Consider the following 72,089-nt stretch of genomic DNA (forward strand, 5'->3'; position numbering starts at 1 on the left):
TCATTTTCACTGTGACCATATATTATACTATTTTTTGTAGTTTTGGGTTTTTTTTCATTTTCTTTTAATTAAGAAATTTTTTTATTTTACACACCAATCAGAAATCCCCCTCTTCCCTCCTCTTGCCCACCCAGCCTTCTAGCCTTCCCCCCTAACTCACCCCCTATTCCCCCTCCCACAAGAAGGCAAGAACTCCCAGGGGGAGGCATATCCTGTAGAGGCAAGTCCAAGCCCATCCCCCTGCCTCAAGGCTGCACACGGTGTCCCATCATAGGTAATGGGCTCCAAAAAGCCCCTCATGTACCAGGGATGGATTCTGACTAAACTGCCAGGGGTACCCCCCTCCCAAGCAAATCAGGCTACTCAATTGTCTCTCCTTGCAGAGGGCCTAGTCCAGTCCCATGCAGGTTCCACAGCCATTGATCCAACTTTCATGAGTTCCCACTAATTTGGTTTGGTCATCTCTGCAGATTTCCCCCTCATGATCCCGATGCACTTGCTCATAGAATCCATCTTCTCTCTTTGACTGGCCTCATGAATCTCTGCCTAATGTTTGGTTGTGGATCTCTGCATCTGCCTCCATCAGTCACTGGAGAAAAGCTCTGTGATGACAGGGTATTCACCAATCTGATTGATCACTGGGGCAAGCCAGTTCAGTTCAGGCACCCTTTCCACTATTTCTAGTAGTCTTAGCTGGGATCATCCTTGGGGATTCCTGGCAACTTCCCTAGCACTGGGTTTCTCCCTATCCCCATAATATCTCTTTCCACCAAGATATCTTTCTTGCTGGGTGGTGGTGGCGCATGCCTTTCATCCCAGCACTCGGGAGGCAGAGACAGGCAGATCTCTGTGAGTTCGAGGCCAGCCTGGGCTACAGAGTGAGTTCCAGGACAGGCTCCATGACTACACAGAGAAACCCTGTCAAGAAAAACAAAAAAAAAGATATCTTTCTCATTTCTTTCCCATTCCATCCCTGTTCCAGCTCGACCATCCCCCATCCCATTCCCTCATGTTCTCATCTCCCATGTCCTACCCTCCATTGCCCACCCCTCACCCCCATTTTGCTCATGGAGATCTCATCTATTTCCCGTTCCCAGGGCAATCCATGCATCCCTCTTAGGGTCTTTTTTGTTAGCTAGCTTCTCTGGAGTTGTGGCTTGTTGTTTGGTTATCCTTTGCTTTACTTCTAGTATTCACTTATGAGTGGGTACATACCAGACAGATTATGTTGGAGAGGATGTGGAGGCAAGGGGAACACTCCTACACTGTTGGTGGGAGTGCAAACTTGTACAGCCACTTTGGATATCAGTGTGGTGTTTTTTTTTCTGAATATTGGGAATCAATCTTCCTCAAGACCAAGCTACACTCTTGGGCATTTATCAAGGAATGCTCAATCATACCACAGGGACACATGCTCAACTATGTTCATAGCAGCATTATTCATAATAGCCAGAACCTGGAAACAACCTAGATGCCCTCATCAGAAGAATGGATTAAGAAAATGTGTTACATATACACAATGGAGTACTACTCAGTAGAGAAAAACAATGACACCATGAAATTTGAAGGCAAATGGATGGAACTGTTATACTATTATTATACATGTTACACTATTTTTTTACTATAACAGTTTTACTGTATGAATCTTACTGATCCATGATCATAGGAGATCCTTCCATCTTCTAATATGGTCTTCAATTTTTCTTCAATGACTTGAAGTTTTTATCATACAACCCTTTCACTTGCTTAGAGTTACCGCAAGAGATTTTATTTTATTTGAGAAAATTGTGAAAGATATCTTTCTCAGTCCATTTGTCCTTTGTGTAGAGGAGGACACTGATTTTCATGAGTTAATTTTGTATCCAGCTACTTTGCCTAAAATGTTTATCAGCTAGAGGAATTTCCTAGTAGAATTTTTCAGGTCACTTATACATACTATCATATCATCTGCACATAAAGATACTTTGATTTCTTTGTTGCCAATTTATATCCCTTTGATCTCTTACAGTTGTCTTATTGCACTATCTTAGAATTCAAATATGGAGAAAGTGGACAGCCTTGTCTTATTCCTGATTTAAGTGGAATTGCTCTGAATTTCTCTATGTTAGGTCAGTATTGGCTATGGCATTGCAGTAAATTGCCTTTATTATGCTGAGGCATGTCTCTAATCTCTTCAAGATTTTTATCATGAAGAAGTATTGGATTTGGTTAAAGACCTTTTCTGCATCTAATGAGATAATCATGTGATTTTTGTCTTTCATTTCGTTTATGTGGTGGATTACATTTATCAATTTGCCTATGTGGAGCCATCCATGCATCTCTAGGATAAAGCATACTTGATCATGGTGGATAATCTTTTTGCTGTGCTCTTGGTTTCAGTTTGCAAATATTTTTGCATTCTGTGTTTATGACAAAAATTGTGGTTTGGGTATCAGAGTAACTGTGTCTTTGTTAAATGAATTGGACAATGTTTCTTTTGTTTCTATTTTGTTGAATAATTTGAGGAGTATTGGCATTAACTCCCCTTTGAAAGTGTGGTAGTATTCTACACTAAAACCATCTGACCCTGGGTTTCTTTTGGTTGGGAGACTTTTAATGAATGCTTCTAATTCACTAGGGGTTATAGTTCTTTTTAAATTGCTTATCTCATATTGATTTAACTTTGGTAAGGGGTATATATCAAAAAAATTATCCATTTATTTTTTGGTATAATGCAAGTTTTCAAAGTATGTTCTTATGATTCTCCGGATTTCCTCAGTGTCTGTTATTATGTCTCCCTTTTCATTTCTAATTTTCTTTCTTTTTTTAAAAAAAAAGATTTATTTATTTATTATGTACACAGAAGAGGGCGCCAGATCTCATTATAGATGGTTGTGAGCCACCATGTGGATGCTGGGAATTGAACTCAGGACCTCTAGAAGAGCAGTCGGTGTTCTTAACTGCTGAACCAAGTCTCCAGCTCCCTCTAATTTTCTTAATGTGGATCTCTCTAATATGCATCTTCTCAGATAGTTACCAAACATTTCATCCAAAAACAAAGGATATACCTTCTCAGCACCTCATGACTTTCTCCAAAATTGACCAATATTACTTAGACAAAAAACAAGTCTCAAATAATATTTTAAAAAATTGAAATAACACCTAGAATCCTATCTGACTGCCATGACTTTAAGCTGAATTTCAACAACAAACTCTTATCCAGTATCATCCACAAAAGGCCTCTGTATGAAGGTTCACCGGGTAACCTTCCCCCAAGTTATGCTACATAGCAGCCCAGGATTAAGAGGACACACCAGGTTGTCCAGTTAATAAAAATAAACTGCTTCCACAATTTTTAACTTGGGTATCCTCCATAGTCCAGTCATTCCTTGGGTGTGTGAGAGAGAGGGGATGGCACATCTTTCCCTAGTAGGGGCTGAAAACCCAATACTCTCTGAAGCACAGAGAGTGTTAGATGGAGATGCTGAATCTATAGAATTCTTTACTGATTGAAGGAAACAGGTGAAACCATGTACCATGCCAGTAGGAACACTGCAAGCCACTGAAGAGAAAAGTCTACTGTACTGGTCTTGGATGTACTAGACTTAGTGGCTGGACAGAGGAGCCAAGGTCAGGCAGTCCTCAGGTGTCCCTAAAGCCTGAGGTTGCTTACCACATCACCCAGGAGTTCATACTGGGCTGTTTCAGAATTTTTACCCAGTATTCTTTGTGTGTCCTGACAGTGTTCCCTGGGATTCTGAACTCCTGTTCATGGGCCTGTATCTCAGCTTTATCATAGGCTGTGAGAGCCCAGAGAGTCCCAGTATTGGAAACAACAGGACCTGAAAATGTTTGTTTGTCAGGTGGATATAAATGTCTCTGAGATTGATGTCAGTGGGAGCTTGCACTAGTGTGTGTACAGAATGGAAAAGGGACATATAGGAGATGGTCACTTAAGGAAACCACACAAAAATAGAAAAATACGATTTAAATGATATCATAGAACAAATGGACTTAACAGCTACCTACATAAAATTCCATCCAAACACTACAAAATACACATTCTTTTCAGCAGGCCCTGGGACTTTCTATAAAATAGGTAATATATTAGAATACAAAATACAGCTGGGCGGTGGTGGCACACGCCTTTAATCCCAATACTTGGGAGGCAGAGACAGGCAGATCTCTGTGAGTTCGAGACCAGCCTGAGCTACAGAGTGAGTTCCAGGAAAGGCTCAAAGTTACACAGAGGAACCCTGTCTCAAAAAAAAAGAATACAAGAATACAAAACACATTTTGACAAATATAGAAACATTGATAATGTGTCCTATTTTATTACAATGGAATAAAATTACACACCCACAGCAAGAGAAACTATAGAGCACACACAGTCTCATGGAGATTAAACAACACACTGTTGAATGATGAATGTTTCACTGAAGAAATTAATGAGGGAAAATAAAATTCCAAGAATCAAATGAAAAGGAAAAGGAAACAAATGCAAAGCAAAAGAGAGCAGTCAAAATCCCAAGGGAGATATGACAGGCCATAGGGTGGGCATCTGCAGGCCTAAGTCCCAGGGTATAAATTTCAAATGTTGATGCCCTTCTCCATCTGTTTTTCTTCATCTGTGGGATCCTCTGCACAAACCTGCTTAGAGATCCAGAAACTCCAGTGCAGCCTTCAGCTTCCTGCTCCCCACCCCTTCACCCATGCTGGATCTGTGACAAGGGAGTTACCATAATTTGGGGTGAAGTTTGGGGTGAGGGTTACTGATATTCAGAATGACTTCAGAGTCCATGTTGTGCCTTCTGAGGGAAGAGCAATAAAAAAGTAAAATGATAGGTGGCTTTATCAGCCTGATAAGCACAGAGTCTCCTCACCACTGCTGGTCAGTGCAGGTCTCCTGTAACATTATCTTGACTGGCGCATAGAGCTCCCACCTATACCTTTTGGGTACAAATTCCTACCTGGGTGAGGCCCACAACTGCTTCCTGTTGAGAAACAAAATATATCCCACAGCAGCACAAACTCAGACCCAGAAGCTAGCTGAGTGATTCTCAACCTGTCGGTAGCAACCACTTTGGGTTGGGGTGGGATACCCCATATCCCACATATCAGATAATTACATTACACTTCATAACAGTAGCAAAATTACATGAACAAAGTAGCAACACAATGATTTTTTTTGGGTTTTTTCTTGTTTTTACATCCTAACCAAAGCTTCCCTGCCCTCCCATCTTCCCAGTCATCCCCCAACTTTCCACCTCCCACCCCATCCACTCCTTCTCCACTGTTTCTGTTCCTCTTCCACCAAGCTTGGATGAAGCAATCCTGCAGAAGGAATGGGTCTCAAAAGCAGGCAACAGAGACATCCCCTGCTCTCACTGCTAAGATTCCCACATAAAGACCAAATCAGACAACTATAACATATATGCAGAGGGCCTAAGTCAGTTCCAAGAAAGCTCCCTGGTTGTCAGAAACACAATAATTTTATTGTTCAGGGTCACCACAACTGTCTTAAAGGATCACAGCATTAGGAAGGGTGAGAACCACTGAGCTAGCTGACCATGCCACTGAATTAACTTCATGACTTCCTGAAGGCCATAGCTTGTGGACTTCTGCTTTTCCTCCTGTGTGTTCAGTGTGAAACTCTGAAAGGGGAAGATGGGAACAGGGTCAGAGCTGCCAACCTTTGCAGAGTCAGAGACTGGGAGGGCAGGAGGCAATGGATCCGGGAGGGAGGAGCTTATGGGGATGACAGACAGCAGTGAGGGGTAATGCATCCACTAAATCCCACAGGGTGGTCCTGTGGCACACACAGGGTCAGTGATGCCCGAGGTCAGTGAGCACTTAGGGGAAGAATAGTGTGATGGGCTCTGCTGAATGCTGGGCCTGGAGGTCAGAAGACCAGACAGATGGCCAGGAACAGAGGAACAGATGGGACATTTCCCTTCTGTATGTGTGGCTGTAGTTAGACTGTGTTGCTGATGCTGAGGACTCTTGGATAACAATGAAACTATCAACATCTTCATGACATCATTGGGTTCCTATGACTCACCACTTAGGTCAGAGAATTACCCAGGTACCCCCAAAAAGACTCTGGAAAGTTTCTAGCCCAAAACTGAACTATAACTCTCTAACTTCACACCACACTGCTGAAATGAGAGGCCCAGGTTCCCTTCCCAATGTGTCTGACCCTGGACAAAGGTACAACTTGGCTTCTAGGGCAAAGAGAATGTGGTCTGGGCCTGCAACATTGTCTTCCAGCCCTTATCAGAAGCTGAGCCCAGAGAGTACAAGGACAGGGCGTGTGTACAAACCTTGATGCCTCTTATTTCCAGACAGTCCACTGTGAACTCTGACTAATTCCTGCCATGCCCCAGTCGGAGCCATTCTAAGGAAGCCACACTTCCCTCAGCTTGTGACCATTGTCTGCAGTTTCCTGGGTTCTACTGGTCACCCAGCCATATAGGCAAGAAGCTCTAACATGCTCATTCATGGCTGCTCTTCTGAACAGTCTTGGTTCAGAATTTTGAACAACAGACAACTATAAGAAGGCACAGAGTTATATCCCATCCTCTTCTATGGCAACTGGAACTGCCTCATCCACAGGGACATCAAGGTAACAGTGTCAAACACACACTCCCCAGGATTACCTAAGAAGGTAGGGGTGAGCGGGTTGTGGTGAAATGTGCCCTATAATCCAGCACTGTTGAGGCAAAGGAAATACAAGGCTGTCCAACTGAAGTCTGGCAATTTGGCAAGAATCTGTTCATACAAGAAAATCTTGTGGATGTTCAGGCAATGAAGGGTTGCTCAGGCACATAGGCTCAGGAGGCTCCATCCCTTCTTCGGCATCTCTAGGTGGGTGATGGATACTGGGGAGGAAAGAGACATTTCCTTCAGCGATATTGCTATAAATTAACTACCCATACTCCTGTAAATAAACCATCACCCAATTAGTTAATATAACCAAACTTATTGAATGATCAGCAATAATGAAAATGACAACAAAGAAGAAGAGTGACTAGTTAAAAGCAGAAAGGAAAGGTGACAACTGAGAGTAATAGGGGAATGAATATAAGCAAATGCCTCATCCACATGTATAAAAATGTCATAATGAAACCCATTATTATGTGTCATTAGCATATGCTGAGAGAAAACACAAGAACGCCTACACAAGGCTTCCGTGCAGATTATCTACATCAAGGCAACATTCCATTTGTAGACAGATGTTTTAAAGCGGGTATTAAAAGAGCTTTCATTGTGCTGCAGGCCTAAGCATGCTCAGCTTTACTCCTCTGCCAGATGTAATGCTACAATGCTCTGGAAACCTCACAAGGAAGACAGTAAACCTGTTTACAGAACCACATCCCTGATGGACTTCTATCCAGTGCACATCAGCAACCACATACGATCCCATTCACTAACAAAGAAGAGGTTTCTTAGCATGTAACTCCAGAAGACTCTAAAGTCTAAAGTATATGGCTACTGTAAAAGACAACATCCATGCTTGAGTGTGTCTTGTCCTCTCCTTGGATGCCTCCCTTTAATCCTGTGCTGCAAACTTGCAAACATCTCTTCTTTTAAATGCCAACTCTGAAAGAAGTAGACTGCTAAGGAGAAGATCCCCTTAGATCTGTAGAGCTGTGTGATTTCTAGGGAGCAGCTCTCCTGAGTCATCACTCAGGCTGGGCTGGCCTTTGAGTTATCCATGCTCCTGTAACCAACCTTTCTCCCAGACACCACACCCCAATAAACTCATTGGTTACCCAAGAAATAAAAAAGAATGCCAGCTCTGCTTCATAAAAATAAACAAAAACAAAAAGAAGAAAAGTGTGTGCATATATATTTGATTTTCACATAGTGATTACAATCTGACCTCTTCTTGCTTTAGGTGTTTCCACCCTCAGACTGAAAGACACCATCCCATTAAATGACAATTCAGGGAAAGCTGCTCTTGAAGGATGAAACATCATGGTTGTGCCAGGGTTGAAGCAGGACCACTTCACCAAGTGCTGTCTGTGTCTGTAACAGTGTCAACCATCAGTTGTGGACACAGTGAGCTTCATGGACAGATATGCCACGCAGCAAGGCAACCCATGTAGGCATCCAGTCACTGAGGACAGGGGCTGCGTTTTTACCTTGGGAAGTTGTAGGCAAAACCCTCTGATGCCTGTACATGCTGCTTGTCTGGCCTCACTCATATCAGTTGGCACAAAAGACACTGATCCATGAGGATCAGATAGGGGAGGGCAACTCAGAAACACCAGGCTGATTTGAAGCTTAGGTCTGCCAAATTCTACAGTGTCAAAACATGATGCTCTGTGAGGCAAGGTGCCAAGGAAATGGAAGCTTGCAGAGATGACAAACCCAGAAGGGCAAGAAGGGCTTCACTGGACACCTCCCTGTATTACTGGGCATGGAAAGAAAATGGCTGCCTAAGGAGTGCATAGCATCCAAGGCTCCCACTCCGAGACAGAGAAGAGTTAGCATCCATGTGATGTCCATCATCAACTTCACTCAAATCAGATCTTGAACAGCCTAGGTTTATTAGGATCATTAGATGAAAATGGTGATTCTTGCATGTTCTACCCTGGACACCATGGGGTAGACAAGGACACAGCACAGCCTGACTGAGGTGCTGGGATAGGGCAGAGCAATTCCTCTGAGTGCAGGAGAATGGCTGCCTGATGCTTCCACTGCAGTCTGAAGGCATTAGTGAGCTCCTCCTGCAAACACCATCTGGGACTCACAGGACACTTTAATATTTCAATAGCTACATTATTTCTAAAGAGCTTCATTATTAAATGATCTGTATGTAATAAATCTATCTATTTATCTGCATACCTTGGTCATTTTGAGCACATGCATGAGACATTGCAATCATGTCCATTTCAAGTGTGAGGATGTTTCTGTCTCTCAAAACAGTTCCATCTCACCCCTTTATATTAACTATAGCCGTGATCCATGTTTCCTGGCAGCCAACTAATTAATTGCATTCTGGTGCTGAAGTTTGGAAGAGAACCATAATTAAGATATTTTAGACCCCTTGTATACTATCATGGGAATGGAATTATTTGCCTGAGGCATAAGGATGCTTGACAAGTCTCACAGAGTCTTCCGCTGTGACAAACAGGTAGAGCCGTGATAATTTTTATTCCTATTTTCATCTCCATCTTCCCTGAGATTGTCTGCACAGTGGATGCCCTCTCACCCTGTCCTGACCTGCTGACTTTCTGTTCATCTTGTGAGCTCCTGGCTCTGCCTGCAGTGTGAGGATAAGAAGGACCATACAGGTGCCTGGGGAAGTGCAATGTTCCAGGGAACTGAGGAGAGTCTCAATGGACATAATCCATACCCCTCTGCCTCACATAGGTTGAGCATTCTCCTTAGCCAACAACTTGTACCTAATGGTCCCCATTGTCTTTAGAATCATGTGAGAAGGTGGGATGGCTCCTATGCCTGTCACTTTTCAACATGGGGAAGTGAGAGCAGTTTCATACTGGCTACAGTGCACACAGTATACACTGTGATATTTGCAGACCACACACAATTAAGAATGTTGAAATTTTTCTTCTCTCATATTGGAAGAATGAGCCAGTACATCCCTGCATAATTATTGTACACTTGCTATCCATCATGTCTGGGTGTGAATAGATGGACTCAGACAATCTGGTTACTACCTGAGAGGCAAAAGAGAAGGGATTCTGTCTTTTATTGAATAATGGTTTTGTGAGGAAAGGGGACCAATGGGTATGGAGTACAGAGACCTTACTATTCTGAAACAATTACCCCATCTCCATAACCTTTTGACCTTAAAATCTTCAAAGCAAATTAGGAACCAGAAGAATCAACTACACTAAGTGTGAAATCTCTTGAAATGGATATGAGAATCATGGGGTAAATTAATAAGTGTGGGATAATTCACTTTTTAGATATAAGAAAACCCAAAGTTAGGTCTGGAACCTGATTTTATTCCCTCATTTTGCATTGCCTCAGGTCTTCAAGGTCGTTACTGAGTTTGGTGACCTGCTGATAGAGGAAGCCATGAGGCACTGCAGACCCCCTGACCCTCCAACTACAGTTTTAAGAGACCATGGCAGAATTCACCTTTCTGATCCCTGCCCTGCAAGAAGCATATGTCCAGGTGTGGGAAGAGTCTTGAGGAAGGATGGGATCAGGAAGGACAGGATCAGGTGTGCACTGTTTTACAGCTCCAAGCTACTGTGGGGTTAGAGTTCAAGTCCTTCCACCGCAGCCTGTGCTCCCTCCTGTACTCACCCCAAGTGAGCACAGTACCAAGCATAGGTGCAGAGAGCTATGCCTTATATTATATTTGGAGTTCTATCCAGTGCACATCAACAACCACATATGATCCCATTCACCAACACAGAAGAGGTTTCTTAGCATATAACTCCAGAAGCCTCCAAAGTCAGATACATGGCTGTATAGGGGAGGCTCTCTTGAGATGACAACACCCTTGCTTGAGTTTGTCTTGTCCTCTCTTTGGGTGTCCCTCTTTAACCATGTGCTGCAAACATGCATACACCTCTTCTTTCAAATGACAAATCTGAAATAAATAGACTGCTAAAGAGAGGAGACTATTGGATCTGTTGAGCTGTGGGAAAAGCACACATAGATCTCTAGGGATGCAGCTCTCCTGAGTCATCACTCAAGCTGGGCTGGCCTTTGAATTATCCATGCTCCTGGGTGGCAACCTCTCACCCAGACACCACACCCTGTTAAAATCTTGGTCACCCAAGAAATGAAAAAGAATGCCATCTGTGCTTCATAGAAATAAACAAAAGCAAAAAAAAAAGGATAAATGTGCCCATATATATTTGGTTTTCACTTATTGGTCACAATCTGACCCCTTCTTACTTAGGGCATTTCCACATTCAGAATGAAAGAAACCATCTCACTAAATGCCAATTTAGGGAAAGCTTCTCTTGGAGGATGAAACATCACGGTTGTGCCAGGGTCAAAACAGGACCACTTCATCAAGTTGTGTCTGTGTCTGTAACAGTGTCAGCCATCAGTTGTGGACACAGTGAGCTTCATGGACAGATATGCCATGCAGCAAGGCAACCCATGTAAGCAACAGGTCACTGAGGAAAGAGGCTGAGCTTTTGACTTTGGTAAGTTATAGGCAAACCCCTCTGATGCCTGTACATGCTGCTTCTCTGGGCTCACTCAGATCAGTTTTGCACAAAAGATGTTCAGCCGTGTGGATGAGATAGGGAAGGGCATCTCAGAAACACCAGACTGATTTGAAGCTTAGGTCTGTCAAATTCTACAGCATCAAAATATGATGCTCTGTGAGGCAAGGTGCCAAGGAAGTGGAAGCTTGCAGAGACAACAAACCCAGAAGGGCAAGAAGGGCTTCACTGGACAGCCCCCTGCAGTTCTGGGCATGAAAAGAACCCAGACTACCTAAGGCATGCATAGCATCCAAGGCTCCCACTCCGAGACAGAGAAGAGTTAGCATCCATGTGATGTCCATCATCAACTTCACTCAAATCAGATCTTGAACAGCCTAGGTTTATTAGGATCATTAGATGAAAATAATGATTCTTGCATGTTCTACCCTGGACACCATGGAGTAGACAGGATATAGCACAGCCCGACTGAGGTGCTGGGATAGGGCAGAGCAATTCCTCTGAGTGCAGGAGAATGGCTGCCTGATGCTTCCACTGCAGTCTGAAGGCATTATTGAGCTCCTCTTGAAAACACCTCTCTGTGGCCTTAGGGGGCTCATATGAGTTAAGCAAAAACCCACACTTCAAGAATGTGAATGCTGATTCACTGAAAAAAATTAGCTAGTGATCCTTTATGTTAATCATTGCCTGGTCTCTGTTCCATACAACTCCCATCTCTTTCTCTCTCAATAAATGTGGTAAACTCACCACATCCATTCAGGCTCTTAAGAACATCTTAAACAGATTTTTGAGATCAGTTTTTTCTTTTCTTTGGGCTAAAGATTTGAGATCAGAATTGCTGAATCATATAACACATGTATGTTTAATTTTAACAGAAACTGCCAAACTGTATTCTATGACTGTATCATTTTGCATCTCCTCCAGACATGTATGAGGGTGTCAGTGACTTTATATCTTTGTGACCACTTGGCCTTATGGCTCATAAGTCTGATTGTATTGAACGGTGTGAAGGAGTGTCTCATTGCACGTCTTTTAATGGAATCTGAGCCTTTGTTACTCTCTCCCACTTGCTCCTGTTCACTCCCTGATTCCTCCCATAGAAATGCACCTGAGCATCTTCATTCCACATATCTGCTATGGCCTTGGAAATTACCAGCAGAGGGTCTTTGAATGAAGATGCAGTGAATAACAAAGCACATGGTTTCCACCCCTCCCCCCAACTGTTTTAATTACTGCTCTGTTGCTGTGGAGAGACACTATGGCAAAGATAACTAGTAAAAGAAAGCATTTAACTGGGGACTTCCTTATAGTTTCAGAGGATAAGACCATGACCACCTTCCTGATGGGCAGCATGGCAGCAGGCATGGTGCTAGCACAGTAGCTGAGTGCTTACATCCTGATCTACCAGCAGGATTAGCCTATGCCTGGCATGGGCTTTTGAAACCTCAAACCCCACCCCCAGAAACATACTTCTCCAACACGACCACACCTCCTAATCCCTCCAAACAGTCCACCAGCTGGGAAGCAAACATTCTAATATATGAGGCTACGGGGCCATTCACATTCTAATTATCACACCAGCTGAGGTGGGGAAAAGTTTTGTATCAAGAAGAAGAAGCAGGAAGTCCAGAACACATAAGAAGCTGATTTCTTGACCCTGAATAAAGAGGAGCTGAAGACATCTCAGATCCTGCATTCCATCAGTACCTTTGGTCAGTGAATTGAGAGTAGGGAGAGCAGCTGCCATTAAAGGCTGGGAAAACAGACTGGACAGGAATACATTGGAGCCCCTACAGTGGAACAATACAGAGTTTTGATAGGAAAATGTATGGCTGTGTCATGGTAGGAAAAACAGAAATGTACCAAGGAGGAAGTTCTGCAGTGCTAGGCCATGGTGCAAAGATTATTGAGGTCTGGAAAGCCAGAGTGAAGGCAAATTATAGAGATGGTGGAATAGGGAATGTGGCTAAGGGGTCCATGTATATCTTAAGATCACTTTAATGGTCACAGTCTGAGGTCTCTCTGTCTGTGACAGCCCTTACTAAAAAAGCCACTCTAATGTAAGGACATCTGAGCAACACTAGACCTGCAGATCAGCTGGAAAGAGAGCAAAGGGGCAGTTCTGCGTGTGAGTATAGCTGCTACAGAACTCTGGATAACAATGAAAATAATGCATTCCTGCTGCCAAGTGGCTCTGAGGATGTCTCCTTGTTGACCAGAGATGTGCATGGGCACCACTGAAAGGGGCATGGGCAATCTTTCTGGTCATGGTGGGGATAAACTCCTACCTTTGCCAGGGAGTGAATGAACACACCATAATACCAGCTCTCAGGAGGCAGAGGCAAGAGGATCTCCCTGACTTGAGGCCAACCTAGTCTATAGAGTGAGTTCCAGGACAGTCAAGGGTATACAGAGAATCTCTGCCTAGAAAAACAAAACAAATGAAAGAAGGAAGGAAGGAAGGAAGGAAGGAAGGAAGGAAGGGAGGGAGGGAGGGAGGGAGGGAGGGAGGGAGGGAGGGAGGAAGGAAGGAAGGAAGGAAGGAAGGAAGGAAGGAAGGAAGGAAGGATGGAAAAAAGGAAGGAAGGAAGTCCTACACCCACATTCCACAGCTGAACCCAGACAACCTGAATCCCTTCCTCATGTACCCTAGTGAAAATGAGGTGGGAAACAACAGTGTGGTGGCAGCTTCCTGGACAGAACTAACCCTGATGGTATCTCTCCACTCACAGGCCAGGACTCAGCCAGCCCCATCAGGAACACACACAAGGCAGGTTAGAGGAAGCCTCGTCCATATGAAGGGCACCATGGTTGGTGTCCATACTTCCTGGGAATTCCTTATGCCAAGACACTTGTAGGTCCACTGTGCTTTGTACCCTCTGAGGCCCCTGAACCATGGAGTGGTGTGAGAGATGGAACCTCCTATCCAGCCATGTAAGTTCTGGGACTCAGAGGACTTGGAGCCCTGAGGTGAGAATGTGCTCTGAGCTCTGGGCCAGAATGAGGTGCTTCCTTCATCCCAACCCCATAGAAGTTCTCTGTCTGTGATGTGTACTCTGCCATGCATTTTCAGATACATGACTAAGGCTTCTAGTAGAACAACTTTGCCAGTCTCCTGGGCCAGAGTTCAGGACCTGTAAGGAATGTGAAGATCTTTTGCTCTGGTGTGTGTCAAGGGTGTAAGGTGGGGGAGGCTTATCTAGCAGAAGACATCCCAGTCTATCGGGGACTATGGGGGTCCAGCCCCTCGATAGTCCCCTCCCAGGGTCCGGGAAGAATCTACAACCAGCTGATAATTAATCTTTAATGGGAAGAAATGAATCTATGTACACGAAACTCCTTAGTTCATATACTTTATTATTCTGTGACAGTTACAAGCTTATATTCTGCTCTCATATTTAGGTCATCTTTAGCCTGATTTCTCTCTACACTTGTCTGCGATCCCCTCTATGTTCTTTCTTAATTCCTTCATCTAGTTCTGTCCCTTCTAGGTTCTCATCTATCTAGTTCTTTCCCCTATCAGCTCCTCTCCCGTCTCCTTCTCTCTCATCTGGCTCTTCCTCATCTTCCATCTCGTTCCTCTTGTCCTCTCTTCTAGCCCTTCAATCTAGTTCTTCCCCATCTCAGTTCATTCCTCTCAAGTTCTTACCCATCTAGTTCTTCCATTCTCTTCTCTCTTCTCTGTCCTATTGTGCCCTGGGATTTCTGGTATATATACACTTACAAGCAGTATTCCCATAGCAGTGCAAAACCAGGCTTCCAGGGTCAAATGGAGGGGTGATAAGAATCACATAGGGAGGCAACAACCGTTAATTATCACTTGCAGCCCCAAAGGGAAGTGACCAATGGAGAAATGAATTAACTAAAGGCTAAATTCAGGTAATATCTAAGAAGGGGGCTCTTATGTGCTCAACTATAATCTTAGAAAGTGTTAAGAATCTATAAGTTGCTAGGTCAATGGGAGAAAATAAAACTGTCTTCCTTTTTCCTGTGGCTCCTATCTGTCCAAGCTATCTGCTGTTTTTCTGCAGGGTGGGGGAAAGTGTGCTCAGTCGCTAGGCAACCTGTGTACAGCTAGATGCCTCTGGTGATAGTTAAAGGGAGATCTGGAACTGGAGGTAAGGTTTGGGAAAGGAGGAAGTAAAGCTTAATTAGCACATCCACCAGGCCTTCTCAAACAGGTAGCCTGGATGCTTAAGTCTGTTCTTAGAGAGTAGAGGTATCTCTGATAAGGTACTTTCCTCCATCCGGTGATGGACCTGGCCAGATGCTACCAATAATGATAATTACAGGGAGGCTTGAACTGGGAGTTCTGGATGAGCATAGCTGTTAGCACAGAAGGTTATCTAAATATTCCTAGAAGTGGTTAGGTAAGTAGTTAGAGGTCTATAAAGTTAGTAAGGTTGTAAGAAAGGAGGGGTCTGAGCTAAATTGTGTAAAGCTATTACTTAATGTCTACCTGACCTAGGTGGTGTCCCCTTGTGGAATTTACCTTAAGTCAGGAGACTCGCCTGTGGGTTGTTATCACTGTTAATCCTCGGAAATGGGTGACCACCTGGGTGATGTCTCCTTTAGTCCTTGAAAGTGGCTAGGGGAGATATCTGATTCCAGAGAAAGCCTTTCCTGAGGCTGTTCTCCAAATGCCTGGAATGTGTATGTCTAGAGAGTGATCAGTCCACATTGTTAGCCCTTCTTAGGGAAAAATCAATTGGGAAAACTATGAAGGCACACATGATTTTCATAACAGAATACAGCTGATATATAACAAGCCATGTAACACCAAAAACTCCTTGGGATTTGGCTTCCTCTGGAGGAATTCCCTGATTCCTCCAGGTAGTGACTTTGCCATAACCAGCTGAGTTCTTATGATATTCCTGCAGCCCGCAGCACCGGTCCCTGGCACCCTAACTGATGGCTTCTCCATGTGTGGAGTGTCTTCCTCTTTTCTACAAATCCTCCTCAACCATAGGGACTCTTCTCGAAGTTCCATGTAATTAATTTTCATATAATTTCAACTCTTAGACCTCTCTTTGTTAGTGTTGCACTTAAACTTCTCACAACCATCAATTCAATGTGTTTTGTATTTTATGTCATTTGCAATGATACCAAATTGTCTTCAATGTGCCTTTTGTTTTCCCAAACATTTTCTTTAGGTTCTCTGGGACCTGCCCAACCCGCTACCCTTGACCAACATGTCCTTTTTGTTCTCCACTTTACCCAGGCAAGGACTCCTTGTTTCAGTCACTGCACTGAATACCAGCCATAAGGCACCATGACCTATGCATGAAGGTAGAGACTCCTGTGTTGTCTGTCCTGGACACCAGGGCACAGATGAGGGGAATGCTAAGCAGAGGCTCAGCAGCTGAGCTCATGGATACCATCCCCCATCTCAAGAATCCCTCCCTTCCCTCCTAAACTGCTTTCTGTTGCTGTAGTTTACACCTGCTTATGGTTTAGAAACACTGTAGCTCTTCCTGTCATGTGCTATAAGAGGAACCACTGGAGACTAGCTGCCATCCAGCATAACTTACTTGAGATTCCCTCCTCTCATTGCAGAGTCTCAGCTCCATTTACCCCTCAGCAGCTGCAGCCTGAGTCACTTCCATGTTAAGACTCTTCATTGGTGGGGAGAAGTCATGTTTCTTGACTCATTATGTAGCCCAGGCTACAGTTATCCTTACCATCTTCCTCCATAAGCAGATAGCCACCCAATGCAACCATACTGAAGATCGGCAAAGTCCCAGCACAGGTGAGGGTGGGAAGCACTTGCACACAAGGGTAGAGGGGAAAGAAATTATGCCATTGTTTTGTAAGACAGATTAGTACCGTCTTTCTAAGTTAAACAATCACAGGCTTGTCACAAACTCCTCATTTCATTGATTTCACTTTCATTCAGAGGTATCTGAAGCATGTGGGCACACCAAATTATGCTTGAAGATAGCCCTAAGGTGTTGGAGACCGACTCTGGACAGCTGTGTCTTGAACCTTGTGTTACCTGCCACGATTTATCAAGCCTTGTGTAAATAACAGGCTTTTAGTCTATCCTAGGAATGTAGGATTAAATAAACCTCTTTAAATCAGCTAGCTGCAGAGGCCTGGGACCAAAGCGACCTCCTGCTGACCCTCCTTAGGAATTTTCTTTGTCCTCTCCTCACTCCTGCTCCCCCTCCCTACCTGAAGCCCTGTTTATAAGCTCTAACACCAGTCAATAAAGTGAGACCTTGACGCAACTCAGACTGACTCTGTCTTTCTTCACGCGCTTGGTCTCCTTTCCCTCTCGCCCCCCATTGATTCACAGGTGGTCCCTCCTCGAGACCCTCAAATAACCTGGCCTGCTGGACGGGTCAAGTGGCGCCCAACGTGGGGCTCAAGGCACGGCAGCTCACTACTGGACGGCAAAGAGAAAATGTGGTCTGGCCAGACTCACTAGGGTAGAGATGCCCCAACAGCATCACTCGTGCGCCGCGGGCAGCCTTGAGGTAAGTGCCGTTCATCAATCAATGGGTAAAGCCCTCTCTAAAGAGGCTCTCTTCATTAAGGAAATGAAGAAATCAGGGAGAGGGGAATAAGAGTCAAAAAGAAAGAAAAAAAAGATTTAATTAAGTTTTTCTATTTTGTGGAAGAAAAATGTCCCTGGCTGGTTATTAATGGCCCGGGCATCCACCCTTTGACATGGAATAAAGTCAGAAAGGATATCAATAACTTGCTTAAGGACAGAGAGAATGTCCCCAATGCATTCTTTAGTTTCTATGGAGTAATCAGAGATGTTTTATAGGATTCAGAAAAGGATAGTAGGGTGTCACATCTTCTGGCACTTGCTGAGGACCTATTAAATGATGTGTCCGTCCCAGAAGACGGTAAGAGTGAGGTTGTCACAAATCACATTGAACAAAAGACCAAAAGACCCCACCGGGACCCTCAAGGGTCCAGAGGTTTATTGACATCTACCGGTAAGAGCGCTCTCTGTCTTGTCTCTGTCTCTGTCTTGTCTCGTTAAGTTTTGTGCCGGTCGACTGATTTGTACTTTGCAGGCTCACTGGGACAGACATGTCCGGACAGTGATCCTGGGAGGGAAAGAGAGACGTGTCATTCCCTGATTTGGGCAAGGGACCCCCTAGTCCCGAGCCATTTGGGGCCACCTCAGATGTGACCATTTGATTTTAGGAGTCTCCTCCAGGGAGTGCTCAGGAGAGGAGCATCTTTGGGTACCTTTCCCCATGGTGGGAGGAAGTGCCACTTTGTATTTTGTTCCGGGAAATTGTTAGAGCCATTTTGTGGGGTTTTTTTGTATGTTTTATTATGGTCATTGTTACTTTACACTCTGTTTCTCTTCCAAGAAAAAAGGTACGTGTCTGACTGACAGGAATGTGAAAGCCCCCTGATGTCTGTTTGATCAAGGACAGAAATCTGGATTGTTTTTGCTGTGATTGAGCCTGGAGGGTCACTCTCTGCAGAGCACATCAGGCTGTCATTGTTCTTGGAGCTTTGTTGGTTGTCTCGTTGGGGCAAAGTTTTTTTTCATGTGCCCTTGGTCTTGTGTGTAGTGTGTTAACTGTTCTCATTGTTGACTTGACTGTGACGGACGCTATGGGACAGTCCCCTTCTTCTCCACTAGACCTTTGCCTAGCCCACCAGAAGGATGTATGAGCCACAATCGAGGGGCTTGCTTGCTGTGAGTGAGGCCATCATCATCTCAGTGCTGATGTGCCGTTACTTGGATTGTCTGTGTAAATGTCATCTGTTTCTGCTACTCACCTCCTTTATTTTCCTGGGGAAAAGGAGAGAGAGGCACAGCGAGGGCCACCTCCCTCCTTCTCTAGCTCTCTTGCTATCAGGACTCAGGCAGCTGGCTGCTCTCACGAGGGTGGGGGTGCGTGCTCTCAGTACAGGTGGGCTAAGATTCTCATGTCCTGCTCTGGACAGGACAATGGCTGCCTGCAACTGACAAAACTGTGTGAACACTGAACAGAGAATCTGACTTTAGTCAAAGGAGTTAACAAAAACTTTTTTTCAGGAACACTGGCAGCCAAGGACATACTTTATGACCACTGCTCCCCCTCCCTTCCTTTACTGTGATAACTTCAAGGTCTCTTCTGCCAGCCAGGAATTTCTCTTGTTAACCCTTCTCTGTCCTGATTGTGAAACCTCAGTAAATCCCCCCCACTTCATCCCCTACAGACAAAGAGAAGCTAAAACCAGGATTCTTAAATGTAGATAAGAACTTAGATGCTTTTTTCCAGGTGGCTTTATCAACTACAGAAACTTAAGAAAACACAGAGTTAGGATATACGACCATCTGACAGAGACTAAGTGGTCATAAAACTCCCCAAACTCCCCAAACCCTGGAGACAGCTCATAAAACTCCTAAACACAGTTGCTAAACAAACGAGAAATAAAGATAACATTAAAAACTACTGATATGAACCTAAAGAGGGATGCGGTTGGTGGGAGATGAATTATGTGGTCTGTATTAGCCTCACAAAGAAAGGCATGTGCTCCTTCCAACCTCCCTGCAGTGTGTGAGAAGTTTGGAACTAGCCCCCCTGCCAAGGCTTGTAAACTTCATTTGTATAAACCTTGCTTTTGCATTCTGTACCTGAGGTCTCCAGTAGCTTCTTTGGGGACTCGATCTGGGCATAACACTGATATTGCTTGAAAAAGAAATGTTAAATCACCAGTTCAAGATACTAGGAAAATTATGCTTTTGTTTCCACAGGAAAAATAAAAATTTACATGGGTTTTGGTCATTTGAGTTCAATGTGTTACAAATACTTGCCATCATTTAAGAAAATTGGTTTCAAATTATTGTTGGTTAAAATAAAAGTTTAAATAAATGATTTTGTGACTTGAGGAAGCAGTTTAAGATGTAAAAATTTAAAGGCTTAAGTATGTCATGAGGGTTTAAAAAATATAATGAAACTTTAAGGTCTAACTTTAAAGTTTAAGTAAACATGTTTCAGATTTCTTTCTCTTGCTATTCTGCTGTTACATGGAGACTCCAAAAGGTCATAGTTTTAAAAATGTCTGTCTATTCTACAGGTATGAATGAAAATGTGGCCACATGTATGTTTGGTTTTGAATGTCTGAGTTTGCATGCATGTCCTTTTGTGTTAAGGAATACAAGTTAATACTAGTCATCTGGCTATCCAGATACTAGTTTAAAGCATAAACGGTTCTATTTAAAATAAAACAAACTGAAAGGTATATTTGACTAATATATCTATAGGAAAACAAATTAGCCTGGTCATTATTACCAAACTTAGAGATATTTTCAAGATTAGGCCTAGATTTGTTTGGCTCAGATACATTTAATAGATAATGGTCCTCAAACCTGTCAATGATCTGATGAATATGACATTTAAATTATTTGATTAAAAACTTACTATCAGAAACAGAGACTCCTAGCTCCCCAGCTCCTAGCAATGACTCCCAAGGTCTTCAAAGAAGATATGGAATGACAAGAAGATGCCACCTGAATTGCGAAAGACACTGACCACAGGGCAAGATGCCCCAATGCAACGCCTGCCTCCAGGACCCAGCCCAGACTGTGGACAAGTAGTAGGACACTATCAGTCTTCCATGTCCCTATTCCACAGAAAAGGTACTCTGCCTTATAGGCTTGATGGTGGTAGAAGATTGATGTTGTTCTGACTGGTACCTCCAATGCTATAGAGACCTGGGTAGGGATTGATCACTGTAATTTATAGGATTGGAAGCTTCTTGGTCTGCACTCAATATAGTTTATCCTTCTCAGATCTCTGACAGTACTGATGGCTAGGCTAGCTCTAACTTTGTCAGCATGGCAGCATCAACCAGATCCTTCTGCAAGGCCATAGCTAGCCTTTTAGCTTACGTTAAAAGAAAATGTTCTAAGATATAAAAATTTAAATAAATCATAAAGGTTCAGATATGAGTCTAAAATAAGATATGTTTCAGATTACTCTCCTGTTCTATGGTTCAGAGCTTAACATTTAGGAGTCCTGATGAGCTGATAGAGCAATGACCACTTACTGTTCAGTCTCAAGCTCAACATTTTGGATTTGTTTTAGATGTGATCTAGATATGTCTAAATGTAAACCTAAAAGTGCTTCTCACCAGGCCAAAAATCTCTGTCTAATTTATACCTAGCTTTCTGGACAGAAGAAAAATGCCCAAATCTGTAGTTCTTGTTGGGACTCAAAGGTATAAGTCTACTTCTGCTGTTTTACAGATACCCATTATCTGCTTTGTCTACAATATGGATTTCAGTACAGACTGGTAATACTAATGTATCTAAAACTTTTATGTCATTCTGCAAAAAGGCCTCAAAGGATCAAAAGAGTCATAAAAACATAGACCCACTCCACAGAGGTTGAAAGGACCCCAGATAAGTATTCCTAAAGATGGTATTTTTCCTCTCTCCTGGTCTTGGGATTAGTGCTTTCCCCATTACTAAGGGTATGGACCTAAGGTTTCAAATAAGTTCATAAATTTTAACCTCTGTTCCTAGTTTAAATCTGTCTCAACAGATTTCTACTTGGCTGGCAGACACCTCCAAGTTTCAGTTGCTGACTCCACCACTCCAGATGACTGTGGACTCCGGACGTGCTAAAGGCTAACGTGGACCAGCCCAGCTAACATGATTCTTCTCTGTCACTATGGTGTCAGGCAGCTACATGCTACTGACAAATGCCCCCTGCCCAGTCTTTGACCAGCTTTTCAGCCTTTTGGGGGGAGGGGCCCTGATAACGACGCCCCAATGCCAGCTTGAAGCAGTTCCAGAAGAGAATACATCGTCCTATTTTCCTTGTTCAAAAAAGGCTGAAATGCTGGGTCAAAAGAAAATCCCTGGCATAGAGACAAGATGGCTAATTATACGTGAACTATGCATGGCCATTACAGGCCATGAGTTACTAAAATAGGCCATGAGGTACCAAATGTAATGCCATAATTTTAAGATTAAAATTTGCCAAAAAGAAAATGGGGGAGTGAAAGACCCTAGCCCTTCAGGCTTACACCCCCAAGCCTCAGGAAAAGAGAAAACTTCAAGCACCAGGAAATGAGAAACTAAAAATCTAGTTCCAAGAGCAACCTGACGTAGCCATTGTTCAATCTCCCCTGCAACCATATAACAATGTAAAGAGATTTCTGTTAAGAGATGTGCTCAACTGTGACTGGGATAGTTGCAGGTGTTTCAGGAAGGACCACTGTGACCTTTGTGTAAACTCCACTCCCGCCTTGATACCCCCCCCCCCTCGCTTGAGGTTTCAGGAAAAATTTACCTGTTGATGCAAATTACCCGTCTGTGATCACTCTGTACCCAGACCATGATCTTGTAAAACAAAATTGTATAGAAATTGTAATCTTGTGGGTTTTTCCTTTATTAGCCATTATGGGGCTGCAGTAAGATGAGGCTCTTGCTCTTAGGAGCAGGGTTTGCCCTTCTATATAAAAGCTTTAAAGAATCCCCTTGGCTTTCTACCCTGATCCCCACCCTCCTGGCCCCCCTGATTATTTTCCTTCTCCTTCTCATTACCTTTGGTCCCTGGGCCTTTCAGCGGTTGACTCGGTTTATCAAAAATCAGATTGATTCGGCCTTACCACAACACGTCTTGATTCATTATCACAGAGTAGATTCCGAGGAGGCCGGCCAGGAGCCCCATCAAGGACTCAGATTCAGTGTCCTAAAGCCCTAATGTCCTCACGGTCTTGCTAGAGAGTACTCAATGACGGGAATAGTACAGGGCCCACGCCAGAGTCAACAGCATACAGAGGTCGTGGAGACCGGCTCAACATGGCACCTGCCGTGCGTGGGAGTCCCCCTGTATAGCCTAAGACAGAGGCTCTCTCAGACCTCCGCAACCCCAATCACATGGACTTGGTCCATTTTTGAGAAAAGAGGGGGAACTGTTGGAGACCGACTCTGGACAGCTGTGTCTTGAACCTTGTGTTACCTGCCACGATTTATCAAGCCTTGTGTAAATAAGAGGCTTTTAGTCTATCCTAGGAATGTAGGATTAAATAAACCTCTTTAAATCAGCTAGCTGCAGAGGCCTGGGACCAAAGCGACCTCCTGCTGACCCTCCTTAGGAATTTTCTTTGTCCTCTCCTCACTCCTGCTCCCCCTCCCTACCTGAAGCCCTGTTTATAAGCTCTAACACCAGTCAATAAAGTGAGACCTTGACGCAACTCAGACTGACTCTGTCTTTCTTCACGCGCTTGGTCTCCTTTCCCTCTCGCCCCCCATTGATTCACAGGTGGTCCCTCCTCGAGACCCTCAAATAACCTGGCCTGCTGGACGGGTCACTAAGGGTTTCATTAAAAAGTATATATCATTCAAAAAGTTTAGTGTGCACATCTTTCATCCCAGCATTCAGAGGCTGAACCAGGAGTGTTAGAGTGTTAGTGACTACATTTCAAGACATTGTCTTAACGTAAAGAAATACAGAAACCAACCCACATGGCCTTTGAGCTCAACTTGATCTATTTTTATGAGAGGCCTTTGAGCTCAACTTGATCTATTTTTATGAGAAGCAAGATTGTTAACATTCACAGGACTCTGGACTGTGAACCAGCTATTAGATGTGGAATATGAAATGTTTTTAAACACCTAAATGGATGTGGTAAGTTTATGTGGATTATATTGAGATGGAAAGAGATGGGGGGGTTGGAGGGGTGAAGGAATGAATTGTGTGGGAATTTGCAAGGATCTGGTCTAGGTAGGGGAGTAAGCATGATTTAAATACATTGTATCTGTGTATGAAAATATCAAAGATTAAAATACATGTCCTGGATATATAGTTGAGAGACAGAGCACTTGTCTCACATGTATAAGAGCCTGGATTCAATATCCTGTCTCCACTTCAGATGTTTGGGGAAACTGACACACCAGAGGTCATTGGATGTCAAAATATCATGTTCATCTGTTAGCAAGCCCTAAGTATTCTCATCTATATAAGTAGCTTATAAAAACTTTGATTTCCCACAGCCCTGATACCTTAGAAAGTTTATGTGACCATAACAAAAATTATCATAAGCTGCAAGCTCAGGTCTATGGCAGACACATGTGGCTCAGCTCCTAGACAGACAGAGGCAGGTGGATTTTATGAGCTCAAAAGTTAAAGGTCAGCCTGTAACATATACACACACTGCATCACAATTACATATATGCATAGATTGATACATGTAACTGTAACATGAGTCTTAAAAGGTCTGACTAAATAAAAAAACACCAGAAATTTGGATTAAAGCCTTTGAGAGATCAGGAAAATATGGAAAGCCATAAGCTTACCTCACCTCACCAACTTGGCAGCTTCCAATGCGCACAATTTCCTGTCTACCCAGGCTTATATGCCTTGTTTTTCTGCCCTCTCATTGGCTCTTAGTCCAGCTGCCTCACTTCCTCTTCCTACAGAGCTCTATCACTGTCTTTCTGTATATGCAGACCTCCGGGTCTCTATGGTTGGTACTGGGATTAAAGGCCTGTGTCACCACAATTGGCTCTGTTCACTAGTGTGGCCTTGAACACACAGATATCTTGCCTGCTAAGGGTTTAAGGGCATGTGCTGCCTGACTTCTTGTTTACTTAAAATGACTGGCCTTTTACGCCTGATCTCCAGGCAAGCTTTATTTATTAATACACAAATAAAATAACACAATATTTCAGAACAAATAAAATACCACCGCATGTAACTTACATACATAAGTTTATATATATCATAACCTATATGACTTAAAAACAATAGGAATTTGTTCACAATTTTGAAGGCCATGAATTCCAAAATTAAGATACCATCGGGTATGCTATATATTGAGGGCTAGCTTTCTCATCCAAAGATTGTTATTTTTTGTTACACTGAGCTGATGGAACAAAGAATGATGCTCATGATATGAGCTTCCTTGTGGCCACACTTTTAATGTCCTCATTGTAGAGTTCAGGTTTGAGCTGACCTGATAATAGATGCCATAGAGGCAGAGGACAAGGTCAGATACAGAATGGAAAAGGTGTGGTGGTATTGTGTTCCCCAAAATATTATGTACCCTAATAAACTTATCTGGGGTTACAGAACAGAAAAGCCACTAGATACTTAGGATAGGCAGTGGTAGCACACGCCTTTAATCCTAGCTTTCCAGAGGCAGAAATCCATCTATTCAAGGATACAACCAAGCATGGTGACTCATACCTTTAATCCCAGAAAGTGGACTTTTAATCCCAGGGAGTGGTGGTAGAAAGCAAAAAGGTATATAAGGCGTGACAACCAGAAACTAGAAGCATTTGGCTGGTTAAGCATTTGGCTGGTTAAGCTTTCAGGCTTTGGAGCAGCAGTTCAGCTGAGATTCATTCTGGATGAGGACTCAGTGGCATCCAGTTTGAGGAAACAAGACCAGCTGAGAAGTTGGTCAAGTGAGGTTAGCTGTGGCTTGTTCTGTCTCTCTGTTCTTCCAGTGTTCACCCCAATAACTGGCCTCAGGTTTGATTTTATTAATAAGACCTGCTAAGATTCATGCTACAAAAAGGCATGCTGGTAATTTAAGTAGGCTATATCAACAACAGTAGATTTGCTGAGTCCCAGCACAAGTGTGTTTAACCTTTGAAGAAGAGGTCAGCCTGTCTTTCTACGGGACTACACCATTTTACATTTTCTCATGTGTGAGCATGCCAGTGGCTCCCTGTCCTTGCCAACACTGAGTGTGTGCATATGCAGTAGTATCTCCATGAAGAGGACTCTGTAGGCTTCAGTCCATCTCACTCTTCCTGCCTACAAATGAAAGATTGCAGACCACCCCCTCCACCACACACAGAATTTGAGTCTTCTTCATTCTACCTGTTCACTATGGTCTCCACCATCATCAATGAAGGACCTCTGAATGATGGTGCACTGGGTGAGAGAACACAGAAGGCTGTTACCCCTCTTTATGCTACACAGCAGCCAAGAATTAAGAGGACACACCAGGCTTTCCTGATAACATAAAAAATGCTACTCCCATGTTTTTGAGCTTAGAAGAATCAGGTGGAGTGGTCCTTTCAGTTTCCAAAGCCCAGATGTTCACCAGAAAGGGAGTTGAGGACAGAGAGAACATTTGCCTAAGCAGGGCCTGAACACACATGGAGTATGGAGGGGAGATATTAAATCTTATTCGTGGATGGGATGATTTTTATATTCCACATTGCAAACACCAGGGAGCAGAAGAAAGACAAGAGTATCATTAAGCCTTGGATCAGTAGATGGTCAGCGAAGATTCTTTCCTTTGAGTCCAGGTGGACAGTTGCCAGATACTTTTACAGGGGACTTTATTGAGCTCCTGTTGCACCCATGCATCTGTGAGGTCTCCATTTCTGCTGACATACAGGACACTTTACCAAACTGTCTTTAGACTTTCAGTAGCTATGACATTTTTTTATTAAGGAATTTTTTGTTCATTTTACATAACAACCACAGATCCCCCTCTCTTCCCTTCTCCTGCCCCTCCAGCCTTCCCCCCAAGCCCATTCCACATTCCCTCTTCCAACAAGATAAGGCCTCCCATGAGGAGTTAGCAAAGGCTGGTACATTCAGCTGAGACAGGTCTTAGCCCCTCCCCCCAAATCATGGCTGTACAAGGTTTCACCACATAGGTAATGGGCTCCCAAGAGCCAGCTCATGCACAAGGGAGGGATCCCAATCTCACTGCCAGGGACCCCTCAAGCAGATCAAGCTACACAACTGTCTCACTTAAGCAGAAGTTCTAGTCCAGTCCCATGGTTGCTCCACAGCTGTTGGTCTAATGTTCATGAGTTCCCACTAGTTTGGTTCGGTTGTCTCTATAGGTTTCCCCATCAAGATCTTGAGGTCTCTTGCTCATAAGATCCCTCTTCTCTCTCTTTGACTGGACTCTCAGAGCTCTGCCTGGTATTTGGCTGTGGATCTCTTCATCTGCTTCCATCAATTACTGAATGAAGGCTCTGTGATAACAGTTAGGGTATTCACCAATTTGGTTACTAGAGTAAGCCAGTTTAGGCACCCTCTCCACTATTGCTAGCAATTTAATCTGGGGTCATCTTTGTGGATTCCTTAGAACTTCCCTAGCACACAGTTTCTCTCTATCCCCATGATGTCTCCCTCTATAATGCTATCTCTTTCATTGCTCTCCCACTCCAACCCTGTTCCAGCTCTACCATTCCATTCCCTTATGTTCTCTTCCTCCATCCTGTACCTTTTATTGCCCCTATCCCCAGTGTCACTTTTTAAAATCTCTGATTCTGTCAATGATTTCTATGCAACCAAATTTGCCTACTTACCAGCATAGATGGGCAAATTTTGCATAAAAATATGAGCTATGCAATCATTTTCACATAAGTATGAGTCTCCTACTTTGGCCTGATGAAGTTCCCTTGAGCTCTTCTCTGTCAGTCATTGCCTGGTCTCAGCTCCAGGGCAACCACTTTCTGATGGTTCTGTTTGAAAACTGCATACAATTTAGAAACATAAGAGTCCTAGCTATCCTATCTCAGAAAGTGATTTTTATGTGACTGGTCCTGTTACTGAGTAAGAGGTCCTGAAGATTCAAGTGTGCTCTATTTGGTTAACAGTTAACACTGTCTTTCCATATATGCACACAACATATTTTACCCAGTCCCTAGTTGATGTACACCTGAGTGACCTGATTTTCACTGCTTTTATTGAAGCTCTTATGACCTTTGGAAGTATGAGTTTCTGTAATTGGTGTTTTCAATTCCTTGAACTAAAGACCAGAGTGTAAAACTACTCATTCACAGGATAAATGTGTTTAGCTTTTAAAAGAGCTGTCTAACTGACATCTATAATGACCATATAATTTTGTATCTCCTCCAGTGGTGTATGTAGTGCCAGTAGCTCCATGTCTTTGCCAACACTTGACTCTATGGGTCTTAAATCTGATTATTGAGCAAGGATATAGTAATATCACATTGAAGGAATTTTCATGGACTTGAGCTCCTACATTCTACTCTCCCTGTCTATCTATCTATCTACCTATCTACCTATCTATCTCATCTCTTTTTTCATTCTCTCTTGCTCTCCGTACTCACTCCTGCCTCCCTCCACAGAACAGAGCATGAATATCTTCTTCATTTCACATTTTTACTGTGGCCGTGATCATCATCAACACAGGGGCTCTGAGTGATGGTGCAGTGAGTAGCAGAGCACACAGGGATTTCCCTAGCTGAGCTACAAACATGTCTGGGCTTAAGAAGCACAGCAATGTCCATGATACATTGGGAATCTAGTTCCTTCATCCTGAGATTCAAGGAACTGGCTACTTCTCAGCTTGCATTGTTCAGATCTTTCTTTGGTTGGGAACTTGGAGTAGAGAAAATATCTTCCAAGAAAGGCTAGGACCACAGAGAGGACAAGAGTACATTGAAAAGGTGACATGGAATATAGGGAGCCCCTGTTGATTAGAGGAGGCAGGAAAAGCTGAGCTGTGTTGTGCCAGGTAAACAGCCAGCCAGACACCAAAGAGGAAGTCCCACAGTGCTATGCTGTTAGCCTATAAACTATTATTTAGATAATAATGAAGATAATTTGGAGCCAAGGTCAATTCTCAGGTGGCAGTAAAGGCGACTGACACTGATCCCCACACCACTTCCTCTAGGAAATCAGTCTGGATGGAATATGGACTTCTGATCCTGCATCCTTTGGTATATCATGTCAACATTTTATTGTGATTCTGAAAATTCTATTTATAGACTTTTATCTCTGGTTTATCATAGGTTCTGAGACATCAGATTGACCCCAGTGTTGGAGCTATCAAAGCCCATTAAGTGTTTGTCATATGGTTACTTGTAATATTGATCAAGGGGTGGTAAGAGAACTTTCCTCCAACCCTGATGACCTAAGTTCCACTTTGGGCTCCATATGGTGGAATTAGAGGAACTTACATAGAGGAAGGAACTTACACAAATTATTCCATATGTACGTGAACACAGTAATAGGGTGCCTGAACTGGATTACTCCAATAATCAGATCGGTGAATACCCTGTCATCATAGAGCCTTCATACACTAATTGATGGAAGCTGATGCAGAGATCCATAGCCAGGCACCACACCAAGCTCTGAGAGCCCAGTCAAAGAGAGAGAAGAAGGAATCTATGAGCAAGGGGCATCAAGATCATGATGGGGAAACCTACATAGACAACCAAACCAAACTGATGGGAACTCATCAACATTAGACCAACAGCTCTGGAACCTCCATGGGACTGGACTAGACCCTCTTCTTAAGTGAGACAGTTGTGTAGCTTGATCTGCTTGAGGAGCCCCTGGCAGTGAGATCGGGATCCATCCCTGGTGCATGAGCTGGCTTTTTAAAGCCCACTACCTATGGTGGGACGTCTTGCATATCCTTGATGCAGGGGGAGGGCCTTGGCCTGATTCAACTGAATGTACCAGACTTTGTACCTGCCCATGGGAGACCTCATCTTGTTGAAGGAGAGAATAGGGGGTGGGTTGGGCAGGGGGAAGCCTGGAGAGGCAAGAGGAAGGAAGAGAGGGGGATCTGTGGTTGGTGTGTAAAATGAATAAAAAAATCCTTCATAAAAAAAGAAAATAAATTTTTCATGAAATAAAAATAAATAGAAAGAAACATGAACACAGTAAATAAATAAACTCAAACAATGAAACATTTGTTAAATAGATAAATGACTGTGAAGCTGATCTTGACAAGAGTTGTCTACTAGAGGAGACACATCATGAGGATGGAGTAAACAGGGGCTGTGGACTTTAAAAGAACAGAATTGCACTGTGTTTTGATCAAACAACTGTGACCTAACATGGAGGTGTCTAACTCTAAGACCATTGTAGGTACTAGGGACCCTGGAGCAGGCTCCAGTTCAGAGGAGTCTTGAGGATGAAGGTCACAGAGCTTCTTTACTTGCCTGTCTCTCCTGTGACATCTTGAGTGAATACTAACTCACAGAAGCCCTCTAGCTCCTCCTGTTACAGATTTCTGCCCAGGAGTGAGGACAGGGTTCCTAGTATCCCAGAAGAGCTTCAGAATCCATGCTGTGCCTTTCCAGGAGGTCGGAGGAAAAGGAAATAGAAGAGGTGGCTTTGCAGTAACTCCCTGCCACTGGCTCCCGTCACTTCTGACTAATCAGTTTTTAAACAATGAGAACTTTGCCCCACCACACCAAGTTCCCGCCTACATCCTTTTGATTTAAATTCCTGCCTGGGCCAAGCCCACAGATTCTGCTTCCTGTTTTTGAAACATTGGTGTCCTATGTAGCAGCACAGACTCAGGATGAGAGCTGTCATGCCACTGAATCAACTTCGTAGCTGGCTGAATGCTGTGGTCTTGGGGCTCCTGCTTCTCCTCCTCCATGTGCAGGGTGAGGCTCACTAAGCTGGCAATGGGGAATGACTAGAGGCAGAGCTGCCAAATTCTGCAGTGTCAGAGGCTGAGCTTGTGGGAGGAATGGCCCAGGGAACATGGGACAGTGTGGGGGATGGGTGCGTGAGAAACAGGTGCCTCCCAATCTCCTAACCAAAGCCCACTGATTTTTGTGGGCCCACCCAGACCATCAGAGATGTCTAAGATCACTCCAGACTGAGAAGACAGTTTAGTGTAAGGAGCTCTGGAGAGTGCTAGACAATTCTAAGGAAAGTGATCAGAAGATATTTTTCCTCCTTAGTATATGGCTATGACTGTAACTTCTACTGACCTTTGGATAAGAATGACAAAAATCATACATTCATGTGGCCAAATGGCTCAGAGTGTGTGACCTCTTTGGCCAGAGAAATGCTCTCACACCTTTCAAAGGGGTAATAGGAAAGGTTCCTGGTCCTGAAGGATAGGGTGTTAGTTATTTAGCTGCGTTGTGTTCTTACCCTGCAAGGAAGTGTCACAAAACACAACAGAATCTGCTTCTAAGGGTTTATTAAGAGATAAAGGGATAGAGAGTGCACAGGCCTGTGGGAGAGACATGTGCGTGGAGAAGAAGAGGGGACTGGGAACATGGCACTCCGCTTTAAAACCGCTGGTGGCGTGGCCAGGTCACATCACTACTCCACGCGTGTGCGTAGATCACAGGTCACATTGCGCGCTTATGTGGCCATGTAATGTCACGGATCCTGGTTACGCGAGACGCCTTGACCCGGAACTTGCTAGGCGGAGGTGTCCAGGTCCGCCGGGTATCCTGGTTAGGAGAGATGCCCTGACCCGGAACTGCCTCTCCTGACCTGGAATTGGCTAGGCGGAAGTGTCTGCCTAGTATATGCGACCGTGGGGGCATGTTGTGAACCCTTCATTCCCAACTATTTCCTTTTTAAAAAGAAAAAATTTGTGGTTGACTGGGTACGGGGACGACGTTTCTCTCAAAGACTGCTTCCAGCTGAATAGTGGGCGTTGGTTGGCTCTTGGGGGGGGGGGATGAGGGGTATCTTGTGAAGTCCGGGGATGATGGTGGAGGTCCTGGAATGATGTTCTGCTGTCTCCTCGTTCTGCAGCTGTCCATCTGTGCTGTGGTTGGGGACCTTCTGTTTAACAAGATACTGTTGACATAGAAAGAGCTTAGAGAGAAAGAATCATTATTATTTTATTTTAGAGTTGGCATTTGTCTGAGGTAGATCTGGCCTGCCCAGATAGAGGCATGTGACATTTACCTGAGGTAGATCTGGCCTTAGTACCCTGTTTAATTTCTATCTGAGACAAGCCTCATTACAGGTAGTTCATTTAAGGCACCTGTTTTCCTTAGGCAAGCCTTGCTGGAGGTAGTTTATTTAAGGCACCTGTTTCCCTTATTAGGTTAGCACTTAGGAAATGCAGGTGATCAGTTGCTGAGTATTGAGCAATGATAAATTGTTGTATTACATTATTCCTTACCGCCTGGATATTTTTGATGGTCCTTTTTGCCTCCGGCTCTGTGTGGCCCTGGTTGGGAAAGGAAGGGGTGATACCTTATTCCTCTGGAATTGGTGACAAGGCAGTGGATCCTGATGTCCTCTGGAGCTTGAGAGTGAGAGGCCCTGTTTGTTTCACTGTATATGAAGAGAGATTTTTCTGGGATGGAGGTGAGATAAAAGGTTTTAGGTGAGACAGGTGGACCCAGTGAGGAAAGCCCTCGAGTTTAGCAGCTGTGGGGGTTACAAGAATTACTTTGAAGGGTCCCTGCCACTTAGGAGAAAGGGGTAAAGGGCGCTGGCCTGGAGGAAAGAGAAGAACCTCATCCCCAATGTGTATTGGAGATGGGCAAGGATTGTCACACAGCTGAGGTAATGAACAGTCTGTAAAGCTCCATAGAATAGACCTTAGGTGACATGAAAGAGGAGTTAACAGGCTATCTGGAACAGTTGGAGGCTTGGAAAAAAGACCTGGTGTTAGAACTGGTCTGAGGAGATATTTAACTTTTCCTGATGGTGGGCATATGGGTAAAATCGAGCTGTAGCCCTGGGGAGGTGGGAAGCCTCCAGCATGGCCATTATATGGCCTGAGTTAGACACGGATCCTCCTTTTGCTGTGAGAAGTCCATGCTCCCTCCAAATAGCAGCGTGGAACAGGAGGATATGAAAAGCATATTTGGAGTCTGTAGAGTTAGTGGCTAGGAAGAGAAGTAGGAGAGCTGCTGGCATGTCTGGGAGGAGGCAAATGTGTGGAGCAAAAGAAATGGATGCTCCTACCTTAGCTAGGAGATCCCTCCCCATTAAAGGTACAGGGCAGCTTGGCACCACTAAGAATGTGTGTGAGAGAGGGATGCCTCTGAAAATACAATTAAGTGGTGGTGTCTGCTGAGGTAGATAAGCCTGTCCCCCAACCCTGACAATAAAGGAGGTGGCATCCCAAAACTCCCAGGACTGAGCCAATGGTTCTGGTGTCCAGAAGGAAAGAAACAGATCGCTTCCCTGCTGCGTTCTGGGTTCCCTGCCATGTCTGTCACCAAGCCTAGGTCTGTTGGAGGTCTTAGCTTGATGTACCCATGCATCTTGGTGCCTGGGAGCAGTCAGCTGACTCTGTCTTTCTAGGCAGCACTTTTAACAAGGCTGTTGATGGCCTGGCAGGGCATTCGCTAGCCCGTGGCCGTTTCCTCACTTAAAACAGGGACCCAACAGCTTTTGGAAGTCAGCGAGTGCCAGCACTTGGCAATTTTGTTTTCGGGCTTTTATCTTTTCCCTGGCACACCTTAAATGCCACAGGTGACTCTTTTGCCTGTGGGGTCAGAAGCCTTGCTCTCCAGATGCTTAAGTTTTAGTCTGGAAGGTCTGGGGAACAAGAGATGGATTTTCGTCCTTATCCTGAATTATTTACTGGTTTTAGGGCAGCCTTACGGAGGCCTGTCAGGAGACAGGTAATAAACCTATCTCTGGCTAGACAGCCACTCTGGGTGTTGTAGTCCCAGTGTGGCTCTCGGTCAGGAACCGCCTCAGCTCCTGAGGGGTGTGAAAGGTTAGTTTGATGAATTTCGTCTGTATGAGTCCTAGCCTGCTCCCATACCCGCCTGAGCTCCTCAGGGAGTCATGAAAGGTGAGACTATAAGATTGAGTTATATATTGAAATTGTTTAATCATTGGTTTCTTAGCAAGATCTAGAGTCAGAGATTCCGGAGTCAGAGAATTTTCTGGTTTATGTATAGCTAGGAGCATATGAGCAGGAGAGAAGGAAACAAGAAGAGACAGTTTAGCATTGAGAAAGAAGAAAGCAACTCTTTCCATTTGCCTGAACGCTGACAGTAATTGGATAGCTCCCGCAAAATATCGGGATCCAAGGAGCCACTCGGCGGCCCTTTTTTGTTATTTTTTAAAGCATACTTTGGCCAGTTTTTTTTTTTTTTAACATAGACGAGTTAGCTTAGAAATCTTTATGTAAGGCATTAAACTGAGAGGTTTTAAAGCTTCAACAAGACAGCCTAACGGAGAGGAAGGACTAACAGGGTTGGAAGCCTTGTTTCCCATGTCTGCAGCAGAGGCAGAAAAATAATAAAAAAAAATTAAAAATAAACGTGATACGGAGCCAAGACCTCAGGCGTCCCCAAGGTCAAGGGCAGATACCGGGCACAGCCTGCTTCTCCACTCATCAGCCAGAAGCAGTGTCCCCTCCACGGTGAGGGAAAGGATTCTCCGAGAATCCGGACGGCGTTTGCCCCTCCATCGAGAGGATGAACCCGTCGACCTCACGTGGCTCCCAGGACGCACCAACAGCGGTGGCCCCAACACGAGAAATATCTCAGGCTGCAGACGTGGGAGATGGCTAGAAAAGTTAGGCCTGCGATAGGGGCCAACCGTAGCCAATGAAGACCGTGGTCGGGGGTTCCCCGGTCTCAAGAATACATGTGAGGCACAGGATGATCAACGGTCGTTCTCACAGATTCAGGAAACCGTTTACACTGGCCAAAAAATGGGGAAACTCACCAATCGAAGAAAGCGGTGTTGGATGCAAGTTGGATGCAGTTCAGGCGAATGGAGAGCGGTCTGTCGCGTATGGAGTAGATTCCCCGGTTCGCGGGCTTCCAGGAACAGGGCGCCCGGAAGCACCCGCTCAGTTTTGGCACCAAAATGTTAGTTATTTAGCTGCGTTGTGTTCTTACCCTGCAAGGAAATGTCACAAAACACGACAGAATCCGCTTATAAGAGTTTATTAGAGATAAAGGGATAGAGAGTACACAGGCCTGTGGGAGAGACACGTGCGTGGAGAAGAAGAGGGGACTGGGAACATGGTGCTCCACTTTACAACCGGCTGGGGGCGTGGCCAGGTCACGTCACTACTCCACGCATGTGTGTAGATCACATGGTCACGTAGCGCGCTTACGTGGCCATGTAACGTCACAGATCCTGGTTACGCGAGACGCCTTGACCCGGAACTTGCTAGGCGGAGGTGTCCAGGTCCGCCGGGTATCCTGGTTAGGAGAGACGCCCTGACCCGGAACTGCCTCTCCTGACCTGGAATTGGCTAGGCGGAAGTGTCCGCCTGGTATATGCGACCGTGGGGACATGTTGTGAACCCTTCATAGGGGAGCTCCTATACTCAATCAAACCTCATAGATGAACTGGGAGGTCCTGGGTTTCCTTCCTGTGTGCCCTGGTAACAGCGAGATAGGAACTCTCACAATCTGTGGTAACTGATTGCACAAAACTAACCATGATGACATCTCTCCACCAATAGGTCAGGACTCATCAGAGGCCAGCCCCATCAGAAACACACACACAGGCCAGGTCCGAGGCAGCCTTGTCCATGTGAAGGACACCAAAATTGGTGTCCATACCTTCCTTGGAATTCCCTTTGCCAAGCCACCTATAGGACCACTGCGCTTTGCTCCCCCTGAAGCCCCTGAGCCATGGAGTGGTGTGAGAGATGGAACCTCACATCCAGCCATGTAAGTTCTGGACCCAAAAAATGTCTGGCCCTGGGGTGAAGATTTGCTCTGAGCTCTGAACCATGCTGAAGTCTTTCCTCCATCTCAGCTCTGTAGCAGTTTTCTCCCATTGTGGGGTGTCCCCCATGCATTTTTCTGATGCATGTAGTAAAACTGAATAGAATAACCTTGCCAATCTCCTTAGGCAGAGCTTGGCATAGGGAGTTGGATGCAGGTACTATAGACAGGAACAAAGATAAAATTGTTCACAGATTCAGATTGAGCCCAGTGTTCTCTGCCACAATGGGAGGGATCTCTAGGCATGTGTTTTGACCTATTAAGCAGAAAGTGCCCCTGAATCTAGTAGAATACACTTCAGATCCTGAGGAGTGTAGCATTATGGATACTTGCTAACCCCACACTCACAGTCACTATGACAACCTAAAGGGCCAAGTGTCACTGACCAAGGAACAAGGATATGTAACTAATTGCCTCTGGAGACAGTGTAGGAAAAAGAAGTTCCCTGAGATTCTATATTCAGGGGATGAAGAATTTTTCACCACCCTTTAGGCAGTATGTCCACTGAATCCTCTAGTACCTATGGATACAACACTCCAATATTGCAATCGTAGTTTGTTGTCTTTAATGTAATAAAATACTGGCAAAAGGAACTTAGGGGAGGAAGCTACCATTATAAGCTCCAGATTATAATTCATTGTATGGGGGAATTCACAGTGAAGGAAAATTACAGGAGCTGGTCACATCTCATCCACAGCCTGGAACAGAGAGTATAAAATGCTTTCATGCCTGCTAATGCTTAGTTCACTTTTCTGTTCTTATACAATTCATTATATGTCACCACATACAGACAGTCATTCCATAGAGATGCCTGGAAGTATCTATATCCAAGACTCAGAAAAGATAACATCCAAGGCTTAGACAAGTGGAGGACTTTCTGGAATTCTGGCTCCATTCTGCTTTTATGGAGTCTGTGGCCTTTACTTTAGTTGTAAGGGACCTTAGAGAGGGAATATGTGTTAACAGGAAATCATGAAGAGCAGCAGCTGAAGGTGATTGAGAAAAAATCCACACTCACATTTGGTTTTGGAATATCTGTCTGCTATTTCCATCAGGTGTCTGCAAAGCCTTGAAATGATGAATGCAGAGGGCCTAAAGGATATGAAACTAACATTGCCTCCCATCTCTATGTCTGAGGACTGCCTGCATCTCAACATCTACACTCCAGCTCATGCCCATGAGGGCTCTAACCTACCTGTGAGTGTCAAGTCATGGTCAGCTTGGGGACAGGGTATTTTTTCATGATGATAACAAAAAGGGGGAACAAAAGCTCCATTGCAGTATGGACTCTGTTGAAAAGCCTTGCCCTCTTTGGGTAAAAAATAGGCCTTCTCAACCACACTATGCAGATGAAACCTGGGTAAGGGACACAAAGCACTGGAGCACTGAGTGATCAAAGGCTCTAGCTATTTGAAAAAAACAGGACTCATTCTCCAACCCTAGCCCTGCAGAACTGCTTAGGTGCTCAAGGATCCACATTGAGGTCACCCATTCCTTCCTTTAGATTATCTGTTGTGCTGATGAGGGTTAATGATTCTTTCCATTTTTAATCTGGAGAAATATCCATGAAGATACCCCTCTTTGTTTCACTGTGAAGAGCCTGAGAAATGATAACATTACTGTATACATAGAATCATTCATTCAAACTGAGATATATGGTGGGGATGGGAGCTAGAAACAACTTGATGGGGCTACTAGAGGCCCCTAGCCATCACTAAAGCCCTGAAGTGCTGAGGATTTCTACATATTTGTGTAGTTAGACAGAAGCACAGAAGTTGATTGATACTCTAATAAACAGTCCTGCAGAGCTTTGGTAGCTAGGAGCTTCCTGGCATCTCTATTGACTTCTCCAGGTGATGGTGTGGATCCATGGTGGTGCTCTGGTTGGAGGAATGGCTTCCATTACTGATGGATCCATATTGGCAGCCTCAGAGGATATCGTGGTGGTCCATATCCAATATCGCCTAGGTGTTCTGGGCTTTTTCAGGTGAGCCTAGGGCTGAGCTAAACAGAAGCAGCTGAGAAGAACCTAGACAGCCCTTTGATCCATGCCTCTCTACTTCACAGCACTGGAGACCAGCATGCCAGAGGCAACTGGGGCTTCCTGGACCAAGTGGCCGCCCTACGCTGGGTCCAGCAGAATATTGCCCACTTTGGAGGCAACCCTGACCAGGTCACTATTTTTGGCGAGTCAGCAGGTGGTGCAAGTGTGTCTTCACATGTTGTGTCTCCCATGTCCAAAGGACTCTTCCACAGAGCCATCATGGAGAGTGGAGTGGTCCTGCTACCTGGCCTTATCTCTGACACCCATGAGATGGTCTACACTGTAAGTGCCCTTAACCATCACAACCCTAAGTAGTTGGAAGTTTTTCTGTGTCCTTCCTAGTCCTACAGCTGCTTGGTCCCAAGTGAACACACAGAGGCTTATATTACTTACAAACTGTATGGCCTATTGGTCAGCTTACATTAGCTAGCTCTTTCAACTTATTTCAACCGATTCCTATTAATTTGTATGTTGTCCCATAGCTATGGCATTACTGGACTGCTGGCATCTTGTTGCTCCTTAGGCAGTGGGCTGGCATCTCTTCTGACTCCATACTTCTTTTTTCCATCTTCAGTTTTATGTATTGCCTGACCTTATTCTGCCTTGCCATTGGCCAAACAGTTTTATTTATCAACCAATCAGAGCTACACATATTCACAGTGTACAGAAAGACATCCCCCAGCACCCTAGTCTGTCCCCTCAGCCTGCATGGTCTGGTACTCTGGTCTTCTGTTCAGTGGGGGAAACAATGATGATGGGAAACAATTTCTTTCCAGTAATATTTGAGAAACTCAAGGGTTTGCCTCTACTCACCTCTACTTCATACTGGATGACAGCAAACTGCTCCTAGCAGCTTACATTACTGATGAAAATAAATAGGAGTGTGCTTTGGGAGGTAACCCTGTGGGTTTTTTAACGTGCTGGAATTGCAAGCCTGAGAACCTAAGTTCAAATCCCTAGACCCACAAAAGGCTGGAGATAGTAATATCTGTAATTCCAATGTTCCTGTGGTCAGGTGGAAGGCAGAAACATGGGAATCCCTAGATGTTCACAGAGCATTTCAGTTAGCATAGAAGCAGTAATAAAAGAAGACCACCTGTCTCAAATAAGGGAACATCTGTGAAAAAAGGAGATGTCCTCTTACATTCACATACAGACTTTGGCACACTTAGTCCTTCTCTTATACACAAAACACAGAAAGATGGGTAGAGTAAACAGAACTAATGTAGGCCAAAAAAAAAAAATTCAAGTATGCAGGTTGAAAGTATACTGCTTGCTTTGAGGAATACGGCAAAGTTAACAATTTATATTTATACCAAACCACACACAACACACACTATAGTGTGGTAGTTAGGCCAATAACATCAAGTTGGAGTCGAGAGAACTCTTCACCCCACTTGTTCCCTTTATAGACGGTGGCCAACCTATCTGGATGTGAGGAAAAGGACTCAGAGGCCCTGGTGCACTGTCTGAGAGGCAAAAGTGAAGCAGAGATTCTGGTCATTAATAAGGTAGGTAGAATTGTATGTCTTAAAAGATCTAGTCAGACTTTGTGTCCACTAGTTCTGTGTACAATATGAACACCAAGATAGGCTAATCCAAGTGTAGATTCTCTTCCAGAATGAGCTTAGCACCCTGAGGCTAGTAAGACATGATAAAATGGTGGTAGTAACTCATTGGATCAGCACATGTATTTTATTGACCTTCAGCATTAACTTTTACTGCCTCTCAGGTCTTCAAGATCATCCCTGCTGTGGTGGATGGGGTATTCCTACCCAGGCATCCCAGAGAGTTGTTGGCATCTGTGGATTTTCACCCTGTCCCCAGCATCATAGGTGTCAACAATGATGAGTATAGTTGGATCCTCCCCATGGTGAGACTCAATTCCAACCCTCTGGGAGTCTGGAGACTCATATGTTAAGTACTGGGAACTCAATACATCTCTAATCCAAATCCATCAGATACCACATTTCTATCTCCCAGGTCATGGGCTCTGCTCAAACAATAAAGGAAATAACCAGAGAGAACCTGCAGGATGTTCTGAAGAATACAGCAGCACAAATGGTAAGATACATCTGGTCCTATCCAAAAAGAAAGGTCCCTTATATCTCCTCAGACAGCATCCCTATTAATGAAAGTCAGTATATATATGTGATTCTGTGTGGGGTGACCTCAGACCATGAATCTTTTTATCTACACCCTATCTCATCACAGGCCCTATTCTCCCATACCAAAGGCTGTTGCCTATGTAACCAACCACATGCCTAACCTCATTCTTCCTTGGAGTAGATGCTGCCTCCTGAGTGTGCTGACCTGCTAGTGGAAGAGTACATGGGGGACACAGAGGATCCCCAAGCCCTCCAAATACAGTTTACAGAGATGATGGGGGACTTCACGTTTGTGATCCCTGCACTCCAAGTAGCACATTTTCAGCGTGAGTACCTCTGTAACAAGGCTTAAGGGAGCAGCTCAGAGATGTAGGTCACTGGTAAGCACTGTGGAGCAGTGTAAAATACAGGTCTCATGTCTAGATATAGAGAGTGACATCTAGGTACAGAACAGAAAATGAGTTGCTGATAATCTATTGACTTGACATAACCACTCAGCTGGGAAGGCCATGAGCACTGTTTTGCCATGGCATTTTCCACAGCTAGTGCTCCAGCTTAGAACTTCCTCTCCTCTTTAACATTTATGATTCCAGGTAACTTTAGATCGAGGTACCTTGTCACCAAATATGTATCAGAAAAACTCCAGGTGAGGGGCCACTAAGTCACTCATCATCCTCACCTCCAGGTTCCCACAACCCTGTCTACTTCTATGAATTCCAACATCAATCCAGCTTCCTCAAGAGTATCAGGCCACCCCATGTGAAGGCTGACCATGCTGATGAGGTTCCTTTTGTCTTTGGATCCTTCTTCTTTGGCATGAAACGTGAGTCTTCCTAATTCTCCTTGAGCTGATGGAGGTCTCAGATGACACCTCAGGGACTCCTGAGCTCTTAGTCTGTTTGAGGAAAACTAGGTTCTGGGAGATGATAGAAATCAAATTTGTACCATATTATATCCCAAAAAATCAGACCAAGATTAGAATCTGGGCCTGTCCCAGTCTAGCCTGTGATGGAGATGACAGCACACTGGGGCATGAATTCAATTAGAGGCATGTGTGGATGTTGGGTAGTGTATAGTGAAGAAGGGAGGTAACAAAGCTGATAGTTACAGTTCTGACAGCAGCTGGGACTGTGAGTGTGAGGCATGGTTTGACAGTTGGGTGAGGCATCATGGACTTCAACATTTATTTTTCTCATGACTCCAGTTGTCCTCACTGAGGAAGAAGAGCTATTGAACAGGAGGATGATGAAGTACTGGACCAACTTTGCAAGATATGGGTGAGAACACACCACTCTCTCAACCTTCTCTATATGGGTTATAGAGATATTTGAGTCCCTGTAGGTCTCCCTTTGGGGTGGTTGTCTCTTTAGCATTCACGGATCTTCCATCATATTATAGTTTCTTCTCTACTAGATAGCACATTTATACATCTACTTTGTAGGTGTCTGTTACTGGTCATCTCACAGTGACCTGGATCATGAGCCATAGTGGACAGCTCTTTAGATTTTGCCTCTTACATGTAGACATAAAACAGGTCAAGTAGTCTTCCCCCATATGAAGCAGAAACTAGTGGGTGACTCTTGTATCTCTACATCTGGACACTCATCCCATCAGCCCCTTTAAACACCAGCCTAACTGTACCACTGCCATGACCCAAATCAGAGGGTCAGACTTTGGATCAGAGTGACCTCACCCTTCCCCACTGGCTGGCATATCCACAGGAACCCCAACAGTGAAGGTCTACCCTACTGGCCCATGTTTGAGCATGATGAGCAGTACCTGCAGCTGAACATCAAGCCTGCTGTGAGCCGAGCTCTGAAGGCCAGAAGACTGCAGTTCTGGACCAAGACTCTGCCCCAGAAGATCCAGGAGCTAAAGAGATCTGAGAACATGCACAAAGAGCTCTAGTGCCCTGAGTGAGGAATGGTGTGTGGGCTTGGCTGCTGATGGATATTGGGCTGGAATCTCTGGCTGGGCCCCAGTTCTCTCTCTCTCCAGTCCCTGCCCTCTCAGAGAACCACCAGAGGGCCCAGTTCTGCATTTCCTGTGATGGACACTGCTTCTCCCCTAAGGCTGCAAGCTGCTCAGGACCCTGCCTACCATGGTGGGACATGGGCCCAGCTTGTGTAGGTTTCGTCATCACCCCACCCAGTGCCTGCAGGGTTTTGGGGACCCCTCCTTCAGTGTGGTCATGTCATTTTTCCTGCTCCCTTCCCATGCGTCCCCTCTCTGGCCTGGAAAGGTCACTGAGTGTTCTTTGAACAATAATTTACTATGAATTCAGCTTGATCTGGCTTACTGCGTCGGCAGAGAAACCTTTTAACGGGATACAAATACCTTTCTTTTTATTTTATTTTATTTTATTTTATTTTATTTTATAATTTAATTTAATTTTACATATCAGCCATGGATTCCCTTGTTTTCCCCCCTCCCACCATCCCCTTCCCTCCAGCCCACCCCCATTCTCATCTACTCCAGGGCAAAGACTCCCCTGAGGATTGAGTTCAACCTGATAGATTCAGTCCAGGCAGATCCAGTCCCCTCCTCCCAGGCTGAGCCAAGTGTCCCTGTATAAGTCCCAGGTTTCAAACAGCTAACTCATGCACTGAGTACAGGACCCGGTCCCACTGCCTGGATGCCTCCCAAACAGATCAAGCTAATCAACTGTCTCACTTATCCAGAGGGCCTGATCCAGTTGGGGGCTCCTAAGCTATTGGTTCATAGTTCATGTGTTTCCATTCGTTTGACTATTTGTCCCTGTGCTATCATCCTGAGTGAGGTAACCCAGACTCAGAAAGACAAACATGGTATGTACTCACTCATAGGAGTATACTAGATGTAAAACAAAGATGACTAGACTGCTACTCACAACTCCAGGGAGGCTACCTAGAAAACAGGACCCTAAGAAAGACATAGGGATTGCCGAATGACAGAAAAATGAATGAGATCTACATGAACAACATGGATGTGAGTGGGAGCAATGAAGGGCAAGGGTCAAGGGAAAGAGAGCTTAGGGGAGCAGGAGATCCCAGCTGGATCAAGAACAGAGAGGGAGAACAAGGAATAAAAGGCCATGATAAATGAAGACCACATGAAAATAGAAGAAGCAAAGTGCTAGAGAGGCCCACAGAAATCCACAAAGATACCCCCACAATACACTACTGGTAATGGTCAAGAGACAGCCCGAACTGACCTACTCTGGTGATAGGATGGCCAAACACCCTAATTGCCATGCTAGAAACCCCATCCAACAACTGAGGGAACCAGATGCAGAGATCCACGGCCAGGCCCCAGGTGGAGCTCCAGGAGTCCAATTGGTGAGAAAGATAAGGGTTTGTGTCAGCAAATACCTTTCTTCTTGGTGCTTTGGGCAATAAGACTCGTGCTTTTCCCGCTGCATCTCCTGCCACACAGGAAGCCACTCTTCTTTTTATCTCCTCTCTACCAGACCGGATCAACTCTTAGACTTTGGTAAGCCATCCATTTCACAGCCAAAGGCCTCTTTGGAGTCAAGACCTCTTCTGGGTCAAAGACGTGGCCACGCTGGGCAACCGGGACCGGTTTCAGGACCATTGAGCAGAGATCATCTCTGTTAAGTGGGGTCCTTTGTGCAGGAGTCATTCCCACAGTATAGAATGTATAACAATAGTTCCTATGAAATGACCACCAGTTCTTAATATCATTATACTGAGACAGTCCACCCACTCAGCTATGTATTTCACAAGTAGTGAGTGATGTATTTTTTGAGGATATCTGGATCTGACCATTAGGTCCTCTAGCCTGAGACAGTGTGTGTATGAGTGTGTGTGTGTGTGTGTGTGTGTGTGTGTGTGTGTGTGTGTGTGGTGTGGTGTGTGTTGGAGTCTGTTGAAGTTTCTCCCCCACCCCAGGGCCTGGAGATACGACTGTGAGGTGTGTCCTGGAAGTCAGATGGGAGCATCAGAAGGTCCAGAAATGTCCAGGTGTAGAGCATCCTATCTCAGTCTCCCCCAGTATCTGTCCATGTATGGAAGGCTATTTCTAACTTTCACAGATCCCCGTGAACACTTTGGTTCCTTGGGACACAATCATTCTCCTTCATCTCCCACATTATTAAATTATTCTGAATTTATTTTTGTCCCTAAAGTTTTTCTGTGTCCTCTATTAAAAACTTTTACTTAGACTTTATGCCATCATATAAAGGTGAAAAAAAATGTGCTCAATCTGTGTCTATGTTCACTTAATGCATTTCTCTCTGTCATTAAAGGGTTCTGTCCCTGTTCCACCACTGGTTACAGAAAATGACCAGTTCAGGCTCCATATCCTCCAATACAGGAGTCTTCACTAGGGTCACACTCATAGAATCCGGGGAGTTTCCACTACAATAAGTTTCCACATTGCTTCCCAATGCCCCCAAATTCCAGGCATCTCTCCGAGTACCCTCTCCTTCTGTCCTTTCCAGCCATGTCTGATGCTTTCTGTTTCCAAGCCCACACACTTCCAGTCCACCCACAAAATCTTTTTTATTTCCTCTTCCCAGGGAGATCCCTACATCCCCCTTGAGCCCTCCTTGTTACTTAGTTACTCTGGGTCTGTGGATTGTAGCATGGTTATCCTTTACTTAACAGCTAATATCCACTTATCAGTGAGTGCATACCATGTTTGTCTTTCTCCTTCTGGATTACCTCACTCAGGATAATTTTTTTCTAGTTCCATCCATTTCCTGACATATTTCATGATGTCGTTTTTTTGGCTTTTTTTTTTTTTTTTTTTTTTTTTTTTTTTTTTTTTTGGTTTTTCGATACAGGGTTTCTCTGTGTAGCTTTGCGCCTTTCCCGGGACTCACTTGGTAGCCCAGGCTGGCCTCGAACTCACAGAGATCCACCTGGCTCTGCCTCCCGAGTGCTGGGATTAAAGGCGTGCGCCACCACCGCCCGGCGGCTTTTTTTTTCTAACAGCTGGGTCATACCGCATTCTTAAATATATCACATTTTCTTTATCCATTCTTCAGTTGAAGGATATCTAGGCTGTTTCCAGTATCTGGATATTATGAATAAAGCTGCTATGAACATAGTTGAGCAAGAGTCCTTCTAGTAGTGTAGAGGGTCCTTTGGATATATGCCCAAGAATGGAATAGCTAGGTCTTGAGGTATACTGATTCCCAATTTTCTAAGGGACCATCATATGGACCTACAATTTGATCTTCATGCAACATGTGCTGGGGAAATGGTGGTCCATAACATGTGCAAGTGGCCAAGCAATAACTGATCTAACTTGAGCCCCATGCCAGGAGAGGGAGTCCAAACATGACACTGCCTGGATACAATGGGAGGTTGGATATCCCAGAGACTTAGAATAGAAGCAAACACAACTGGGAAAAAAGAAGTCAATTAAATAATTCCTAATGATATTCAGTCATACTCATAGATCAGTGCCTAACCCAATCATCATCAGAGAGTTTTCATCCACAAGCTGATGGGAGCAATTGCAGAGACTCACAGCCAAACATTAAGCAGAGCTCAGGAATTCCTGTCTAAGAAAGGGAGGAGGGATTGTAGGAGCCAGAGGGGTAAAGAACACGACAAGAACATAGGCCACGGAACCAAATAAGCAGGGCTTATAGGGGCTCAGAGACAGAGCCTGCATGGGTCTGAGCTAGGTCCTTTACATATAAATTATGGTTTTGTAACTTGGTTTTCTTGTGGGACTCCTAACAGTGGAAGTGAGGAAGGTCTCTGACCCTCTGGCCTGTTCTTGGGACCCTTTCCTCCCACAGGGTTGTCTCACCCAGCCTTGATCTGAGGGTTTGTGCCTAGTCTTATTGCAACTTGTCGTGCCTTGTTAGGTTGATATCCCTGAAAGCCCTGCTCTTTTCTGAAGGGAAATGGAGGAGGAGTAGATTTTGGGCACAGAGAGAATGGGGTCTACTGAGAGGAGTAGAGGCAGGGGAAACTGAGGTCAGGATGTAATATATGAGAGAAGAATTAAAAGAGGGGCTATGTCCCTCCTTCTTTAAATCCTGATCCTCCCTGTGTCATCCTGAGGACTAGCACTTACAGGTTTCATGCACTAACTTGAAGGCCAGTCATAGGACAGCACCAAAATGATGATTCTTGCAATATCTTGCAATCTTCAATAACAGGAAGTAGAGAGGGTTGAAGATTAGCTTCAGCTGGACTCAGGAGCTGGGAAGAGAGAAAAGCCCTTCCTTTGAGTTCAGGAGGGCTGATGCCTGGGATTTCCAGGAGAGCCTGAAGGCATTATTGAGCTTCTGCTGCACACACATGGTATTTCTGCAAGTGCGCTGGACACTGACAAAGAGATTTTTAGACTTTGAGCAATAGTCTTGTTGTTGAAAAGATGTACTGTTGAATGGTTTGTGTGCATAGCTTGGTTAATTCACATAAAATATGAACTATTTTGAAGTCAACCACCCTGACTTCAAGTATGAGAGAGTTTCTTTCACTAGAAAGAGGTCCCCTGGATTATTTTGTTAATCATTTTCTGATCGCTGATCATGGCAAACATTGATTGCTTTCTGATGGAATGCTTTGGAAATGGCATAGGATTTATAACCATAAGGCCCTGGCTATTCTATCATGAAAGAGGAATCATTGGTGACTCTTTCCATTCCTTATATAATGCCTTTGAGATTCGTGTGGCACTGTCCTCTGACTGACAGTGTCATTCTGTGTGTATGAACATATGTTTTACTCACTCCCTGGCTAATGTGCTTCTCAGGGATTTCCACGTTTTGTTGTTGGTTTTGCTGCTGTTAGTGAAGTTCTCATCAACTTTTTGGAACATGGGTTTTTTTTGTTTTTGTTTTTTGTTTTTTTTTGTTTGTTTTTTTGCTTGTTTGTTTTTTGTGATCAGTACTTTCATTTCCTTTGCTAAAGCCTGAAAGCAGAACTGCTCAATCAAGTGTGTGTTTAACTTTTGAAGAAAATACAAAACTATCTTTCAAAATGACTGCACCCCTAAGTATCTCCTCTGGTCATGTACAAGGGTGTTAATTGTTCCATGTCTTTTCTAACAATGAATATATGAAATGGGTGTGGAATGGTGTCTCATTGAAAGTTTTTTCATGAGCTTGGAGCCTCTGATTTTAGATCTCTGTTTCAATGTCTGTCTGTCTGTCTGTCTGATGGTAAAACTGTCTGCCTGCCTCCCTCTACAGAAAAGAAGTTGCATGGCTGTCCTGTCTTGGATGCCTGCTCTTATCTGAAGAGGTAAATGAGGGGGAATTGATCTAGCAGGGACAGGAAATGGGAGGGATCTAGGAGGAGTGGAGGGAGAGGAAACCGTGGTCAGGTTCTATTATGAGAGAAGAATCTATTTTAAATCATTTTAATTTGAGAGAGAGAGAGAGAGAGAGAGAGAGAGAGAGAGAGAGAGAGAGAGAGAGAACTTGAGTGTCTTCTCCAGCCCACATTTTTACCATGTCTTTGGCCTCTGAATGATGATGTACATGTGGGGCCTTTCTTCCAGCTGAACTGTAAAGCAGTCTGGAATTAGGAAGAAGCACCAGAATGTTCAAGAAACATAAAGAAATTGTTCCTTGACCCAGAGATTGAAGGAGTTGGGAACCTTTCAGCCCCCACAGCTCAGCAGTTCCTTGGGTCAGAATACTAAAAGTGGAATATCTACCAGGAAGGGCTGGGACCACAGACTGGACAAGCGTGCATAGGAGGCATGACACTATACCAAGGGGGAGGAATCCTCAGTGATGAGCTGTGAGTCCCTGAACTATCCAGGGCTGGAAACATAGAGCCAAGGCCAATCTCAGTTAGCACTAAAGGCTATCCAATGTTGATTCCCACTGATTCCCAGGAAGTCAGTTGTGGCTAAGTGTGAACTCCAGGCAGTATATTCTTTGATGTAGCTTACCAGGGTTTTTGTGATTCTGAAACTCCTACTTCTGGACTTATATGCTTGAGAGCCCCATCGTATGTCAGGTGGGGGCTGGCAAGTGGTTTAGCCAGTTAGGGAGTCTGCTGCCAACCTTGACAACCTAAGTTTTGTCCCTGAGTGCCATATGTTGGAAATAGAGAAGTGATTACTGAGAGGATGATAAACTGGGCTGGTGGTGGCACTGGTTACCACATTGAAAGGTCACAGTCATGACAGAACCCAGTGTTAGTTTTCAGAGCTTTATTAGGAGGGAAAAGAGAGAGGGGAAAGAGGAGAGCCCAGGCCTGAAGAGAGAGAAAGATGGTAGGGGGAGGGAGCAGAGCAGAGCAGAGAGAGAGGATGGAGTCTGCATCTGGCTTTTAAGGCACATGCATAGTCGCCAGCATACACTGATGATGTAAGATGCAAGAGCCTGAACTGTGCACAGCTGGAGTGAGGGCAGAATCCTAACAACTACCACAAATTCTCTTCTGACCTCCACATGTACTTGATAGAACTTGAGTACACATATGCATACATACATACATGTACACAATACATGAGTAAATGTGGGGGAAATGGATATACAGTCAAATGTTTGTCAATAGATAAATGACTGTGAAGATAATCTCAGCAGGAGCTGGCAATGTGAGTGGCCTCATTATGGAGGTGACGGCAGGAGAGCCAGAATTCCAGTGTCTTTTCATGAGACTGGCATGAACTAACAGGAAGGGGACCTGCAGATCTAAGATCACCATAAGGGACAAGGGACCCTGAGGGTGGACTCACTGCTCTTTGAGTCTTGACTGCACAGAGGAGTCTTGAGGATGAAGGTCACACTTAGAGCTCCTGCCCTTGCACTTCTATCCATCTGTGGCATCTTCAGTGTGTACCTACTCATAGAAGCCCCATGGCTTCTCTTGTTACAGCTTTCTGTCCCCTGGTCTTCACTCCCATACCCACATTGGGTGATGAGTAAAAGGACAAGGGATCATGATGACTCCATGTTCAAGGACAAGGATCCTGGCATTCCAGAAAGACTTAAGATGCCATGCTATGTCTATGCCAGAGGCCTTGGAAGAAGCAGAAACTGCAGAGGAGACTTTGCCTATTGGCTCCCTGTGGCTTCTGCCTTATCATTTCTCCTGCAATAAGAACATTCCCCCAACCCCCAACCAAATTTCCACATCTATACCCCTAAAAGGCACAAATTCCTGCCTGGGTAAGGCCTAGCTGTTCTGTTTTCTGTTGTTATAAGACTCATCTTGCAGTAGTAGCACAGACTTAGTCCTGGGATTCAACATGCCACTCGATAGATTTCCTGGCTAGCTGTATGCTGTGGCCTGTGGGCTCCTGCTTCTCCTCCTCCACGTGCATTGTGAGGCTGTATAAGTGAAAAGAGGGGACCAGGGTTGGAGCGACTCGGTTCTGCAAAGTGAGAGGGTGAGCTTGTGGGAGGGAAGGACCAGGGAGGGTGAAGTTGGTAGAAATGACAGATGGAAGTATGGAATTGTGCATCCCCAAATGCCCCCACCAAATCCCACAGGATGGGCCCTGTGGTACTTGCAGGATCAGAGATGTGTAAGGTTACCATGTACTGAGGAGCCAGCAGGGACAAAAGAACAAGGGGGACATGTCCCTCCTCTATGTGTGGTTATGGCTAGAGCTCCTTCTGACTTTGGATAATGACAATAATTGCTTCATAATGCAAAGTGGCTCTCAACCTGTCACTGTGTTCACTAGAGATGTGTCCTGTCAATTTTCAAGAGGGCCAGTGGACAAGGTTTCCAGCCCTAAGTAATTCAGAAGCCTCATATCAACATCCCACAGTTGAACTGGGAGGACCCAGGTTATCTTCCGTGTAGCACCGTGACAATGAGGTGGGAATTCTCAAGTGTCACAATTGATGGCATCTCTTCATTTACAGTCTAGGACACAGCCAGCCCCATCAGGATCACACACACACACACACACACACACACACACACACACACACACACACACACAGCAGGTGAGAGGAAGCCTTGTCCATGTGAAAGACAGTGATGTTGGTGTCTATACCTTCCTGGGAATTCCCTTTGCCAAGCCTCCTGTAGGACCACTGCGCTTTGCTCCCCTTGAGCCCCCTGAGTCATGGAGTGGTGTGAGAGATGGAACCTCCCAGCCAGCCATGTAAGTTCTGGGGCCCAGGGGACTTCCGGCCTGAGCTCTAGGCCACACTGCAGTGCCTCCTCCATCTCAGCTCTATAGCAGCTCCAGTCTGTGCTGAGGGCAGTCTGCCAGGCTTGTTTCCGATGAATGTGCTAAGGATTAGAGAAGAACAACTGTGCCAGGCTCCTGGGTCAGAGCTTGACACCTGCAGGGATTTAACTGCAGGTACTGCAGTGAGGAGAGAGACTAAGGCCATTCTTCACAGTCACTGTAACCATCTATTTCCCAGGTGTCATTGACTAAGGAACAAATATACATGCTTTCATCTGGAGACTATGTAGAAGAAGGAGGAGGTACCTTCAGAGTCTGGAGTGAGATGAAGAATGTGTCACTACCCTGTTATATTGTCCATTCATCCCTATACCTCTATGTGGGTACAGAATCCCAATACCCAAGTGTCGTGGTCTGTTTTCTGTTGCTGTGATGGAGTACCCCAACAAAAGGAACAGAGTGAAGAAAGATTTTACTGTGGGTTACAATTCCAGGTTGTAATCAACCATAGATGGGAAACCACAGGGGCAGAAGTTCAATGGAACTGATCATATCACATCCCTAATCACGAACAGAGCCTAAGGGACACATGCATACCTGCTAATGCTTCATTAACTTTGTTCTTATACAATCCAGAAGCCCCTTCCTAGGGAATGGTGCCTCCTACAATAGGCAGATATTCATATCTCAATGTACATAATCAAGATTGCCAAAGGCATATCCGCAGGCCAATATGATCTAGAAAACCCTCATTAAGATTCTTTTTCCAGGTGATTCTACATTGTGCCAGTAAGCAATCAAAACTAACTATTATACCATGATTTAAGTAGTACAGGCAGAATGGATGGATGTTAGTACAGAAAGGCTATCATTTCCATAAAATATTTCAGAAGTCTCCATATATTAGGGCTCATAATATTACTGTTCAACCAGAGGCCTCCATGAAAGTGTTGCTCCATTTCTCTCTTTTTTTTGAGACAGGGCTTCTCTGTGTAGCTTTGCACCTTTCCTGGAACTCATTCTGTAGCTCAGGCTGGCCTCAAACGCACAGAGATCCACCTGGCTCTGCCTCCCCAGTGCTGGGATTAAAGGCGTGCGTCACCACCGCCCAGCCTTGCTCCATTTCTATTTCTGTAGAGCTAGTGGATTTACATTCGTAGGATGGGACTTTAGAGAGGGGTCAGATATGACAGGGCATTGCAGAAGCAGCAGTTGGAGGTGGCTGAGAGAAAGTGTAAGCTAACATTTAGGTTTCACAATAACATATCTTGGACTAACTGTCTTCCATTTTCACCAGGTGTCTGCAGACTGATATGATAACTTTTCAGGTTGTAAAAGAGATGCATCTCATCATGCCATCCACTTTTATGTCTGAGTATTGCCTGTATCTCAATATCTACACACCATCTTATGCCCATGAAGATTCTAACTTACCTCTGAGTGTCAGGCTACAGTCAGCTGGGGGAGAAGATGTTTCTTTCTCTGGAAGATTGGAAGGGACAAAGTAATTCTGAGCTTCACTGTAGTTTAGACCATGATTAGTCTTACTTTATTTGGGTCAAGAAGGTCATCTCAGCCATGGTGAGCTGCTTAAACCTGGGTGTGTGACTCAGAACACAGAGGCTCTGCTGTGGATATCAATGTGTATGCTGTGAATGTGTTGCTCTGATTGGTTAATAAAGTGCTGATTCACCAGTAGCCAGACAGGAAGTACAGGAAGGACAAGCAGAGAGGAGAATTCTGGGAACAGGAAGGCTGAGTCTGGAGTCACCAGCCATCCACAGAGGAAGCAAGATCTGAAGGCAGAACTGAGAAAAGGTACCAAGCCATGTGGCTAAACATAAATAAGAATTATAGGTTAATTTAAGTGTAAGAGCTATTCAATAGTTAGCCTGAGCTAATGGCTGAGCAGTTTTAATTAATATAAGTTTCTGAGTGATTATTTTATAAGTGGCTGTGGGGTCCTTCGTGCTGGGAGAGCACAGAAAAACTTTCGCTACAGGGCTCAGAGAGGTAAGAGGCTCTAGGTCTTTGATTAAACCAATAATTCTATCACTTGAACCTGGCAGACCCACTCTGGAGGATGATCAGTGGCTGCATATTGATATCACCAAAATTTCTGGCTGCAAGTTATCTGTTGTGCCAATGGGATCTGATGACTCTTCTGAATAGCAACCAGGGAAGACACTCATGGAGACATTCCTACTTGCTCCACTTTGATGGGTCTCAGGGTGGTTGGTGATGACATTACTTTAGACCTAGAGCCACTAATCCACGCTGAAATTTCATGATTGGGGGTAGGAATGTGCCAGAGATGCCACATAAAATGCCTAATGTGCTGCCAGCAGACATTGGAGATGAGGGACCCAAGACTGTGGACCATCAACCCTCCGTGCATTCCCCTCCAGATGTTCTGCTTAGCATGCCTCTAGAGGGCCAAGGCAGAAATACGTGCATGTCTCAAGGTCATGCTTTATGGCATGCACATGTCATGTTCTACTCCTTATAATTACTTCTTGTAATGCTAGTATTTTTCTTCTATCTTATCTTCATGTTCTGTGTTCCTAGATCAATGCTAATTTCTGTGATACAGGAAAGGAATAAAATAAATTTCATGGGTAATTATACAGATATGATCACCCAGGCTGGGGTTAAGGCAGTTATGCACATCATGGGAAAGAACCTACAGCCTGGGGAAACTTTTCAGGCTTGGATAAACTGTACTGAATGTGTGGTCAACTATAGCACATGGTATAATGTATATCAGCACACTGGATGCAAATAGGCCATGATGAATAATTCCGTTTCTAAGGATATTCCAAGGGCATTGTGTAAAACTTGAGACCCTAAGGGATATGGAGTAACATATAGATGGGATGACAAACTATAAGTGTGGGAACCTAGAATAGGAGGAAAATGATGGCCTCCACCAAGAAGGCAGATGGCAAAAAAAAAAAGAAAAGAAAAGAAAAGAAAAAGAAAGGGAGATGGCAACTTTAATCCTGATATTTTGATTCTTCCTGAAGGAGTGTGGAGACAATGTGGCAATGGTTGGAGTGATTGCTGCAAGTTTTATTGGGTTCCTAGATTGAAAAGACCCACCAGGAAGGTGAGCTTCCTTTCACGGAAGCTCTGAAAATTGGATCAGGTCTTTCTTGGAATTGTCGGGATAAGAAAGACATAAGTCGCTGACTTGCAGGGGCAGATTTCTTGTCTGAGGTCATTGTGGCCCACCAGTCATGGGGCTTGGTGTTTGCAGAAGGCTGATGAGGAACTTCAGCAGCTGCAGGGGTCTTGAGGTCGGAGCAGGCTGTGAGAAGGAAATGACTGTCTGGTATATTAACCACTGTTCTTATTTTTACCTTTTTTGTGAAATTGCATGTTGCTAGCCTCTGGGTCGAGTGCTCAGAAGATTGTATAATCATTAATAATAAAAATAGATTATGCTTACTTTGGTGTTAAGCCTGGGACAGTTCCTGTGTTTAATTAAAGATGATGAAGAATATATTGGTGATTTTCTAAGAATAACCTTTGGAATTATGAGAACATTCCATATTGGGTGATTTCCCCCCTTTTCTTTCTGTTTCCCCATGCTCATGAAAATAAAAGACTGAGGTTACCAGGGCAAAAGCAGAAGCTGTAGCAAAAGCTACTTAGCAACTGCAGAAGCCCAAAGTGGCCTGTCAGCTTGCACAAGCAGTGTCTCCGAGTCGTTACTGCGCCTTCCAGGTATCCCGTCCTTCAGACCCCCGAAACTACTGAGGCTGGTCCCCAGCAGGAATGGAACTGTGCTTATAGTTCTAGAGTACTCCATCTATGGACCATTTCCTGAGATCCTGAGGTAATCTGTGTGTATGTTGACCTGCACAGAGACCAATAGTTGATAATCCAGTAAGCAGTCCACTTGATCTTGAGGTGAGAGTGGTTCTCCTGGCATCAGCGTTGATGTCTCCAGGTGATGGTATGGATCCATGGTGGTGGACTGGTTATAGGAATGGCTTCCATGACTGATGGATCCATACGGGTAGCTACTGAGGAAATAGTAATAGTTATATTCACTATCGTTTGTGTATCAGCTTTTTCAGGTAAGCCTGTGACTGGGCTGGGTAAATGGGACTGAATAGAACATGGACAGACCTGTGTTTCTTGTCCCTGCAATTTAAGAACACTGCCAGAACAATTGCCAGATGCAATTGGGGATACAAGGACCAAGTGGCTTCTCTACAATGGGTCCAGCAGAATGTGGCCAACTTTGGAGGCAACTTAGACCAGATCACTATTTTTGTCGGGTCAGCAGGAGGAACAAGTGAGTCTTCACTTGTTGTGCCCCCAGTGTCCAAGGGACTCTGCCACATTATACAGAGTGGAGTGGCCCTGCTGCCTGACCTTATCTCTGAGAAGTCCAAAGTGATCTACACAGTGAGTGTCCTCAACAGCACCAGTCCTTACTTGCTACCTCAGTCCTTGCCCTCTGGTACTCTATTAATCTGTTAAGTGGGGAAAACAAGGATCATGAGAAATTGCTTCTTTCTGGTAATTTCTGGGAGGCATAAAATTTAGAATCCACCTCCCTCTGCTTTGTATCTGCTGAGTGTGATATACGACAGCAAAACTGTGCCCAGTGGCTTCCACCATTGGCAAAACCACGTGTGCATAGTTTTCTAGTTTCCTTCTTATTTCTGTGATAAAGAACACAGCCAAAAGCTACTTGCAAAAAAAGGAGTTTTATTTCAGCTTCCAGTTTATAGTTCAACTTGAAGAGAAATCAGAGTGGGCCCTCAGACAGATCTCTGGAGAGCAGAACTAAAGCAGAGGCCAGGTAGGAACACTGCTTATTGCCTTGTAACCCACGGCTTCCTCAGTTTGCTTTCTTATACATCCCAGGACACCTCCCCATGAGTGGCACTGCCCATAGTGGGATGGGCCCTGCTGCATCAGTCATTTATAAGAAAAAGCCCGGATTCACCTATGGACCAATCTGATAGATGCATTTTCTCAGTTGAAGTTCCTTTTTCCAGATGACCATGTCTTGTATCAAATTAACAACAACAACAACAACAACAACAAAATCCAACCAGAATGCATAGTTTGGGGAAAAGGGTCAGCTGTACAAGTGTGAGGCCCCAAGTTCAAATCCCCAGAGCCCACATAAGGCTAGAGATAGTAATATGTGTTAGTAAACCCAGTACTCCTGCTGACAGATGGGAAGTAGAGACAGTAGACTCCCTGGAAGGTAATAGTTCAGCTAAGCCAGTGCAGACAAATGCAAACAAGGGGTAAGGTGACATGTGACACCTAAGCGTGTTATCTGTCCTTCACAGGCACAACATGACACACCATACCCAGTGTCACACATGAACACCACACAAAAACAAACAAAACAAATATGCAGGTAAAATAGTCTCTTTCCCAGCTGTCACCTTTGAGCAACTGATGATGCGAACAATTCCACTTAAGTCCTTTCACACACACACACAAAAAAACCAGTAGGATGTGGTATTTGGGGGCAATATTATCCACTTGGAATCAAGGAAAATCTGCTCCTTTCTGGGAGGGATGAACCTGTTCCATTTACAGACAGTGGCCAACCTGTCAGGATGTGAGGCCAAGGACTCAGAGGCCCTGGCATGTTGCCTATGAGACAAGACTAAAGCAGATATTCTGGCTATCAACCAGGTTGGAAGAATTGTGTGGCTTGGAGGACCTGGTCATCAGAATGTGGGATTGCCTGTCCTTACTACCAGTTAATTCATCTCCATGGTTTGCTGTCCTTTCAATACTGTGTGCTCACCACCTGACTGTGATTCCAGATAACTTAGAGAAAGGTTTCTTGTCACCAAAGGTTAGGTGGAAAAGCTAAATGTGAGAAATGATTATGTCAACATGTGTCCTCACTCCCGGGTTCCCATGCACCCATCTACTTCTATGAGTTCCAGCATCAGCCCAGCTTCATCAAGCATAAGCATGTCAGGCCATCCCATGTGAGGGCTGACCACTGTAATCACATTCCCTTCATCTTTGGGTCCTACTCCTGGGGCATGAAATGTGATTTTTCTTGTTTTCCTTGAGCTGGATGGAGCCCCAGGTGAGTTCCTGGGTGATTACTGAGCTCTCGGGACAGTTGAGAAAACTGAGGCTGTAGGAGAGAACAGGATCAAGTGATAACCCATTTCTTTGCTAAAAAGAAATAAACAAACAAAAAACCGACAACTCTACTAGGGTTAAAATATGAACCTTCCACTCTCATCTGTCAGCCTCATCTGTAATAAAACTGCGCAGAGTGAAAATTAGCTAGGGCTCCTGTCCATAGGAAGCAACTAGAAGCTGCCTCTGCAGTGGTTGGTTAAGGAGAATCAGCAGAAGAAAGATTATTTGAAAGGCAGAGAAAGGACTTCAAGATTTCACATGAAGGGTTTAAACTTTTCCGCTTTACAACTGACTTTAGGTTTCAGTTCGTTGAAAAGAGCAAACAGGTGTCTCTCCCAACAAAGGGACATTTATCAACAAATTACATACAGGGATGAGGGAGAGAGCCCAAACAAGACCTGGGTCAGCCCCACAATGTCTCAAGGGCAGTTTCTGCGAACCCCTTGAAACTTATCCAAGTATGTCCAAAGATAAAACCTCAGCAAATTAAAAGTGCACTAATATAACAGCTGCTTATTTAACCAATCATATTTGAGATGACCTAACTATTCCAGAAATTCCCCTAGTTATGTTTAAAAGGAGCCTGCACACTCCTTTCAGGGTCACGGCCATTTTGTACAGGTGAACAACTCCCACATATGCTGGTAAATAAACGCTCTTTGATCTAACAAAAAAAAAATATGAACCTTCCTAGTCTAGCTTGTGCTGGAAGGAATGAAAGCACACTGAGGTAGGAGTGATCCTGAGAGAATTCAAATAGAGGCTTGGATGAATCGTGGATTCTGAGTGCTGAAGAAAGAGAGTATAAATCAGACCTAGGGTTCAGAGGTCAGGCTATGGTTGCTATATTAGAATATGAGTTGGTACGTGCATAAGGCGACTGGGATTTACATCCTTGTCCCCTTCTGTCTACAGTTGATCTCACTAAGGAGAAGTATCTGTTGATTAGGAGGAGGAGGAGGATGAAGTACTGGGCTAACTTTGCAAGACAAGGGTGAGAGCACACCCTCCCTCAATCTCCTTATGTTTAGATTTCCACCCTGGCCTCCCATGTGGGTGTGCCTCATGAGCATGCATTGGTTCTTAATTATACCATAGTCTTCTCCAAAACTGGGCACACTTGGGCAGATACCTTCTAGCTGTAGTTACTGCTGATCCCACAGAGTGGGTGAGTCACAGTATTGTGGTACTGTTCTTTAGATTTTTCCCTCTGGGAGGGAGAGACAAAACTAGACAACTTCCCTTGCTTCATATGAAGCAGACACTGGTGGGTGTCACTTGTATTCTTTTTTTTTCTTGTTTATTTTATTTATTTATTTTTTAAATTACACTCATGATATTCATTAATTACACTCATGATATTAATCACATTTGCAGTATTCATTGATTACACTCACAGTATTCATTCAATAATTTTTTATATAATATTTTAAATTATATATATATATATATATATATATATATATATATATATACACAATGCCAAATGTCGTTTATTGAAGGAGGGAGGAGGTCTTGAATATAGGCTTACAGCACAATGGGAGAACCCTGGAGGGCAGAAGTTTGCTACCAATGTTTTACAATCTTGCATCTAAGCTGTTAACGCCCATTATGCAGGATACACAGACAAGGAACTTCCTTTAAGCATTCAGGAGGATGGAACCCGGCAGGGGATTAGCATAGGGAGGATATCAAGGTCAAGGTCAGCAAGCAAGGCAACAGTTACCCAAAACAGGGGCCAGGGACCTACAGGTCCCCATTTTTATTAAAAAAAAAATGAGCTTCTGACTTGGGTTGCGTGGGACGTCAGCAGGTCACCTTACCTGTCATGGAGACGCCTGCCCAGGCCACACAGGTGCTCTGTTTTAGGTTGGTGAGCGCCCCCCAGGCATTACCCGTCTCTGAATACTCATTATCATACAGGCTCAATAGTGTGTGAGCTGCAGGGTTAACTGCTGCCAAAGATCTCAAAGAGGCCCTGGGCTTGCAATCTGTGTGTTCAACACAGAAAAGACCAACAGAGGTCCTATCTCACCCATAGCCAGTAGGCTAAAGGCAACTGAGCCATTCCCTTCCTTAATGAGCCTTACTGTAAATTGGAGTCCTTGTAAGATGGTATCCCAAAAGCAAATGGAACTTGAGTTTATAAATTTATAATTTTCAAAGCCAATTGAGATGTATATAACTATTGAATTAAATTTATCATGCCCAATAGAATGAAAGATTAACTAACTGTGGTAGTTACTTTTGTCACCAGGGTCTCTACTGTGCTAGCTGTAGTAAGCAATTATGAAATGGTAATCCCAGAAACAGTAGCAGCGGTGGCCACCATTGCTATAACAGCAACAACGGCAGCAGCAATGTCAAATTCTCTTCTGGAGCGTGTGGACAACCAGGGGCATGGATACAACTCCAGTAACACGAACCACCAAGGCCCATTTTTCTTGATCCCAGCACGACTTTAGCTGGCAGCTCTTCTGGAGAATCCAACCTCATGGCTACAGTTCCTAGGCTTACATTAATGCTTGCCAAAGCTGGTCATATTGGGCTCTCAATCTCCATTGGCATTAGAAGGGTAGAGTTTTTCAAGAAGACCCAATAGATCTCTGTCATGTTGGGCTTCAGCAGCAGCCACAGGGCACGGTCAGTGCTCAGGCAACCAAAGAGGAATCTCATTGTCCTGAGGAAAGACATAAACAGAACCCCGTGGCCACACCAACACTAGATCGGGTCTCCTCCACGTGCTAGTAGAAAGATCCTTCCATTGCTCCAGAGGGTGATTTGCAACAGGAGCCCTCCAGTGCTTATCTGCAGTGGATACTCCACCAGAATCCACCGATAAAAAATTTAAAATATATAAAACAAGGGAAAGAATAGAATGTGGAGAGGAATGATGAGTTCCTAGTTCCCCCTTTTTTTACTTTAGTAAAATATGTTTGTTTGTTTAATATTTCAAATTTCTTTTATTTTTATTTATTTATTTTTATGTTTTAAAATTAATTTATTTTTCTATTATCAGCTTGATACAGTATGTATTCTTATCTTAATAGTGAAATGTTTCATTGAGGCTTGCTCAGTAATTGAGTAAAACCAAAATTTGTTATAAGCCACAGTCATCCTAGGGTCCTCCATGCTATATACATAGCCTCCATGGTTGGGTGGGTTGTAGTCTGAATGTTCTTTATTTTATATCTAGAATCCACTTATGAGTGAGTACATACCATGTTTGTCTTTCTGGGTTTGGGTTACCTCACTCAGGATGATTTTTTCTAGTTCCATCCATTTGCATGCAAATTTCATGATGTCATTGTTTTTTCTCTGCTGAGTAGTACTTCATTGTGTATATGTACCACATTTTCTTCATCCATTCTTTAGTTGATGGGCATCTAGGTTGTTTCCAGGTTCTGGCTATTACAAATAGTGCTGCTGTGAACACAGCTGAGCATGTATTTTTATGGTATGAATCAACATTCCTTGGGTATATGCCCAAGAGTGGGATGGCTGGGTCTTGAGGTAGTTCGATTCCTAATTTTCTGAGAAACCACCATACTAATTTCACAGTGGTTGTACAAGCTTGCATTCCCACCAACAGTGGAGGAGTGTTCCCTTTGCTCCACACCCTCTCCAGCATAAGCTGTCTTCAGTGTTTTTGATCTTAGCCATTCTGACAGGTGTGAGTGAGGTGGTATCTCAGAGTCGTTTTGATTTGCATTTCTCTGATGATTAAGGATGTTGAGCATTTCTTTAAATGTCTTTCAGCCATTTGTGATTCTTGTTTTGTGAATTCTCTGTTTAGCTCTTTAGCCCATTTTTAATTAGATTGTTTAGTATTTTGATATCTAGTTTCTTGAGTTCTTTATATACTGGGGAGATCAATCCTCTGTCAGATGTGGAGTTGGTGAAGATCTTTTCCCATTCTGTTGGCTGTCTTTTTGTCTTATTGACCATGTCTTTTGCCCTGCAAAAGCTTCTCAGTTTCGAGAGGTCCCATTTATTAATTGTTGTGCTCAGGGTCTGTGCTGTTGGTGTTATATTTAGGAGGTGGTCTCTGGTGCCAATGCATTCAAGAGTACTTCCTAATTTCTTTTCTATTAAGTTTAGTGTAACTGGATTTATGTTGAGGTCTTTGATCCACTTGGACTTGAGTTTTGTGCATGGTGACAGATATGGATCTATTTGTAATCTTTTACATATTGAGATCCAGTTATGCCAGCACCATTTGTTGAAGATACTTTCTTTTTTCCATTGTATAGTTTTGGCTTCTTTGTCAAAAATCAGGTGTTCATATGTGCATGGATTAATGTCAGGGTCTTCAATTTGGTTTCATTGGTCTGTATGTCGGTTTTTATACCAGTACCAAGCTGTTTTTTATTACTATAGCTCTATAGTAGAGCTTGAGGTCAGGGGTGGTGATGCCTCCAAAGGTTGCTTTATCATATAGCATTCTTTAAGCTATCCTGGGTCTTTTGTTTTTCCATATGAAGATGAGTATTTTTCTTTCCAAGTCTTTGAAGAATTGTGTTGGGATTTTTATGGGGATTGTGTTGAATCTGTAGGTTGCTTTTGGTAAGACTGCCATTTTTACTATGTTAATCCTACCTATCCATGAGCATGGGAGATCCTTCCATTTTCTGATATCTTCTTCAATTTCTTTCTTTAGAGATTTAAAGTTCTTATCAAAAAGGACCTTCACTTGTTTAGTTAGTGTTATCCCAAGGTATTTTATATTATTTGTGGTTATTGTAAAGGGTGATGTTTCTCTGACTTCTTTCTCAGCCCTTTTATCTTTTGTGTATAGGAGGGCTACTGATTTTTTTGAGTTGATCTTATATCCTGCCACTTTACTGAAGGAGTTTATCAGCTGTAGGAGTTCCCTGGTAGAGTTTTTGGGGTCACTTATGTATACTATCATATCATCTGCAAATAGTGAAAGTTTGACTTCTTCCTTTCCAATTTGTATCCCTTTGATCTACTTTTATTGTCTTATTGCTCTAGCTAGAACTTCTAGTACTATATTGAATAAATATGGGGAGAATGTTCAGCCTTGTCTTGTTCATGATTTTAGTGATATTGCTTTGACTTTCTCTCCATTTAATTTGATATTGGCTGTTGGCTTGCTATAAATTGCCTTTATTATGTTTAGGAATGTTCCTTGTATTCCTGATCTCTCTAAGACATTTATCATGAAGGGGTGTTGGATTTTGTCAGAGGCTTTTTCAGCATCTAATGAGATGATCATGTGTTTTTTTTTTCTTTCAGTTTGTTTATATGGTGTATTACATTGACAGATTTTCGTATGTTGAACCATCCTTGCATCCCTGGGATGAATCCTACTTGGTCATGATGGATAATTTTTTTATGTATTCTTGGATTCAGTTTGCCAATATTTTGTTGAGTATTTTTGCATCAATGTTCATGAGGGAGATTGGTCTGTAGTTCTCTTTCTTTGTTGCATCTTTGTGTGGTTTGGGTATCAGGATAATTGTAGCCTCATAAAAAGAGTTTGGTAGTGTTACTTCTGTTTCTATTGTGTGGAACAATTTGAAGAGTATTGGTATTAGTTCTTCTTTGAAAGTCTGGTAGAATTCTGCACTGAAACCATCTGGTCCTGGGCTTTTTTTGTTTGGGAGACTTTGATGACTGTTTCTATTTCTTTAGGGGTTATTGGTCTATTTAAATGATTTATCTGGTCTTGATTTAATTTTGGTATGTGGTATTTATTTATCCAGAAAATTGTCCATTTCTTCCTGATTTTCCATTTTGTGGAATGCAGGTTTTTGAAGTATAATCTGATGATTCTCTGGATTTCCTCATTGTCTGTTGTTATGTCTCCCTTTTCATTTCTGATTTTGTTAATTTGGGTCCTCTCTCTTTGCCTTTTGTTTAATTTGGCTAAGGGTTTGTCTATCTTGATTTTTTCAAAGAACCAACTCATTGTTTTATTGATTTTTTGTATTGTTCTCTTGTTTTCTATTTCATTGATTTCAGCCCTCAATTTGATTATTTTCTGGCTTCTATTTCTCCTGGGTGAGTTTGTTTCTTTTTGTTCTAGAGCTTTCAGTTTTTCTGTTAATTCATTGGTATGGGATTGCTCCATCTTCTTTATGTGTGCATTTAGAGCTATGAATTTTCCTCTTAGCAATGCTTTCATAGTGTCCTATAAGTTTGGGTATGTTGTACTTTCATTTTCATTGAATTCTAGGAAATCTTCAGTTTCTTCCTTTATTTCTTCCTTGACCCATTGATGTTTCAGGTGGGCATTATTCAGTTTCCATGAGTTTGTAGGCTTTCTATAATTTTTGTTGTTGTTGAAGTCTAACTTTAAGGCATGGTTGTCTGATAAGATACAGGAGGTTATTCCAATTTTTTGTATCTGTTGAGATTTGTTTTGTGGCCAAGCATGTGGTCAATTTTTGAGAAGGCTCCATGGGGTGCTGAGAAGAAGGTATATTCTTTTGTGTTAGGATGGAATGTTCTGTAGATATCTATTAAGTCCATTTGAGTCATAACATCTGTTAGGTCCTTTATTTCTTTGTTAAGTTTCAGTCTGGTAGATCTGTCTTTTGGTGAGAGTGGTGATTTGAAATCTCCCACTACTAATGTGTAGGGTTTGATGTGCATTTTAAACTTTAGTAGTGTTTCTTTTATGAATTTGGGTGCTTTTATATTTGGGGCATAAATGTTCAAAATCAAGACTTCATCTTGGTGGATTTTTCCTGTGATAAATATGTAATGTCCATCCTGATCTCTTTTGATTGATTTCAGTTTGAAGTCTATTTTATTAGATATTAGGATAACTACACCAGCTTGTTTCTTAGGTCCATTTGCTTGGAAAGCCTTTTCCCAGCCCTTTACTCTGAGGTAGTGTCTGTCTTTGAAGTTAAAGTGTGTTTCTTGTATACAGCAGATGGATGGATCCTGTTTTCTTATCCATTCTGTTAGCCTGTGTCTTTTTATAGGTGAGTTGAGACCATTGATATTGATGGATATTAATGACCAGTGATTGTTAATTCCTGTTATTTTTGTGGTTGTGTTGTGTTGTCCTTCTTTGGTGTATGTTGGTGTGGGATTATCTATTGCCTGAGTTTTCATGGATGTGTTTAGCTTCTTTGGGTTGGATTTTCCCTTCCAGTGCTTTCTGTAGGGCTGTGTTTGTGGACAGGTATTGATTAAATCCGGTTTTATCCTGGAATATTTTGTTTACTCCACCTATGGTGATTGAGTGTTTTGCTGGGTATAATAGTCTGGGTTGACATCCATGGTCTCTTAGTGTCTGCATAACATTTGTCCAGGACCTTCTAGCTTTCATAGTCTCTATTGAGAAGTCTGGTGTTAGTCTGATGGGTTTGCATTTATATGTTACTTGGCCTTTTTCCTTTGCAGCTCTTAATATTTTTTCTTTGTTCTGTGTGTTTAGTGTTTTGATTATTATGTGGTGAGGGGACTTTTTTTTCCTGGATCCAGCCTATTTGGTGTTCTGTAAGCTTCTTGTATCTTCATAGGTATTTCTTTCTTTAGGTTAGGAAAGTTTTCTTCTATGATTTTGTTGAATATATTTTCTGTGCCTTTGAGTTGGTATTCTTCTCCTTCTTCTATCCCTATTATTCTTAGGTTTAGTCTTTTCATGGTGTCCCAAATTTCTTGGATGTTTTGTGTTACGACTTTTTTGTGTTTAGTGTTTTCTTTGACTGACAAATCTATTTTCTCTATTGTGTCTTCAGTGTCAGAGATTCTCTGTTCCATCTCTTGCATTCGGTTGGTTATGCTTGTTTCTGTAGTTCCTGTTCGTTTAGTCAGGATTTCTATTTCCAGCATTCCCTCAGCATGTGTTTTCTTTATTGTCTCAAATTCATTTTTCAGATCTTGGAATGTTTCTTTCATCTGTTTAATTGCTTTTTCTTGGCTTGATTTGATTTCTTCCCATTTTTTTGTTCGTTTTTTCTTCCATTTCTTTAAGGGAATTTTTTATTTCCTCTTTAATGGAGTTTTTCATTTCCTCTTTAAGGGAATTTTTTATTTCCTCTTTAAGGGAATTTTTTATTTCCTCTTTAAGGGCCTCTATCATCTTCTTAAAGTCATTTTTAGGATTGATTTCTTCTGTTTCTTCTGTCTTGGTATGTTCAGGTCTTGCAGATGTAGAATCACTAGGTTCTGATGTTGTCATATAGGTCTTTATGTTGTTGCCTGTATTTTTGCACTGGTGTCTACTCATCTCTTCCTCTGCTCGGTGCAGGCGGTGTCGGAAACAGCTTTTCTCAGTTGGTGAAGTATATAGTTATGATTCTGGTGATCTGGTTCGGTGGCTGGGCAGCACCTTCTTCTGTGTTCTCAGATCACGTTTTGCTCATTCATCAACTCCTCAGCTGAACTTGTTTCCTCTGACTTCAAACTGTCGAGTTCTGAATCCTCTCCCGGATGGATTTCAGCTGAGCAGGGTAGTCTCACCAACACCTCCAAGTTGTTGGGTTTCGCAGGATCAGCAACTGGGCCCTGGGTTGGCCTCAGACAGAGTGTTCAGATCCGTTCTGGTTCTGTTCCATGAAGATAGCTCCTTCCCCGGGTGTTGGGATTAAAGGTGGCCCTGTTCCAAGTTCTACCTCTACCAACTGCCACCGGGCCTGCCTGCCTGCTTCTGTCACTTGTATTCTTTATCAGTACACCAGTCCATCTGTCCTCTCAAGTCCTTGGCCTGTTCATCCACTACTCTGACCCAAATTAAGGAATTAGGCTCTGGATAAGAGTGGCCTTACCATTCCCTGCTGAGTGGTATATCAATAAGAACCCCAACAGTGAGGGTCTATACTACTAGTCCACATGATGAGCAGAACCTGACATCCCCGCTGCTGGGGGCTGAGCTCTGAAGACCAGAAAGCTGAATTTCTGGGTGAAGACTCTGCCCCAAGAAGATCCAGGAACTCAACTAACTAAAGGGGACTCAGAACAAACACACAGAGCTTTAGGGCCCTGTGACAGAAAGATGTGTGGGGTTAAAGGCAAATGGAGTCATCCTGAGGTTACAAAGTCCATTTATTTATTTTTATTTGTTTCAACACTCATGTAAGCATTTCTATTCTCAGCATTTGCTTTTTCAGTTGTGTATGACAAACCCTCTCTATGTTGTTCCTTATTGTTCTGGACACATTTTATTACACTCAATAAATATTCTCATAATCATATGGATATATATATATACATATATATATATATATATATATATATATATATATATATATATATATCCCATCCCATCTTCTTTAACACTTTATTAGGATTAGATGCCTGCCTGCCATAACAACTCCAGTGTCGTCCGTGTGACATGAACAATTATGTCAATAATAGCGGACGGGAGATACATGTCCCACGGGACTAAGCTCCCTGGAGTTTCCTGGCAGAGTACCCGTGTTATGCCTCCTTCTCGAAGGAGACATGCTTCACAGATCATGAGGTCTCTGGGCTATGGGTTCTGTATAACTGCTTTTCTGATAATGTTCTAATTAATCTACAAAACACAGCCAAAATTAATGAATGCTTGGGTTGTGAACTGTGAAGGAAAGGGGAAGCTGGACATGGAACTTATTTAGATATAGCAGAATGAACTATTCCTTAAAGACCTCAAGCCTCAAGCCGCTAGATAATAGAAAGTATAATAGTTCAGGCACTTCTAGGGAATGAACACTCACCCACTAGGAATCCTTTAGGAATCCCAACTAAAGTGATTTATGGCAGAAAACATTATCTCATAGGAGGCAGATGGTGGGCCCCTCTGTTGAGGAAGTTCAGCATAGAAAACTTAAGGACTACAGCAAAACCCCTTCCCCTTACAGGTGTAAAAGTACAAGTGTCCATATTCCAGCAGGTAAAAAGGTTTTATATTAGAAGAGATATACGGTAAAGAACTGAAGAAATACTTAGAGAGGATCTGCAACATCCAAATTGGCTAAGTGGGTCATGAGAACCAGAAAAGTAGAAGTGCATAATAAACTAGCGAGTGGCTGAGATAAAAATGAAGGACACAGCCGCAACCACAAAGAAGCCTTCACAAGTCTAGGGACTGTACTAAGTTTATAAAACACAGACTGATCTTTGGGTCATAAAGTTCTTGTGAGTGAAGGGATATGTCTAGCGCCGATTAGTAACTGTGTGCTTGATTTTTTTTTAAAGATGATGTAATTGAATTATTGCCAAGCTCTTGTTGTTCCCTGTATGACTTGATAGTTTTCTTTTCTGTATATAAACTACTGATTTGCAGAAGTAAAGTTACAACAGATTCAAACCACTTTTGAGTGTGTTGTCTGTCTGTCAGTCACCGAATCCTTGCATTCCTGACTACCCAAGCCCTGATTCTCCTATGGTCGTGGTACTCCCGGTGGGCCAGTCCGTGACACCTGCCTGTCTGACTGCTTCTTCCTTCCTTCCTTCCTTCCTTCCTTCCTTCCTTCCTTCCTTCCTTCCTTCCTTCCTTTCACTATCTTCTCACCATCCTCTCTCTCTCTCTCTCTCCTCTTTTCTGAGTCTCAGACCCTCTTCAAATGAAGCAGAAGCTTCAGGCATTGTTGACTATGCTGTTGACAATGCTGTTTCCAATAAATAATAAACTACAAACTGGGCTCTTAGTGTCTGTGGCCTCAGATGTTTGGAGGCTGAGGCAGGAGGATTACATAAGTCCAGGGCAAGATAACAAGACCCACATCTCAGAAACAAAACAAAAACCATAACCTTAGTAAACTACAAGCAGTAACAAATTACAATTTTGTAGATTGAGAAATCCAATGTCCAGATTTACTGTGGTAAGAAACAGGTCTCTGCCTAGAGATTTCAATGATTACATCTTGTGCTGTCTCCTGGTAGAATGTGTAAACAATGGCATCCCAAGGACAACATTAGGTCCCTGCTGACCTGAACTGGGGTCAGGGAAGATTTTCCTGTTAGTGAGATGACCATGCAGGTTGTTTCCACTCTATCTGTAGAGCATTTATTGATGTTCCTACTGCTAGCTTGCCTCTGCTTTTCAGTTCTGTACATACACACTACGCTTCCAATGTGGAGTCAGAATGTGTTCTAGACTTTTAATAATTATCTCATTTTAGTAGCTTGAGTGTGGATGCCTGTTAGTCAAGTGCTCTATCTGTGAACTATTGCTCAGACTACTGTGGATTGTTTCAAAGCTATCAATCCCTTTTAGGTATATTATTTAGTACGTCTGAGAAAATTCTCTCTCTTTTTTTTTAGCTCTGACCCCCAGGCAACTTTATTTATTAATATACAAATCACATTTTAGTATAAATAAAATCAAGGCACACAACTGCCACCACATCAGATTCAGAACAACCCTCAGTCCCCCACCAAAGGCTTTTTATCAGGCCCCTCTGTTGTCATTCACTACCTTTGGCCCCATTTTAAAGCAGCCAAGACATTGCTTTTTCTTGCTGTATTGGGACTTGTCTCCAACTCAATGTAAGTAGAATGTTCTGTGACTGGCCTTGTCACTTCAGCCCTGTCACTTCACATCATGTTTTGTCTCCTTTTATTGTAGAATGTCAACCAGGTGTGCGCACAACACACTCTAACCCCTTACCAAATCTATGCACAACCATTTCACTTGCTTATTTACTCTTCTTTTGGGGGACAAGATCTCTAGGTAACCCAGGTAGGCCCTGAACTAATGACCTCACTGCCATGGCTTCCTGGATGGTTGGATTATAGATATTGGCCTCCCATCGCAGGTTTGGGTTTTAATAAAGTTGTATGGATAGTCTCACACATGATTTCATATGATCACATGTATTCAAATTATGGATTTATAAGCTAGAGCAGAATTTCTAAGTTATGAGACATATGTTAAACATTTAAAGAAGATGTCAGGCTTTGGTATATACCCAGGAGTGGTATAACTGAATCTTGAGGGAGATCAATTCCCATCATCCCCAGGAACTGCCAAACTGATTTCCATAGTGGCTGTACAAGTTTGTACTCCCAACAGCAATGGAGGAATATTCCCCTTCCTCCACATTCTTGCCAGCATGAGCTGTCGTTGGCTTTGTTAATCTTAGCCATTCTGACAGTTGTAAGTTGAAATCTCAAAGTAGTTTTGACTTGCATTTCCCTGATGGCTAAGGATGTTAAACATTTCTTTGTTTCTTAGCCATTTGGGTTTCCTCTATTGAGAATTCTGTTTCCCATTTTTAACTGGATTATTTTTTGATACCTAGTTTCTTGTGTTCTTTATATATTTTGGATATTAACCCTCTATGGGATGTATAGTTGGTAAAACTTGATCTCATTCTGTTGGCTGCAACTTTGTCTGAATGACAATGTCTTTTGCTGTGCAGAAGCTTCTCAGTTTCATGAGATCCTATTTATTACTTGTTGAGCTTAGTGCCTGGGCTAACAGTGTTCTGTTCACAAAGTCTTTTCCTGTGCCAATTAGTTCATGGTTATTCCCCCTTTCCCTTTTTTCAGGTTCAGTGTATCTGGTTTTAGGTTGAAGTCTTTGATGCATTGGGAGTTGAGTTTTATTCAGTATAGATCCATTTGCATTATTCTACATGAAGCCCTCCAGCTTGACCACACTATTTGTTGAAGATGCTGTCTCTTCCTAGTGTGTACTTCTGGCCACTTTGTCAGAAATCAGGTGTCCATAGGTGAGTGGCTTATGTCTGGGTCTTCAATTTGATTCCATTGATCGATATGTCTGTCTTTGTGCCAATACCATGCTCTTTTATTACTATAGCTTTTTGTAGTATAACTTGAAATTGAGAATGGTGATAACCTCCAGCAATTCTTTTATTATTCAAGATTGTTTTTATTATCCTAAGGTTTTTGTGTTTACATATGTATATAGAAATTGTGAAGCATTGTGTTAGAATTTTGGAGGTGGTTGCATTGATCTGTAGAGTCCTATTTGGAAGATGGTCATTTTTACTATGACCATCTATTATACTATTATTATGTATCTGTTATACTATTTTTACTATAACATTTTTACTGTCTTACTGATCCATGATCATGGGAGATCCTTCCATCTTCTTATATGTTCTTCAATTTTTTCTTCAGTGACTTGAAGTTTAACATATAAACCTTTCACTTGCTTAAAATTACCTCGTGACTTTATATTATTTGAGATATATTGTGAAAGATATTTCCAACTTCTTCTTAGTCCATTTGTTCTTTGTATATAGGAGGGCAACTGAGTTTTGTGAGTTAATTTTGTATTCAGCTACTTTGGTGAAAATGTTTATCAACTATAGGAGTTTCCTAGTGGAATTTTTTGGGGGTCACTTATGCATACTGTCATATCATCTGCACATAAAGATCCTTTGACCTCTTCCTTTCCAATTTGTATTCCTTTGATTTCTTTCAGTCGTCTTATTGCTCTAGCTTAGAATTCCAATATTATGTTGAATAGCTATGGATAGAGTGGACAGCCTTGTCTTATTTCTGATTTTAGTGGAATTGCTTTGAATTTCTCTTTATTTAAGTTGGTGTGGGATATGTCTTTTCTGTAAATTGCCTTTATTATGTTGATGTATGTCTCTAATCTCTTTAAGACTTTTATCATGAAGGAGTATTAGATTTTGTTAAAGGCATTTTCTGCATCTAATGAGATGATCATGTGGTTTTTGTCTTTCATTTGGTTTATATGGTAGATCATATTTGTCAATTTACCTATGTTGAACCATCGCAGCATCTCTAGGATGAAGCATACTTGGTCATAGTGGATGATCTTTTTTGATGTGTTCTTGGATTCAGTTTGCAAGTATTTTATTGAGTATTTTGGCATCCATGTTTGTGACAAAAATTGTATTTGGGTATCAAAGTAATTGTGATATTGTAAAATGAATTGGACAATGTTTCTTTTGTTTCTATTTTGTGAAATAATTTGAGGAGTATTAGCATTAACTCTTCTTTGAAAGTATGGTAGTATTCTACACTAAAACCATCTGGCCCTGGGCTTCTTTTGGTTGGGAGACTTTTAATGAATACTTCTAATTCACTAGAGGTTACAGGTCTGCTTAAATTGTGTATCTGATCTTGATTTAACTTTGGTAAGTAGTATGTATCTGAAAAAAATATCCATTTCTTTTAGTTTTTCCTTTTTGGTGTAGTACATGTTTTTAAAGTATGTTTTTATGATTCTCTGGATTTCCTCAGTGTCTACTGTTATATCCCTCTTTTCATTTCTAATATTGTTAATGTGGATTCTTCTAATGTGGGTCTTCTCAGATATTTACCAAACTTCTCACTCAAAGATGAAGGATATACTTTCTTCTCAGCACCTTGTGACTTTCTCCAAAATTGACCAAATACTTAGAAACAAAGCATGTCTCAAATAATATTTTAAAAAATTGAAATAACACCCCAAATCCTATCTGATTGCCATGGCTTAAAGCTGGATTTCAACAACAAACTCTTATCTACCATCATCTTAAAAAACCTCATGGCATCATGAGGTTTGCAGGCAAATGGATGGATCTAGAAAAAATCATCCTGAGTGAGGTAACCCAGATTCAGAAAGACAAACATGGTATGTAGTCACTCATAGGAGGATACTAGATGTGGAACAAGGATGACTGGACTGCTACTCATATCACCAGGGAGGCTACCTGGAAAACAGGACCCCAAGAAAGACACGGGGATCACCCAATGATGGAGAAATGGATGAGATCTACATGAACAACATGGATGTGAGTGGGGGTAATGAAGGGCGAGGGTCGAGGGAAAGAGAGCTTGGGGGAGTGGGAGATCCCAGCTGGATCAAGAACAGAGAGGGAGAACAAGGAATAGGAGACCATGGTAAATGAAGACCACATGAGAATAGGAAGAAGCAAAGTGCTAGAGAAGCCCACAGAAATCCACAAAGATACCCCCACAATAGACTACTGGCAATGGTCGAGAGACAGCCCGAACTGACCTACTCTGGTGATGGGATGGCCAAACACCCTAATTGTCGTGCTAGAAACCCCATCCAACAACTGAGGGATCTGGATGCAGAGATCCATGGCTAGGCCCCAGGTGGAGCTCTGGGAGTCTAATTAGCAAGAAAGAGGAGGGTTTATATGAGTGAGAATTGTTGAGACCAAGGTTGGATAAAGCACAGGGACAAATAGCCAAATGAATGGAAACGCATGAACTATGAACCAAAGGCTGAGGGGCCCTAAACTGGATCAGGCCTTCTGAATGGGTGAGACAGTTGATTGGCTTGATCTATTTGGAAGGCATCCAGGCAGTGGGACTGGGTCCTGTGCTCATTGCATGAGTTGGCTGTTTGAAACCTGGGGCTTATGCATGGTCGCTTGGCTCGGCCTGGGAGGAGGGGACTGGACCTGCCTGGACTGAGTCTACCAGGTTGATCTCAGTCCTCTGGAGAGGCTTTGCCCTGGAGGAGGTGGGAATGGGGGGTGGGCTGGGGGGGAAGGGGAGGGGGGCAGGAGGGGGGAGAACAAGGGAATCCGTGGCTGATATGTAGAACTGAATTGTATTGTAAAATAAAATTAAATTAAATTTTTTAAAAAAAGGTCTCTGAATGATGGTGCATTGGGTATCAGAGCACATGGGGACCTTCCCCCAAGTCATGCTACACAGTAGCCCAGGATTAATAGGGCACATCAGATTATCCGTGTAACATAAATAAACTGCTTCCATAATTTTAAACTTTGGAATCTTCCATAGACCAGTTATTCCTTAGGTTGGACAGACAGACAGAGAGCACATTATTCCCTAGTAAGGGATGAAAACACAATACTCTCTGGAATCCAGAGAGTCTTGGATAGAGATGCTCAATCTGTAGAATTATTTACTGATTGGAGGAAGGAGGAGAAACCATTGCTGCACCATGCCAGTGAGAACACTGCAAACCACTAAAGAGAAAAGCCTACTGGTACTGGGGTGTGGATGCACTGGACTTAGGAGCTGGACAGAAGGAGCCAAGATCAGCCAGTCCTCAGGTGTCCCTAAAGCCTGAGGTTGCTCACCACGTCACCCAGGAGTTCATACTGAGCTGTTTCAGAATTTTTACCCCGTACTCTTTGTGTATCCTGGCAGGGCTCCCTAGGATTCTGAAATTCCTATTCATGGGTCAGTATCTCAGCTTTATCATAGGCTCTGAGAGCCCAGAGAGTCCCAGTGTTGGAAACAATAGGGCCTGAAAATGTTTGTCAGATGATATACATGTCTCTGAGTTTGATCTCAGTGGGAGCTTGCACTAGTGTGGGTACAGA

At 43.3% G+C, this 72,089-nt stretch overlaps 1 protein-coding gene across 1 annotated transcript; it reads left to right on the forward strand.

Moving 5' to 3' along the window:
* The first annotated feature begins 30,337 nt into the window (after nucleotides 1-30,337).
* On the forward strand, nucleotides 30,338-41,934 carry LOC102904682 (acylcarnitine hydrolase-like). Its single transcript, XM_006986761.4, has 12 exons — nucleotides 30,338-30,468; nucleotides 35,232-35,442; nucleotides 36,555-36,696; nucleotides 37,353-37,486; nucleotides 37,567-37,825; nucleotides 38,956-39,054; nucleotides 39,276-39,416; nucleotides 39,527-39,607; nucleotides 39,833-39,977; nucleotides 40,337-40,474; nucleotides 40,856-40,928; nucleotides 41,373-41,934. Exons 1-12 carry the CDS (start codon nucleotides 30,381-30,383, stop codon nucleotides 41,557-41,559), a joined length of 1,698 nt encoding a protein of 565 aa, XP_006986823.4. The 5' UTR covers nucleotides 30,338-30,380; the 3' UTR covers nucleotides 41,560-41,934.
* The last annotated feature ends 30,155 nt before the right edge of the window (nucleotides 41,935-72,089 follow it).

Source organism: Peromyscus maniculatus, chromosome 5 (assembly GCF_049852395.1).
Source record: "Peromyscus maniculatus bairdii isolate BWxNUB_F1_BW_parent chromosome 5, HU_Pman_BW_mat_3.1, whole genome shotgun sequence".
Classification (NCBI taxonomy): Eukaryota; Metazoa; Chordata; class Mammalia; order Rodentia; family Cricetidae; genus Peromyscus; species Peromyscus maniculatus.

Coding starts and splice junctions, on each gene's coding strand:
- LOC102904682 (XM_006986761.4), top strand. CDS start 30,381: ATGAGAGCTGTCATGCCACTGAATCAACTTCGTAGCTGGCTGAATGCT. Junction 37,826..38,955: donor CCCATGAGATGGTCTACACT/GTAAGTGCCCTT, acceptor TTCCCTTTATAG/ACGGTGGCCAACCTATCTGG. Junction 39,055..39,275: donor AGATTCTGGTCATTAATAAG/GTAGGTAGAATT, acceptor ACTGCCTCTCAG/GTCTTCAAGATCATCCCTGC.